This window comes from Arachis ipaensis, chromosome B8 (genome assembly GCF_059453495.1).
Source record: "Arachis ipaensis isolate K30076 ecotype BB chromosome B8, ASM5945349v1, whole genome shotgun sequence".
NCBI lineage: Eukaryota > Viridiplantae > Streptophyta > Magnoliopsida > Fabales > Fabaceae > Arachis > Arachis ipaensis.
In genome coordinates this window covers 131,438,181-131,510,269 of record NC_142443.1, presented here as the reverse complement: position 1 = coordinate 131,510,269, position 72,089 = coordinate 131,438,181, and the positions used below count along the sequence as shown (strand labels likewise).

Here is a 72,089-nt window from a genome sequence, read left to right as displayed (position 1 = left end):
TGATCTCTTTTTTAACACTCAATTATCAAATTTGCATTATCAACATGGAAAATGGAGAATATAATTGTTAACATGGTCAAAAGATTTGTTAAGTGGGATGATGAAGATTTGGTGAGAGAATTTACTAACACTGAAAGCTTAATAAAGAGAATATTTGCCAACATAATTTTCAATGTCAATACATCGATCTCAACACTTACTAGTTACTACAACTTGAATGTTATTATTAGAATAGAAACTATTATTCGAACAGTTTGACTTGATAATAATTAAATAACGAATTTAAATTATCTAAATTTTAAATTTTATTTTAGATGGTAAAATATGATTTATCATTATTTATTTTATAAGTGGGATTAAGATAAAATATAAAAAAGAAAACATTTAATAGTGAGAAATTTTACTTTATCCTCTAAAATAAAAATTTAAAATTTAAAAGATCCAAATTTATTAAATAACTATATAAATTTTATTTTTTATTTTGTTTCATATTGAGTGTCTTTGTTTAGTTTTATTTTTTATATATTTATATGTTAAATTAACTATTGTTTTTATATTCAATAACTCATTAATTAATTTACACTCTTATTATATTTTTTAAATATTTTTTAAAAATAAAATTAATAGAAATAATAATAGATAACAAGATTATATTGTGATTAATAAAAGGATATTTTATCCTTTTTTAATTTGAAGATGTAATTTAAATAATATGCTTTAGTTGTTCTTTGTTCTTTGGATGCTCTATAACAATCATTGGATGTTCTTTGTTCTTTGTTCTTTTTTAAACGTTTTATCTAAAACTCTTTTAATTTTTATGTTGTTTTTTTTCAAATGATGTTTGGACAACTTATTGTATACAATTTCTAGAGTATAAAAGACAATTTTTTTAATAAAAAAGACAATTTTTTCTTACTTCTTATAATCATTTTTAATAGAAAAATGAAATACGTACAAGAAATGTATATACAAAAGTGGTGCATATTGTTTATTGTTTATTACCATAGTTATTTATGGTTTCAATTAAAAAAAATTTATTATTTTTTGTCCCGCATTAGACTTTGTATCATTTTCTTTAAATAATGTAATTATCTTGACTTTGAAAAAAAAAAAGTTGTGTATATTATAGAGTGAGTATCTAATGAAAAAATTATCTTTATATAAAAAATGAAAATATATAAATTAAGCCATTAGATTTAAATAAACGAATATGATTAGAAAAAGTATAGGGAAACACTCCCCTACAAGTTAATATAAGTCAACTCTATTATAATTTAAATTTTATAAATAAATAAAAATTTAAAATTCAAAAAGGATTATTTCTATATTTATCCTAATTACATTTATAATACACAATAAAAACAATCCATTAAAAATCTAATTCCTTTTCATTCATTTGGAAACTCCACACATTTTCGACGCTGCCGCCCACCGACCACTGTGGCGTCTTTCGTCGCGCAGCGCGGCCTCTTCCACGTGTCCCAACGCCATCGCCCACGGTCCCGATGCATCTGCACCGCCACGGCCCCATCTGTTGCGACGCAGCCACTGCCGGTCCCCCATTCGCGACGCGCGAACTACTCTGATCCATAGCGACTCCTCCACTCGAGATGCGCGGCCTCCGTGGCTTCTTCCTCGTAACGCGCCACCACGAGTCTCCCACTGTACACGCAACACCGTCCAAGATGTCGTTGCCGGTCACCCTACGGCTCTTCTTCTTCTCCTCTCCTATTTAGTTTTGAATGATTCTTTTAACTTATTTTTTATGTTTCTTTTTCCTAAATTTCGGAAGATTTTTTTTCTTAGGATTTGGATGATTCTTTTTGTAACACCCTCACTATCAGAAGTCACGCTTCCGGCTGCGCTACTCTGATAGCAAGAAGTATTACGACTACTTTACATACTAAATACTAAAATAGGAGCCTGTGACTCGACACTGTATCGCTGATTTCTTTGACAACCGGAAAAAAAAATACTTTATCTTAAGAAAAATACAAGCAGACATAGATAGTAAAACATGTAAATGGCCTAGAATTGAAAAAGATATCCAACCAGAGTCATTAGGAACGGCTCCGGTGTCGGCTCCCAGCGGCAAAAGAACAGAAATCAAAGACACGTGCATCCGTCCTAATGGCAGTAACACCACTCCAGTCGGTAAGGTAGCAGGGATACCAACAAAATTAGAACGGCGGAGCAAAATAAAAATGAAATAGATTCAGGAAAGGAAGAAGCAGTTACCGATAAATGTGGCCCAGCTCCGATGACGGCGTACAGTTGAATAACTTGCAACAACCAAAATCCCAAAAGACAGAGGCTTCAGTTGTGGTCGGCGAGCCCAGCAGCTTTGGTGATGGATCTTCGGCGACGGTGGAGGAAAGACGGCGAGGCAACGACAGCGGCAAGTTGGACGATTGGAGCCTTCAGCAGCGGTGATGGAGTCCACGAACGGCACAGCGGCGGCGCTAATCCTCCCCAACTCGTCGGGGTTTCAGGTCCGCGTTTCTTCTTTCTCGTCTGAGCCCAACGCTCACAACAACCCATCCATGGCGGTGACAGGTCGGCGGCGCTCCTCGGACAGCGACGACGGTGCTGGCGCGGACCTTCAACGGCAGCGGCTTGGCAGCGAGCAAACGCGATCTCCTCTCTTCTGCCCTTGCTCGCATCCTCCTCTCCCTTCGTCATCACTCTCTCTCGGCCTCCCTCCTACGTCGACACGACGGCGGCGGCAAGGAGCGCGGCGGCATGAGTACCGTGACACACTCCCGCTCCTCTTCTCGTGTGACCCACGCTTCGATCCTCTCCGCCCTCCCTTTCTTTCTTTCCTTCTTTATTTCTTTCTTTCTTTCTTTTCCTGTTTCCCCTTTCTGTTTTCCTTTCTTTCATTCTTTCTTTCTTCTGTTCTTTGTTTCCTGAAGCAATTAGGTATTAGGTTTGGGGAAGGAAAAGACGGTGGGGGTAGAAGGTTAGGATTAAGGTAGTTTAGGTAATTTTAATAAAATTAGGGGTATAGAGTATTAATTAAAAATTTAATTTAATCTATTAAAATTATGTTAAAAATGTTATTTGATTATTAATTTACTAATTGACTTTTAATCAAATATTTTAATTTAAAATTAAAGATAATATAATTAATTTTCTTTGTTTATAAAATTAAAGTATTAAATTTTAGAATCTTAATTATTTAACTAAATTGTATAAAATTCTTATTCTTTTACAATTATTAAGCTGTATAATTTAAATATAGAAAATTATTCAATAATTATAAAATTAAATAAAATTTTTAATTTAATTGTCAAAACTTGATTTAATTACTGTTAATAAAATAATTTCTAAAAATAAAGTCTTTAATGAATAAATAAATTGAAATCAACTCACAATAATATTTCTTTTTGAAAATTCTGGATCTTACATCCTACCCACCTTATAAAAATTTTCATCCTCGAAAATTGATACAAAATAAAAGAGATTTTCATATTACTCCACTCTTTAACTTATTTAAAGAAAAGGCGAAAAGTTCTCAGTATATATATATACATACAGTTTCGAATCCCAAGATTTTCATGTGGCATAAAAATATAAATGGTATAAGTATGATGTGAAACAGAAGTTATAAGATAGGCTTGATGCACAAGATGATATGTTTCAAACATGTGATGGTAAAATAAGGTAGAAAAAGTTTATAAAACAAGCCGGGGTTAAAACGATGTGCTTAATGTTCGCTTACTGATCTCATACCAACTTCAGAGATTCAACTATTCAAACTTCAACATAACTTATCTCCACCATTTTCAACCGTACTTTATTAGGCAACTCATTTGAAGGTTCTCAACTTTGTTAAACACTTTACAAACCTTACTACTGGTCATAAGTCCCATATCAACAGAACTCTTTTACATAAAATAAGGTGTCACAACTCCCTGTAATGTCGTACACTTACGAGTTTCCCTTTTTGCGTTCACCAAACGTGTCCTAAAGGGACTAATGTGTCGTTCACTAAGTCTAATGTGTCGTTCACTAAGTCTAATGGTCGCACAAGATGCCAAAACTAATCTCGAGTATACTGAGAAGAATAATAGACCATAGAAAAGAAAGAAAAGCAACAAGGACCGCATTCACGAGAATTTGAAAGAATAAATGCAATTGCAAGTAAACAAGGATGCTCAAGCAATGGAGTTTGCTAGAAAGAAATCGATTGATAATTTCAAGGATAACTCTTGGATCAAAGAAATTCAATAGGATCAATAAGAAGGAATTCAGCGTATTAGTTTGAAACATATCCAAGCTGAGTTGAAGAAGTATGAGGTTTCATAGAAAAGGAATGATTAAAGACTATGGTGACGCATTATCGCGGAACAACTTCAAATGATGACGGAGGTTTCATAGTTTGTGGAGGAATATGAAATTAATAGCCATGTTGCAAGAGTTTTAACATAGTCAGAAGTGTAAACAGTTAAGATATGCGTAAGGTACAAATGGTGAAGCAAGGAAATTTAAATTATATTTCAAGAAAAGAGAAGGAGGAACGATACATCAAATTGTATGGCACAATTTAGAACACATAAGCCAATACAATATAATAAAAATGGACACTTTATAATTTCAAAGATTCAAGGGTCGGCATCGTACCCAAAACAATTCCAATATTTTGTCAAAGAGTACAAAATTCATAAAGAGAAGTATAATGACAGGGATAGACGATCTTAAAGATTCAAATAGCAGTTTACAAATAAGAGGCGGACGTACGGAGTGATTAAAGAATTTTAAAGGAGACAATGAGAAGAGAACGGTGCATTCGTTAGAATTGAATTCAAGCTGAATCAAAGTGCAAGATTCACAAGAAAGTGACCAGAGTCAAGAACGTCATTTACAAAATCCAAGGAAATATGTAGGAACGCAATCAAATGAAAGGTCCACAAGGAATAGATAAACTTAAGAGGAAAATCATCTTATCTAGTAAAAAGATAAGATATGAAATAAACAATTGAGGAAACTGAACAAAATATAGATGTTTGCATTACCTCGAAACTCCGCGACTCCCTATAACCTCGTACACTTACCAAATTCACTTTCTGCGCGCACAAATCGCATCCCTAAAAACTAACATATAAGAAATACTAAACTTGAGAAGATTACAAAAGACACAAATGGTATTTGCAAGAAATCGGAAGAATATTCACGTTCGCAATTGAACAAGGATGGTATTTCGCAAGGATTTTGAAAGAATACGTGAAATTATCAACAGATAGGGATGTATATAAGCAATGAAGTGTAGTGTAAAGGGAGTAAATTCGAAAGCTTAAGAAGGGATTCTGAATCAAAGAGTTTCGACATGGGAAATAATAAGAAAGAGAGTACAGCAATTTAGAATAACTTCAAATTGAACCTAAAGGAATTGGTTTATCTTTTCCTAAAGAAAGTATATAAATTCAATATTTTTCAAAAAAAAACTAAACAAAAGTAAATATTCTGTTATGCTAAATCAAATTCAAATTAAAATAATTTATATGAAGTTTATTAAATGAAAATTAATTGAAATAAAAGCAGAAATCTTGCTTTAGGAGGTTTGAAGAGTTCGTAGATACATAAAAATTTGAATAATGTTGTAAAAGGATCAAATTATGTTCAAATGAGAAAATCTAAGGTAAAGTATTCTTGTAAGGATAAATAAAGACTAAGTAGTACTTTCAGATAAAAGCATGTTGTAACTATATAAAGAAACTATTTATTTTTTTGTAGGAAAATACTTATAAAATCAAAGGTTGTCATATTCAAAATTCAAATAATGGTTACAATCAGAATCAAATAGAAAAAAAACCAAAATAGAACTATTTTCAAAAGAGATTCCAAGACAAGAGTTGTAGAAGAAAACTACTAAAATTGATACATTTTATCAAAACAAGGTCAGCTTTTATCATTTTTACGAAGAAATACAAAACCAAAGATTGTAATCCGAGCAGGACACACAATAATTGCAAAACACAAAACAGTAGAACTAAATCCCATATTTAGTTTACTACGAATCGCAACCTTTAAGATTTCAAATGATTTAGGAATCAAGGATCATGTGTTACACCAAAACTAATTCAAGATCAAATCAATAAATACTAAATTTATAAACAGTGTCAAGGTTGAATGTTCCTTAAAAATTCTAGCAACAATTAGGAACATAATCAAGCAAGGATGTATATGAATGAGGAGATATGGTAGAAAAATACCCAAAACACATTTCAAGAAGGGATCAAGAATTAGGAATTCCAATACAATTGATAAAGAAAAAGATAACGTCAAGCACGAATAAAGATTATATATCGAAACAAAAATAATATCTAGAACTTAGTTTCTAACGTTCCCAAAACCCGTGACTCGCGTTATCTATGACTCGCATATCGTTTATGATAACCCATTAGTGCTTATATATACATAATTCACTGGTGTTAAGCCGGCCAAACTTAATACCAGGAATTATGCAATGCAAGACTAATGGCATTAATCAATAGACCGTCATGTGCATAAAGCTCTAATTCTCGTTATTCAAACAAGACCTACTACATGACAGACTCTCAGAGTATGCAATTGAAGCATAATCAGTCCATTTCCAAGGTTCTACAGGAAAGACCGCTCTGATACCATAATATAACACCCTCACTATCAGAAGTCACGCTTCCGGCTGCGCTACTCTGATAGCAAGAAGTATTACGACTACTTTACATACTAAATACTAAAATAGGAGCCTGTGACTTGACACTGTATCGCTGATTTCTTTGACAACCGGAAAAAAAATACTTTATCTTAAGAAAAATACAAGCAGGCATAGATAGTAAAACATGTAAATGGCCTAGAATTGAAAAAGATATCCAACCAGAGTCATTAGGAATGGCTCCGATGTCGGCTCCCAGTGGCAAAAGAACATAAATCAAAGACATGTGCATCCGTCCTAATGGCAGTAATGGTGCGGTATTTGTAACCCACTAACTTACCGGCAAGTGCATCGGGTCGTACCAAGTAATACCTTACGTGAGTAAGGGTCGATCCCACGAAGATTGATGGATTAAGCAACAATAGTGTTTGATAGGATTAGTTAGACAAACAGAAAATAGTGTTTGGAAGTTCAAAAGCATTAAAAAATAAAGAAGAGTTTGAAGACAGGCAGGTGAATAGGTGAGGAATAAAATATGAAGAAACAGTTAAGGTTTCAGAGTTATCTATTTTCCGGATTGACTTTTCTTATTATTTTATTTTAATCATGTAAGATCTAATTTATGGCAACTATATGTGACTAGACCCTAATTCCTTAGACCTTTCTAGTCTCCTCTAAAATTCATCAACAGCCAATTCCTTGGTCAATTAATTCCAATTAGGGGGTGAAGTTTAATTCTAGTTATATGCCACAGAAATCCTAATTACCCAAACATAAAAGGATTATATGTCACGTATCCTATTAAATCCAGATAAATTAGAAATTTAGGAGAATATATTTTCAAGATGTTGTTCAAGTAAAGAGCTTTTCCAAGTTATACAAGAACGCATTTAGAAAGAGGGTCATACTTCCGTTCCACCCAAATTCATAAAATAAAGAACGAAAACGGTTCTTAAATATAATCAAAACATGAATTAAAATAGAAAAATAATAGTATCAATCCATACAATAGACAGAGCTCCTAACCTTAACAGTGGAGGTTTAGTTGCTCATGGTTCAGAGAAAATACGGATTGTAAATTAGGATGGAATGAGATCCTCCCCAGGACCTCTCCAAAGGAAGGAAAGTTTCTCCCTTTTATAATTAATACTAATAAATTTAAAATCTAATTTTTAAAATTAAAATAATATCTTTTCCTAGAATTCAAATTTGAATTTAAATTCGAATTAATTTAAAATAATCAAGTCTTCAATGGATGGATGGAGACCACTTGTTTCGTCCATTCTACAGCTTCTAATCTGTGTTTTCTGGGCAAAAACTGGGTCAAAACAGCCCATAAATTGCTCCCAGAGTTTTTCTGCATTTTCTGCACGTGGCGCATGTCACGCGTACGCGTCAGTCACGCGTACGCGTTAATGGTCCTTTTTCGCGAGTCACGCGGACGCGTCGGTCACGCACACGCGTCGCTGAGCAAATCTTCAAATCACACGTACGCGTCAGTCACGCGTATGCGTCGCTCCTCGCTGCCATCTCCTTTGATTCTTGTACTGCAGAAACTCCATCAGATCCAGCCGAATGCTACCTAAAATAAATAGTATTGCACAAAACTCAAAATAGCATCCATAGTGGCTAAAATATAATTAATTCTTAATTAAACTCAACAAATTAGATGCAAATTCACTAGGAAAAGATAGGAAAGATGCTCACGCATCAAGTAACACTACTCCAATCGGTAAGGCAGCAGGGATACCAACAAAATTAGAACAACGGAGCAAAATAGAAATGAAATAGATTCAGGAAAGGAAGAAGCAGTTACCGATAAATCTGGCCCGGTTCCGATGACGGCGTACAGTTGAATAACTTGCAACAACGAAAACCCCAAAAGACAGAGGCTTCAGTTGCGGTCGGCGAGCCCAGCAGCTTTGGTGATGGATCTTCGACGACGGTGGAGGAAAGACGGCGAGGCAACGACAGCGGCAAGTTGGACGGTTGGAGCCTTCAGCAGCGGTGATGGAGTCCACGAACGGCATAGCGGCGGCGCTGATCCTCCCCAACTTGTCGGGGTTTTAGGTCCGCGTTTCTTCTTTCTCGTCTGGGCCCAACGCTCACAACAACCCAGCCATGGCGGTGACAGGTCGGCGGCGCTCCTCGGACGGTGACGACGATGCTGGCGCGGACCTTCAACGGCAGCGACTTGGCAGCGAGCAAACGCGATCTCCTCTCTTCTGCCCTTGCTCGCGTCCTCCTCTCCCTTCGTCATCACTCTCTCTCGGCCTCCCTCCTACAGTGACATGACGGCGTCGGCAAGAAGCGCGGCGGCATGAGCACTGTGACGCACTCCCTCTCTTCTTCTCGTGTGACCCACGCTTCGATCCTCTCCGCCCTCCCTTTCTTTCTTTCTTTCTTTCTTTCTTTTCTCGTTTTCCCTTTCTATTTTCCTTTCTTTCATTTCTTTCTTTCTTCTGTTCTTTGTTTCCTGAAGCAATTAGGTATTAGGTTTGGGGAAGGAAAAGACGGTGGGGTAGAAGGTTAGGATTAGGGTAGTTTAGGTAATTTTAATAAAATTAGGGGTATAGAGTATTAATTAAAAACTTAATTTAATCTATTAAAAATATGTTAAAAATGTTATTTGATTATTAATTTACTAATTAACTTTTAATCAAATATTTTAATTTAAAATTAAAGATAATATAATTAATTTTCTTTGTTTATAAAATTAAAGTATTAAATTTTAGAATCTCAATTATTTAACTAAATTATATAAAATTCTTATTCTTTTACAGCTGTTAAGCTGTATAATTTAAATATAAAAATTATTCAATAATTATAAAATTAAATAAAATTTTTAATTTAATTGTCAAAATTTTATTTAATTACTGTTAATAAAATAATTTCTAAAAATAAAGTCTTTAATGAATAAATAAATTGAAATTAACTAACAATAATATTTCTTTTTGAGAATTCTGGGTCTATACACTTTTTTCTATATTTTGTATGTTTTTTTTCTTAGGAGTTGGATGATTCTTTTATCTTATGTTTTGGTATTTTATTTGGAGTTTGGACTTTTTTTTAAAGAGAAATTAGGATTTGCGTAATAAATAGTAAAAAATGAATTAGAGTAAAAAGAAGTAATTAATAATTATTATTTTTGTATTTTTAAAAAAATAAAATCTAAATAATTAATAATTAATGACAACTAATTAATATAGAGTATAATTTAAATATGTTTGTTAACTTGTTAATAGCTATACCTTCTTAGTTCCCTAGCAAGATTGATAAGATTAAATTTTGAAATAAAACCAATTCATTTGCATCTTCTTCATTTATTTCTTTTCGAAACCAAAAACGTTGAAACCAATAAATGTTTAGATTAAAGCAAGGCCTATCATTTTTGTGATTAAAATTTCTTGCATTAAATGCTAAATTACTGATTAATAATGTTTCAAAAAAAGATAAACAAAAAACCATTGTATAAAAAATCAGCAAAGTCCCAACATTAATGAGAACCCTGTATTTACTATTAAAAAACTGTTTATTATGATAGATATATTTGATCATGAAAATATAAATAAATTTTGTGAGAGAATTTTTATCATTTATAAAAAAAAAAAGTATGAAGTTGCAAATGGAAAAAAAATTGTTGATAATTATGCTAGAAAAATTAGTGTCTTTTTGTAAAAAATTACTACCAATAAAAAATTTATTTGTATTCAAATTATCAATGCTACGTTTTAATTTTATTATAAACAAAAAATTTATTCGTAATTTAAAATATCAGGTCAGAAATATTAAAATAAGGGTTTGGTATTACCTAATTTCACAAACACTTCTCATTTCACAAACACTTCTCACCTCCAAATGTAAGGGTTTATGTCTTCACACCTTATTCCCTCCGAATATTCTATCTATCAGGCCTCCAGGTCTCGTAATTAGACCATTTCTAATAGGAAATTCATTTCAATTTTTATTTATGACTCACTTGTCATAAAAAGTAATTTTACATCAACTTTTACGTCATAAACAGTAAAAATATGAACTCAAGATATCTCTCTCTTTTTCATTAGGAGAAACTAACTTTAATCCCTATTATAGTCCCACTTAATTAATAAATTAAAGTAATTAAAATTAATATAATTACTATTTTTTTACAATAATATTATTTAAATTTATAAATTCAAAAATAATTTATCATTAAAAAATATTAATATTAATTTATTAATAATAACAATAACATAATAACGACTAGTTTTTAACGATTAATTTTGCAACGGCTAATTTTGTAATATGATTAGTATTTTTAAATTTTATAAATGAAAATAAATAATTCAAACAAAAATTATTTTATAATGTGAAAACGTTTGAATTTATTTTTTTATGTAAACAAATTTAATTAATTATAATTTAATATAAAAAAAATACATAATATTTAATAATAATTTAATATAGTTATTTATGTTAATTATAATTTAAATAATTAATATAAATTATTAATTAAATAAAAATATAATTATTTAGATAATATTAATTATGATTTAATATAATTATTTAAATAATTAATTAATTACTAATTATAATAAATTATTATAATTAATAATTAATTAATTATTATTTAATATAATTATTTAATTAATTATAATTTAATATAATTATTTATTTTAAAAAAAAACTTACCACATGACAAGTTATCATTTACAATCATAAGTTCCTCTCAGGAAGAATTCTTCTTCCTCCATCCATAAGCAGGAATGCTGCTGTCTTTCTCTCCAACAATTAGAATTCCATTATGTCAGCAAAAGAGGAAATGAAACCTTGAAAAATTGATGCCTTGGAAATACTCTTATGCAGCACTGAAACTCTTTCACGTCGAAGATCCGCCACAACGAAGCTCTGTCGCATGGAAGATTTGACACACTCAAGTTTTGTCATACCGCATTGTGTAGCTTTTAGTGATCTTTTTTATATTTTTATGTTTTGAATTGATTTGTTTATTTTTATAATGGTAAAACATGATGTATTAATACATTTGTGTTTATATTTTGAATTAATTTGTTTGTTTTTAGTATTTTTTTTTTGTATGAATCTTTTAATACAAGTTTGATTTTAACTGAAAATTGAATAAAAATTTATTATAATTAAATTCATATTTATTTTGTATAAAATAAGTTTATTTTGGGATGAAAAAACATAGTTAATATTTTGTTCTATCTTACCGATAGATTTAGTGATGAATAATCCGTCAATAAATATAATTACAGAAAAGCTCTGCATACAAGTCCTAATGACTTGTATGGTTTATAAGTTCATTAACAAATAAAACCCCAAAACGTGCTCCAAAGATTACGTTGTATACACGCGCTATATAGAGATCCCGCGTATATCTAACTACCAAATTTAAAAGATTTGTTTCCTTTTTCGTTTTTGTTATTTGCAGATTTGCTCGTTCTTCTTCTCGTGAAGCTTCTCCTGGTTTCTTCGATCGTTCTTTTCCCCTCCTTTCTCACTCGTTTCTTCTTCGTCATTTACGTTAGTTCCTCTCTTTGTAACTCCAGCTTCGTTTTCTATTTGATTTTTTGTTTTCTGAAATCAAAGTTTGAACTCGTTTTGAAAATAATGGATGATTCAACCTCAGATTGTCAGCTGAATCCAAGCGAAGTGGATTATGAATTTGAATCTAACGAAGTTCCTGAGGTTTAATTTACATAGGATTACTATGAATTTTGTTGCAGTAATTTGTATAGCATTGTGTAGGTGAATAATTCGTGAACATTGACTGTCAAAATAATGCATGAAGATAAATATGTGGATTGAATGTAATGTATTAGTTTTGATTAATTATCTGGAACTTATAGCAGACGATCAGGTGTAGATCAGAACTTTTTTGGGTGTATTTTTGCGGGAAGTGTGGGTGTATTTACAATTTACTGCTTTTTCTGTTATTTTAACTGAGTTGTTGTTGTTCGGGTGTATTATATCAGACATGATTGGGTGTGTTTTTAGTTTTTGACATGGTGTATTCTGCAGCCTGTGTATTTATAGTTTATGGCTTTTATTGTCATTTTAGTTGAGTTGTTGCGGTTCGGTGGGTGTATTATATCAGACATGATTGGGTGTATTTTTAGTTTTTGACATGGTATATTCTGCAGCCTCTCTCTGTTGTTGATGACCAGTTTGTTCCGAAGGTTGGAATGACCTTTACCACTCTTGAAGATGCTAAAAAATTTTACAGGAACTACGCCAAGGCTGCAGGTTTTTCTACAAGAGTTTGGAGCAAAAATAGGAAGGGAAACGAGATTAAGAATCAATTGATTACATGTAGCAGAGAGGAAAAATGGAAATCTAAAATATCTCCGACCGAGAAGACTAATCCGACAGCGGGTTTAAACTGTCCTGCAAGAATTTATATACACACATTGAAGGATGTCGGTGCTTGGATCATTTCAAAGGTTGTGCTGGATCATTCACACCCCTGCTGTCTAAGTAAAGTAGAGATGCTCAAACAGCACAGGGAACTAAGCATGTCCATTTGTCGTACAATAGAGAATAACGAGGAGGCCAGTATCAGACCAAGCAAAACCTACCAATCATTTGTTGCGGCTGTCGGGGGTCACCGCGAGTTAAATTTTATCGAAAAGGATGTGAGGAATTACATTACCAGGGAAGTGCGGAATGTTTCCGAATAAGAAGATGCAAAGGAATTCGGGAAATATTTGTTAAGAATGAAAGAGAAGAATCAGAATTTCTTTTTTGAGCTTGAACTCGAGGAGGATCAATCGATTAAGCTGGCTTTTTGGGCCGATGCAAGAAGTAGAGCTGCCTTTGAGTATTTCGGAGACGTTATTTCATTTGACACCACCTACAATACAAACAGGTAACAAACTGCCCCTGTTTATGATGCTAAATTAATGTATTTTTATGAATCCGCAGCAGAGGTGTATATTGGCTGTTTTTTTGGGTGTATACGAAGCATTTTTTGGGTGTACCTAATGATTTTGCATTCTGCACTATGGTAATTTGTTTCAGGTATAATTTGGTTTGTGGTTCTTTTGTCGGGGTGAATCACCACGGTCAGTCAACACTTCTCGGATGCTCTTTGATGAAAAACGAAGAAATTGAATCATTCAAATGGTTATTTCAATGTTGGCTTCGTTGCATGGGAGGAAACGCTCCGAAAGAGTTTCTCACCGATCAATGCGCATCAATGAAAAGGGCTTTAGAGGCCTGTATGCCAACAACAATTCACCGTTGGTGTATTTGGCACATCATGAAGAAGATACCAAGCAAATTAAACGGGTACAAGGGACATGCAGATATTGAACAAGAAATGAGCCAAGTTGTTAGGAACTCTCATAGCAAAGACTCATTCGATAGGAATTGGAATAATTTTCTGCTAAATTTTGGTCTTATGGACAACAAGTGGCTTTCAGGTAATGTTTGTTAAAAATCTGCAGTAGAGGTGTAAATTGCATGTTTTTTCGGGTGTATTTATAGTCTGTGTTTGGGTGTATTCTGCAGATCTGTATGAAGACCGTCATATATGGGTTCCTATCTATCTGGATCACCACTTCTGGGCAGGGATGAGAAGCACACAAAGGAGCGAGAGCATACATTCATTTTTTAACAAGTTTATCACCCGGAACAGCTCGCTTATTCAGTTCATCAAACAATACGATAATTGCCTCGGAAGCAAGGAGCAAGCAGAGAGAGAATCAGATGCTGCAGATTTTCATACAGTCATACCGTGTGCAACCAAATCCTCCATTGAAGCTCAGTTTCAAGATGTGTACACTCATCAAAAGTTTAGGGAAGTCCAAGCGCAATTCAGAGGAAAGGCGAATTGCATCACCAGATTAATGAATTTCGCTCTAGGCTATTCAGTATACGAAGTCGGAGAACAAGTTTCCAGCTCAATATTCAACAAGTTTGTGGTTACTTACGACTCAGTAGCAGCTGAGGTAAAATGCCAATGCTTATTATTCGAGTCAAGAGGGATACTATGCCGTCACGCACTAAGCGTGTTAAGCTTTGAACGAGTAAGCCAAGTGTCACCTAGATATATACTGGAACGATGGAGCAAGAAGGTAAAGAGGCGACACACATCAAGAGCAGCCACGACGAGCCACTGTTGGAGCCAAGAAGCAAGATGTTTGACCAATTGGTTTTTCGTTCGCAAAATATTTGCGAATTTGCATCCGAATCGGAGGAGCTGACTGCAATTCTGCACCGTGCGTACGATAACGTCATGGCTGAGATGGAATCATTAAAAGCCAAAAGGAAGGGGACATGTTCTTTATCCCACGAAGATGCCAACTTGGAATCCGTTAACGAGCTTCAAAACCCGCCAAGGATTCGAACAAGAGGACGTCCAAAAAATAGGCTAGGTTCAAAGTTGGACAAACAGATTGCAAATGCCACAAAGAAGAAGAAACCGAAAGTTTTAAGCAAGGTAAAAGTAATGTTCTTTAAATTTGTGGTGATTGAATTTATTTTTCTCGTTAATAGTTTAGCTAATATGTGAGTTTGTTATATTCAGATAAACTTGTTTGATGCTGCATTAGTGGTGCATTCAAATTCCAGCCAATATCAAGGACATGTTATGAATTATCAGTTCAGGGTACCAGCAGCAGGGGATAACTCTTTGGGTGTATAGTTACAGAATATGGGTGTAAAAGCACTGTTCTTTTGGGTGTATTTTTGTGAATTTTCTTGTGATTCACATTTTACATATAGATACATATATTTAGGGTTTAGGTTTTTAGGGTTTACAGGTTAGGGGTAAGGGTTTAGGTTTTAAGTGTTTAGGGTTCAGGGTTTTAGGCTCAAAGCATTAGGGGGGTAGATCTCAGGGTGTATATTCAACTTTCTTTGGGTGTAAAAAATCGCAGGTTATGGGTGTATATTTGATTTTATATTTTTCTTCATATTATAGTACCTGTAATTCATACATTTTGAATACAGCACAGACAGTTTAACAGCACAGACAGTTTGGGTGTATATTTAAGCAATCTTGGGTGTATATTAAACTTTCGTTCGGTGTAAAAGTTTATAATTTGTGTTTAGATCTGCCTTGATGTTTTTCTTCATATTTTACCACTTGTAATATAGAGCTTTTGAATACAGCACAGACAGTTTAACAGCACGGACAGTTTAACTATGGAAAAAAATTTCATTGAATAGAAGTTGTTTATAAATGGCAAATTTTTACAACATTTGTTCAATTTACAAACTAGCTAGCAGTTAGATTACTCAGTTTCTATATCAGTAGAATTTATCTGACAAAATGGACTCAATAATACTGAGGATGGTTTGGACAGTCTTATTGCATTACTCGCTCTAATTGCTTGATCTCTCTCTTTATTCATTTCACTGAATAGTATCCGCGAAGCATATTCTACTCTATAGTGGTCCACCTCGTCCTACAATTAAAAAGTATATTCTGTTTAAACAACAATATTAATTCAGTAAAGTAATACAGAGTTATATAGTTTTAAAGACAGTTACCTGTGGCCAATTATCCCATTCATACTTCGCCCTTTTAATGTTTTCGGGCTCAATTAACTCAAGCCACTTCATAACGTAAATAGCACAGTCATAGCTGAAAACGAAGAAAATAAATTACAAATCTCATTTAGGAAAGTTTTATGTTCAGAGTCACAAATTTATACCTTGATTTTTGGCCTGAGATATTAACGTATGTTGCTTTAATTTCCAACTCATTCTCCTTTTTCTTCATAGGTGTCCCGCCGGCATATGCTCTAATTCTTGAAATTACATATCCATTAAAAAACAAAACAAATCAGTAATACACCCGAATGAAATACACCCAAAGGAGAACATACTTACACCCAAAGCAAAACATACATATACCTTATATTGAATTGAAATACACCTATCTATTAAAATAAAGAACACAGAGCCAACTTACAGTGAATTTATTAAGCTGCTTTCTCTCATTGCTTGGAGCTTTCTTGTGTAGCGGGTCAAGTATATAAAATCTCCGCTTTGTTGTATCAATCACCCATAACCATCAATGGTCTGAGTAGCAAACAGGCGCAAAAATCTGAAGGATTGCCACATTTCAACAGTGTGTTATTTTATTTGGCATATAAGTAAAGAACGGTACTAACAAATTTTACAAATGAAAACTTACATATCGATGCGAAGTTAATTTTTTTGCATCTATGAAGGGAATAAACATTGGGTAGTCTTCCACTCTGAATTCTTTATTGGTTTTAGGTGATATGAATTCCCCGTTTGGGTGCTTCGAAACGGCCATGTTCTGCAACAATTGTAAAGCAACAAATGAAATACTGAAAATACATCCAAGTGAATACTTTAAATAAACCCAAATGACTACACAACTTACACCCAATTGAACGTAAAAAATACACCCAAATGAATACAAAAACAGACCCAGTTGATCAGAGAATATACACCCTAAGGAATACAGAAAATACACACAAAAATCGTAGAAGTAACACTTACCACAATATCAGGGGGGAGACAGTATACTTGTTGTCGAAACCTTTTATCATTTTTCTGGTTGAGGATGAGGCACATGGCAGATACAATCTAAAAATATATGCCGAAATCAATTTACATTAATAAACAATGCAGTTAACTTTGGGGTAAAAACATTAATGTTATTCTAATATTACATCAGCTTCTATATAACTTCCTGCCTCGAGCGATGCAAGGTGCATTCTAGACAATATGTATTTATCTTGGGCAATCAGAGTGCACACGTTGTCAAACTCGTTAGTTTTGCCATCTGCGTATGTCTTCACTCGCGTTGCCCAGATGTAGCACTTCTCTTTCATATCACCCGTATTTTGATTTATTCCCGCAGGAGTTTCAAACTTCCCAGAACTTTCTCCGCCAGTCTCCTTTTGAATTTGTGGACTTTTACTTTCTTCTTTCGCCGCACTGCTTGCTATTTTTTGTACCAAATCCTCTAATTGTTCTAGCAAATTTGCAGTTTCTGGAGTTTTTGCCCTGTCTGCCTCCTGCGTTGACGCTCCCTCCTGCGTTGACGCTCCCTCCTGCGTTGCTGCTTCTTCTTGGCTTGAATCAGTCAAGCCAAGGCTGAATGATGGCATTGGATCTGTTTTAGGAACATACGATGCTGTCCGTGCCATCATCATCAGCGCAGCAGCGTCTTCTGCGGCTGGATAACTGCGTGATCATGTATAACGTATTATAAGAGTAATAATATACGGATGATAAGCAAAGATTGATTTTACTCTGATGAACTTACATTTTAGATGGAGCTGGGGAAAGCGTGGGTGTGCTTTCTTCAAGTTGTTGGGGGGGGGTTCAGGAGTGCTGCACAGTTACACAAAATTAATCATGGCGTAAAAAAAACTATTCAGGAACAATATACACCCAAACTGTAACCAAATATACACCCGAACTGTAACCCAATATACACCCAAACTCTAAACAAATATACACCCAATACTATTTCTTAAGTTTTTGTAGTTCCTTCAATTTGTAGCAGAGGGGTTGGTTCAAAATCTGTCTCAGGTGTTTCTTCAAATTCCGGCACAGTGGTTGTTTGGGACACTGGCACAAAAACTTGAATCGGAACTCTAAACAAGAAGAAAAATGAAAGGTTAACAACGCCTTTGAAAATAATAAGGTTATAAGGTTGAAATATTCTTGAAAAACTCACATTGCAAGCCCTTTCGACGGTGTCTCTTCCCTCACAACCATTATATTCGAATCAGCCGGCTCACTGGCTGACTCTTGAACCAGACTCAACCTAAAATACACCCGAACAATTCAAAAGAAAGACATGCTTTGTTTTTTGAGAACTTACATACTTGCAGTTTTTGCTTTTTTTTCCTGCCTTTTTTTTCTCGAATAAAATAATAAAGGGCTTTTTTTTCTAAAAAAAATATATACAGAATTAGAAGTAGAAGGTAATAAAAGAACAAAAGTAACGGTTATTTGAAAGAAAAATTACATGCTCTCTGTCGGCCTGTTTACACTACTTTATTCTGTGTGTCCTTGAGAGGAAAGATCATCACTTCCCAAGTTCACGTTCGGTATTCTAAACAGATTTCATGTTATTCAGACAAAATATGATACAGGTAAATCATGATAACAAGATTTTATTAAATAATGCTTCTTACGTTTCAGAGGAGACATAGCGACCTTCTGTCGATCGCAGGTCAGCTTCCTTCTCCCTGCGAAACAAGAAACAATTATTAGCAAAGAAAACACACTAAAATCTGAAATATACACCCCAACAAGACATACCCCTCTGCAGCAGATTTTTCATTGTTTTCCCTTAACAATTCATCTAGATATTCACTTCCTATTTCATATCTGTCACTACATTCATAAAAGAAGATGTTAACAAAAATAATTATGATGATAGACGGTAATATAGCTTACGAAGTACTGTACCTATCATAGGATTGATCTTCTTCAGGAGATGAATGCTCAACAACAACCTTTTTCTTTTTGGATTGTGTTCTGGGTGGAAAAAACAAGTATGAATCAGAAATAAAAAATTAATTTTATCACAGAATATTATCCAAAGAAGTGCTTACTTTTTTGGTGTTCTTTGTGTCTTTTTCTTTTTTTTTTTTTTGCTTCTTCACCGGTGATGATTCTTCGCTTCTATAAGTTAATAAGAGACACTTCAGTTAATACATGAGATCTTGATAATTAAGCCAAAAGAAAGGAGTAATAATTTCAGAACATTACTCATCAGTTGATTCAGATTCTGAATCAGAATCCTCTTGACTCTTCTTTCTTTTTTTGAAGTCCATTCTGGAAGGCAAACAATCATTATTTAGAACATACTAAAGATATAAAATACACCCAAATGAATGCACAAGATACAACCAACTGAATGGACAATATACACCCAACACAACAAACAAAATACACCCAACTTAATAAACAACATACACCCAACTTCATAAACAAAATACACCCAAATGGTTCCACAAAATACACCCAACTCGATAAAGAAAATACACCTAAGTATGGTACTTACTTTTTCCCCTTTTTGCTGGGTTGTTTTCTTGGTGAATCCTCTGAGTCTTCTTGAGTCTCAGACTCAGAGGTAGAACTGTCACTATCAGTTGTTTCTTTCTCCGAAGACGATGTTGAAATTGCCTTCCTTTTTTTTGTTTTTTTGATTTCTTGTTTTTTTTCTTTTTTCTCTATTTTTTTCATTTTCTCTCTTGTTTGCGCCATCTTTACAATCCCCTGAAACATTAGATATTTTAGTTAGCAGCATTCAGGTAAATAAAATACACCCAACATATTATGTTCACTTACCATATTTTCCCCTCTTTCCGCCGTCATTCTTTCGTTCAACTGCTCCTTACTCCAGTTGGCAATCCAGGGTTTTGGCGGTCTTTCAGCCCTCTTCTTGCCTTTATTTTTAGAAAGATGAAAGTAAATTATCATCAGGACAAAGAGGCAGCCATCAATTGCCTTTTCCTTTTTCTCCTTGTAGTCGGTTATGCCCTTGACGATAAAATTCAAAATATGCCCTCCCCAGTTTCGCTCTGTTATGGTGTCCATCTCAAAAATTGGGGCCAGGTGCACAGGCGAGATTTTGTTTATTGTCGTTGGTAAAAAGAACGCCATCTGTATATAGAGGATGAAAATCCTCTTGAACATTACGCGATCCTCTTCGTTACCAACGCCAATATCCATCATCTCATCTATAAGACTTTTGAGGGTCTTACCCTGGAATCTTCTAAAAATTTCTTTGTCATCCTCAGAAAGTTTCTTATAATCGACTTTCTGAGGAAATAGATATCCTACAAAAAGAAAAACAACATAGTATGAAAATCAGTTCAAATACACCCAAGCATCAACTAAAATACACCCAAGCATCAGTTAATATACAACTATAATTTTTAGCGAGTTACCTGTTGTGTTGATGCCAAGCGCATCACCTATTTTTTTTTTTTTTGTGTTATTTTAAAAGAACCGTATCCGATTTCCAGTCTCTTCTCCCCTAATTTGAAGTTGTTAGCCAGCTTCCTTAACACTTGGTGATGCACCTTTAGTGGTGGAATGTGCATCAAGCCACCGAATCCCAAATCCCTGACAATCGTTTTCTTCTCCTCACTCATGTTTCTGAATTTATCACTTAACAAATGTGTTGCACACTTAAGGTCTTTGGTTTGCTGTAAACAAGAATAAAATTATATAAAACTGATTTCTATTATATAAAACTGATTTCATCTAAGACATATATTTGTTCTTACATTTTTTTCAACTTGGTTTCTCGCTGCCATTTTTTCTGAAATGAAAAATACACACATATATATCAGCAAGATACACCCATATATATGAGTCAGATACACCCATAGATATCAGTAAAATACACCCATAGATATGATTCAGATACACCCATATATATCAGTCAGATATCACTCAAACATGCATCAATATACAAGGTCAAGCAATATACACCCATGGACAAGCAAATATAAGAACAGTTGCAACTGCTGACTATTACAGTATATCAGTTCAGAAATATACACCCAACAATTTGTGCCATATACACCCAACAAATTACCTCATATACACCCACCAAACTACGGAATATACCCCCAAAAAATCAGTTACCAGAAGAACTAGAACAACAAGAACAGTAACACCTAGAAGAACTAAGAAGAACAGTGTAACATAAAACCAAGAATAACATTAAAACCTAGAACAAGTAGAACATGATAAACTGTAAAATGAGACGTAGAGCAAGAAGAATAGTAAAACGCACAACAACGTAGAAGAACAGTAAAACCTAGTTCTTCAATTTCGAAATGTGGAAAATATACATGAATGGTAATGTAACGTACCTTGAGTATTATAGCTTTGTTTTCTCTGGAGATTCTTGATCGAGAGTTCTATGTTGTGTTGATGGAATTTTCGAATCTTAGCGACGAGTTGTATATCTTCAGTATCGAATGATGCTCGAAAATGGAATGTTTGCTTTTTCTCTGAATGGCTTTGAGAAGTGGAAGAAGTGGAAGAGTCTGCCATTAAGAGACGGTTTACCCGAAGCGTAACCGTTTGAGTGGAACGCGTGAATGTTACGCTCCATTCAATATAATTCAGTGCGCTTGTGGAATGTTTGTGGGCTGGGGACTTGTATCACTTGTAAGGTCTTATTACTTGTATGTGTAGCAGGCCTGGAATAATTATTAATGCTTTTTGAAATATATTATTGATAAAAAATCTATTGGTAAATTTGACTATAATTAACGACGACAAAAAAATCTATTGAAAAATATAACGCTCTCGGCCAAATAAATTGAAGCAATTATGAAAGAAAAATTTGTCATTGGCAACAAAAATTTGTTGAAAATTACTGACAAACAAATATTTATTAGTAAATTATTATTAATGGACAAAATCTATTAATAATTTTCTCGATAACTAAAAATTACGAAAATCAAATTTGTTTACAAATTTATTTGTAATATACAATTTTCTAGTAGTAATTTGTTTTCAATTTTAGTATCTTTTGAAAAAAATATTTTACAAAAGAACAAAATGAAAAAATAAAATTTTATTGTTTTACTAAGTACTTCCTTTTTCTCTTAACATACAAAATTTTAAAAAAGATTAAAAATAAAAAATTCCAAAAATAAGCATAACTATATTTTAAATTTTAAAAATTAGTATTATCTAATAAAATGATAGACAATATTTTTATAATTTAAAAAGCATCACTGCTTAAAGTTATGACTGTGTTTATAGTATTTTTAATTTTTTTTTATGTTTAAAGGAAAAAGAAACACTATTTTTTTCGGTTTGCTCGTTTATAAAATATTTTTTTCAAAAAATACTAAAATTGAAAACAAATATATTCTCATTAGACTTTAGAGTTACGACTCTCGTTTTCCCCCGTGTGATTTTTTTTCTTTCTTCGAATTGTTATTAATCAATAACTTAGTATTTTTAATGCTAGAAATTTGGATAAATACCTATTTTAGTTTTTGATAATTATTTGTTCACAAGACAATAAAATTTTTGATAAAAAATATTATTTTTGGATTTTGATATTTAATTTTATAAAATTGGTTAGTTTTTTTATTAATGATATTTCTTAAGAACATATTTATATGACACGTTAATTATTAATATATCCGTTATTTAATTTTTATACGTAAAAATAATTTAAAATCATTAATATTTTTTAGTTTTATATACTAAATATAGTTAATGTATTTAAAAAATAAAAAAACACTAAACTGCCTTGACAATGAAACTTTCAAAATTTTTTTTGTCAATTTTAATTAATTTTTAATGGATAAATAAAGTATATAATATATTATGTAGGCTTATTCTATTAATACAGAATAAAAATATTGATAGAAGAACTAATTAATTTCATAAAAATAAAAATTAAAAATAAAAAAAATATTTTTTTTATTAAAAACTTCATTATCTTTTAAAATAATTGTTAGGATAGTTTATTTCAAAATTTATCCTAACAATTTATTTAGATCCAATTGGCTTAATTTATATCTTCTTATTTTTCATATAAAGATAATTGTTTCATTAGATACTTACTCATATATTGTAATTATTTTATTTTTTAATTATTATCGATCACTTTTATTTTAAAGACACATATTAAATTACTATTTGTAAAATCTTGCAAATTTTTTTATAAATATATAATAAATATGAATTTAATTTTGATGCACTTATAATATAAAATTATTTTACACGTGTATTCAATTACATAAAGTTATATTAGTAAAAATAACTACTTTTTACATTGATCGCGTAAATGGTCATCCAAAAAAATAGTTGTGATTACACTACTTTATAATATATTTTTCGCAGTTAGTATAATATATTAAAAACTTGAACTTTATATATTTTTTATAATTTTTTTATTTTGCGACTTTAATATGTGATCTTATGTCTTAACTAAACCCTTGAAATAAAAACATTTTTAATAACTTTGTATTCGCTTATTCCCAAAAATTTATTGCTGAACCAGAAATTATTAAATTAAAATTAAAATTAAATTAAAATTATTGTTCTAAAATTCTAAACGATAACCAAAACTCCAAAAGTATTTTCCCGCCTTTTGGTCATTTCCTTGACTTCAAGTCTTCAACACATGAACACAACAAAACAAGTAAACAACGCAAATCCATCATCACTTACCTCAAAATTCAAATTTCAAAGTCTTTCTCTCCCTTTTCCCACTCTCTAAATCCTGAAACCTTCAACAACCCCCGGTGAAGCACTCAACCAAAGCTCTTTCATTTAGGGTTTCGATCTCCAAAACCCTACACCCTTCATTTCTTCCATTTTTATTCCCAAATTTTTCTACTTTCAAGCGATGTACATTAAGGAGGTTTGCTTGGAAGGTTTCAAATCATATGCGACGCGAACCGTTGTTCCGGGTTTCGATCCGTTCTTCAATGCCATAACGGGCCTGAACGGTTCCGGCAAATCGAACATTCTCGATTCGATTTGCTTCGTGCTGGGTATCACCAATTTGCAGCAGGTTCGAGCTTCGAACCTCCAGGAGCTTGTTTACAAGCAGGGACAAGCGGGGATTACGAAGGCGACGGTTTCAATTGTTTTCGACAACTCTGATAGGAGTCGAAGCCCTCTCGGATATGAAGACCATTCTGAGATTACAGTAACAAGACAGGTTACTGTATTTTAATTTTTAATTTGTTGAATTTATCTGTTTCTGATGCATTTAGATGTTTTGGTTGAATTAAATTTTCTATACTAGCCGTTTATAAGTGGTCGTTTTAATCTTTCGTTAAGTTGTCTGTTAAGAGCTCGCAATTTCTCTTTTGTATACTAGTTATACTTTTGTACATTATTGGCAAACAACAGTTGACAAAAAATAAAATAAAACTTATAGTATGTAATTTTGAAAAAAAAGAAAGCATTATTTTATATGGGTTTTGTTTTTGTCTGTCTAGCTTCTGTATATATATATATTTTTTAGTTCTGGTTAGTTAAGATCTTTTTACAGCTTTGTAATTTCTAATTTCGAAACTATTTAACATAAAAGAAAATAAAATGTTAAACTAAAAAAAGTTGACTTATGGGTTCTAAGATTCATAGTTGTGTGAACTGATTTTCTCATGATACTTTTAAGGTTTCAAGTGGTTGTTCACTGCACTGTTTAGGTAACTATTGCTTCTAAAGTCAGATGATAGTTAGTAATTCTTGTTTTGTATACCTATGTGTTTAATTGACGCACAATGCAGATAGTAGTTGGAGGGAGGAATAAGTATTTGATCAATGGGAAGCTTGCACAGCCTAGTCAAGTCCAGAATCTTTTTCATTCGGTGCAGCTAAATGTTAATAATCCACATTTTCTCATAATGCAAGGGCGCATCACTAAGGTTTTAAATATGAAGCCACCAGAGATATTGTCTATGCTTGAGGAAGCTGCAGGGACGAGAATGTATGAGACCAAGAAAGAGGCTGCTCTAAAAACACTTGAGAAGAAGCAAAGTAAGGTTGACGAGATTAACAAGCTTCTTGATCAGGAGATATTGCCTGCATTGGAGAAGTTGAGAAAAGAAAGGATGCAGTATATGCAATGGGCTAATGGCAATGCTGATTTAGATAGGCTTAGAAGATTTTGTATTGCTTATGAGTTTGTTCAAGCAGAGAGGATTAAAGACAATGCTAGATCTGAGGTGGAACAAGCAAAATCAAAGATAACCGAGATTGATGAAAGTGCTAAGAAGGCTCAGGTAGAAATAAAGGAAATGGAAACAAAAATAGCTCAGTTGACTTCTGAAAAAGAGGCAAGAATGGGTGGAGAAGTGAAATCTCTCTCAGATAAAGTAGATGCACTTTCTCAGAGTCTTGTCAAGCAAACATCTGTGTTAAATAATAAGAAAGACACTCTCCGAAGTGAAAAAACCAACAAGGATAATGTAAGTAGGAAGTAATTTTGATATTAACTTTGTTTGGTACTAATGATTATAGATTCATTTAAATGCTAATTTTAAAATGTCCATTTTGTGAACCTGATATTTGAGTTTAAACCCTGGATATTTTTAAGATTGAGAAAAATATTGAAGAACTGAAGCAATCTGTAGAAGAGAAGGCCAATGCTGTTAAAAAAGCTGAAGAGGGAGCTGCAGATCTTAAAAAGAGGGTCGATGAGCTTACTAAGAGGCTGGATGAGCATGAGAAAGAATATCAGGTACCATAAGCATATATTGGTTTCATGTTCACAACTTTCTCATGTCAATGGGTAGACTATCAGGTTGAGGTGGATTTTTTGTATTCTATTGCTCAAAACTATTGGCAGGGTGTTATAGCTGGCAAGAGCAGTGGGAATGAAGAGCAATGCTTAGAGGATCAACTAGCTGATGCAAAGATAGCAGTTGGGAGTGCTGAAACAGAACTGAAACAGTTGAAAACCAAAATTAGCCATTGTGAAAAGGAACTGAAAGAGAAAACTAAACAATTAAGGTCAAAGCGTGAAGAAGCTGTTTCTGTAGAAAATGAGCTTGCCGCTAGAAGAAAAGACGTGGAAAATGTTAAGATCGAATTGGAGTCTATTCCATATAAAGAAGGAGAGATGGAAGCTCTGCAAAGGGTTAGATCGGCTTTGTTTTGCTTCTATTCACTTCTCTACAATCTAACAGGGTTAGCACTAAGATATTTTCGTCTATAAAAAAACTTTTCAGGATCGTGCATCTGAGATGGATTGTGTACAAAAGTGGAAGGATGAAATACGCAATATTTCGGCATACTTGTCAAATGTTGAATTCACGTATTGTGATCCTGTCAAAAACTTTGATAGATCAAAGGTGAAAGGTGTCGTTGCAAAACTCATCAAAGTAAAGGATAAGTCCACAATGACTGCCTTAGAGGTTGGATAGCATGATAACATTATTTTTTTGGTGAACACGTATGATAACATTTATCTGAATTTGTTAGTAAAAATTCATTTATATGTTAATCCCATAGTGCATGTTTACTTTCAGGTTACAGCAGGTGGAAAGTTGTTTAATGTTGTTGTTGACACAGAAGATACTGGAAAGCAGCTACTACAGAATGGCAAACTTAGAAGAAGAGTGACAATCATACCCTTGAACAAAATACAATCCTATAGTGTTCCCGCTAGAGTTCAACAAGAGGCCGCTAGATTGGTTGGTCTCTGCAACTTTTATCTCTCACTTAGTTTTTATTTTTATTTTTATTTTTTTTCTTTATCTCATTAATTTGCATTCTGACTGACTTGATTCCTTACCTAACTTTGCTGACGATTTTTCATACTTGAATTTCAGGTGGGGAAAGAGAATGCTGAAATAGCACTTTCTTTGGTTGGTTATGAAGAAGAATTGAAGGTGCTACTCCTTGAATTTATATTTATATTAATATTAATATTCCCTGCTCCACACAACTGCAAAAACTAAGTCTTATTCCCACTAGATGGGTCAGCTAATAATTTTTTTTCTGTTCGTGTTCCCTTTTTACCCTCCCTCCAATCTGAATGATATATAATAGAATCATTGGTACTGAAAGCAGTTTCAATGCCTTTTCAATTTGTACGAAACATCTCTAGTTTTATTTTGAATTTCATATTACGGACATTTTATTCAGCTGCTAAAAAAAATTGTTGCATGCTTATTTTTTACTATATTTTGGGGGGTAAAAGAATTGCTGTTCTTTCCCCTAAACTTTGTTGGAAAGATGTTGATTGAAGCTGTCTTGAACACAAAATAAGCTAAGCCAAACTCAATCAACTAATTTGATGCTGAGATTGAACTTTTTTTTATTTTGGATAAACTACTCAGTTTTGTTTTTAATTTGTACTTTTGTTTCAGAGAGCAATGGAGTACGTTTTTGGTTCAACTTTTGTTTGCAAGACCATGGAAGCTGCAAAGGAGGTAATTGATGAAAACTATCTTTTGCTGCTTAGGCTTTCTACACATTACATGTGCATCCCCCCCCCCCCCCCCCCCCCCCCCCCCCAAAAGAAAACCATCTTTTCCCTATTCTTTACTTTGCTAAATATGCAAATCTTCTATGAAGAAGTGTTTGGTGACTACATGCCCACCTGTATATGCTTCTCTTAGAATACTATAGTTTTTGTAAATATGCTGTTCTCTTGGATGAGTCTTCGTTTGTTTCCACTAGTAGATACTTTGTCTATTTGTTGAGGATTTTACTCTCCTATATGCATGCTCAATTTGGGTTGCACTTTGTGAATGTTAGGTGGCATTTAATCGGAATATTCATACAACAAGTGTCACTCTTGAAGGAGATATATTTCAGCCAAGTGGCCTTTTGACTGGTGGAAGCCGAAGGTATGCCATTATCTGGTTTCATGAAAGTGAAAATGAAAGTATGTATTAATTCACTTGGAGAACATGTCAGTTGAGATCTTCCCCCTTTGATATGGTATATGTAACTGGGAAAAAGAAAAGAAATTGGAACTCATTGCTCATGGTATTCAAGGGACCTTGGTCTCTAACAATTCCCCCTTAACACATCTCTGCCTAGTCTCTATTCCTACCATGCTTTCCCTATCCCAACTTTGGGAATTCAGTGTAGTGACAAGCTCTCGATTTCTTCTGTTATGTTGCCACCAGCCCTATTTTTGTTTTTCCTCAGATATACTCTTGTTAAAATATTTGGCACTAGGCGACATTTATATCTCAGGGAAGTTATAACGTATGATCAATATGAGGGGATCTAACAGAATTCTCATAAGGAAGATCAAGAGAAAACATGTATAAAAATGATCTTTCAAGCTCCTATAAAAGTGAAATTTTGAACAGGAGTTAGATGAAGATAAATGGTAAAATTGGCAAATAGGAGAATCCTGAAAAGAATTAAGCTGAAAATGTCTTCTAAAACCACTAGAATGAGGAACATTTCTACATAAGTATACCCTCAAGTTTTGAGTAAGGCCTATTAGTCTATCACCATGACTAATGAAAAATAAAATAAACCTTGCCAGATAAACTTCCAAGGACTAGCATGAGTAGCTTTGTCCAATACTCTAATTGAAAGTGTTAAAAATGCATAGAATTTTTTGACGTATTTTACTATGAGGTTCCATTGTCTTTTGTGTATGATGATATTATGAGAAATTGTAAGCATTTCTTGTAACATTGTGCTGGCTTTGACAAAACAGGGGTAGTGGTGATCTTTTGAAGCAACTACATGATTTGGCTGAGGCTGAGTCAAAACTTTCAGTGCACCAAAGAAGGTTATCGGAGATTGAAGAAAAGGTAGATCCCCAACACTGCTTTTTCCAATAAAATATGGAAACCATAGTAGTCAATCTCGGATATTGCTGCATCCTGGACGTCCCAAAAACTGTAATGTTGGGATCCCGGGACGTAGGATGGCTGGGATTTGAACAAAGGTAGAGGGACATTGTGATATATATATATACATAACATGCATATTGTATATACATTTTTTTAGATAAAAGTAGCAAAATCTTAAGTTCTATATTTCATAATAGTTCCATAATCCATACTAAATAAATTCATTACCCATAAATTGTAATTTAAGTTGTCAATGATCAATCATCTTCATAGAAGGGCAATGAATTTACCCATATAGCCTCTTTAAAACCATTGTAGATGGTGCTTATATGGGGGCAAAACCGGTTTCTGCACCTGTTATAAGATCCTAGCAGAATTTGTCGAGAAAGGTTGGGGTTTTGGCCGAGATCTCACTAGGATTGGATCTTGTCTGGGATATTTGGGATGAAAAAAACGGAGATTTCATCTGATCTCGTATCAAATGCATGCTAAGGATGGGATGGGACTTGATATCCAGCTGAGGTCTAATGAGATTGATTGCTATGATGAAAACATGCCTATAAAACTCTAACATAGGCATGGGTTTTAAATTGTAAAAAATGAAAACTCAATTATAAAGTGGCTATGATTTCATTAATACATCCATGTTAAGTTAACTTAAAAGAATGATGATATCTAGTTTACATGGGTTGTGTTAGGGTCATTTACTAGATGTTAAGATGTCAAATAGTAGGTCCATTTATCATGCTTTTGAGAAATACCCCTTCAATGAAATTTATGGTAGAGATTTTCTATGAAATAATTAGATGCATTAGGGTTTAATTTTGATGCACTGTAGCATAAAAGGTTTTACACATCCGTCCAATCACATAGTTTCTTTTGAATGACTATTTACATAGTTATGTAAAAGGTAGTTATTTTTGCTACATGACGTTATGTGATTGGATATAAGTGTAAAATTATTTTACACTAACAGTGTATCAAAATTAAATTGTTATTATTCTTGTTGTTATTTAAAAATAGAGAAGAATTTATCCTCCTAATAGATATTCTTATACATACTTTAGGTTCAGGGAAGAAGAAGAAAAAAGAAATAGTTTGACTGATTAAAATTGCATCAATCACTTTCTCTTTATCTGTTGAAATCTTCTTCATAATACATAGTAGATGATGACCACTGGGAGGAATTCATAAATAATTGTATGTTCAAAAGACAATGATTCAGATTCATCACTTAAAGCTTACTGATCTTTTACTCTTAGCAAAGCTATCAAATTGCTGCATGCATATCAACTTTTTTACTTCAGAATGAAATGTTATATTTGGGTGTGGATAAAAAAAGTGGTAATTCCTTAGTGAGATTTCATTTGTAAAGCTTTCCAATCAATGATGTTTTGACAACAAGAATTCCAAGAGCTGGAAGAATACAACAACAACAACAAAGCCTTATTCTACTAGGTGGGGTGGATCAAACGATGCTATTGAGCTCTATCACTATCATATATCATGTCTATAGTGAAACTGTTTCAAGAAGATAAAATCTGCACATTTAATATTGGGGCGAAGAGGTTAAACAATAGTGGAGGGAATATGTGGAAGTTATTTTGTTGTTTTGATTTAGTATATGTTAAGCCTCAGATATTGTCTTACCATATTTACAAAGACAGCATAAAAAAAATGGTCCTCTTATCCATGGAAATGACCCCATCATTTTGCTTTTCTTGTGAATATATGTTGATAGCTGCTCTTACTTTTGATAATGATGTTGATTCTAGTTGTCTTCTTTTTATTTTTTTGGTTGGAAAAAAGGGGGGCGGGGGTTGGGTAGGTGGGCAGGGGTGCTATTTCTTTTCTAGTAAGCTTATGATTCCGAGATAAATTTCAATCTCACAGTTCTTTGTGCTTGGCCTTGAATCTTGTGTAATGCAGATTACAAAGCTTCTCCCTCTTCAGAAAAAATTTAAAGACCTCAAAGCACAACTAGAACTTAAATCATATGATCTTTCATTATTTCAGAGCAGAGCTGAGCAGAATGAACATCATAAGGTTTTGTTCCTTTCTTTTCATTCCAAAATTTGACCCCGTACTAGACACACTAATTTTACCTTGATTTCGTCAATTTTTGGGTTCTTTTTTCTTCATGTTATATATCTCTGTCAACGTGCTTCCTTGCTTGTTTCTCTTTGTAGCTTGGGGAGTTGGTGAAGAAGCTTGAGCAAGAACTTGAGGAAGCAAAAGTTGCAGTAAAAGAAAAACAACTTTTTTATGAAGAATGTGTCAAGACTGTTTCATCCCTTGAGAAATCAATCAAAGAACATAACAGTAGTCGAGAGGGTAGGCTGAAGGAATTAGAGAAAAAGATCAAGTCAATCAAATCCCAAGTGCAATCTTCTTTAAAAGACCTGAAGGTAATTCTCAAAATGTTTTCTCATCATCATGATTCATTTGAAATTATTTTTATTTATTTTTTTTTTACATTAGAAAATTTGAAATGTATTAGTACAAGTAAATAATGCCATTCCTAGTGTGATAGTCGGTTCAAATCTTGGAATGAATGGTTGGGCTCTACACAAAGGTCTATGGCTTATAGTCTATTCCTTATATCTTGGCTACACACCGGAGATCGCTTATGCCTGAAACAGAATCTGTACATAATTATAAGATATATACAATCAACTATTGTATTATAACAATTCCTAAAGATTTTATCTGATCCTATAATGTCCTAACTATTTTATTCACAGATTCATAGATATTCTAACACCCATAATGTGGCTCAAGGTGCAACGAAACTTCTGATGTGTCAAATTTGACAATTTGACACATAGATATTCTAACACCCATAATGTGGCTCAAGGTGCAACGAAACTTCTGATGTGTCAAATTTGACAATTTTTCGAAGTGCCTTCTTTGCTAACTACTGTCATTTTGGGGATATATTGGCTTTGATCCTTTGACAAGGTAGTCAAAGGCGTAAGGCACCTTTAAGACAGTAGGGGCTCATAATGTCTAGTTAAAAATATGTGTTCTCCTGCTGAAGAGTTCTGATCCATATAGAGTTAATACACAATACTTTCAGCTGCTAACCTATAGCTGGGCTAACCTAATCTAGGATATAATTACATCGTTACGGCTGCACAAGCTTGTAGAGTTTGATTACATAATTACAGATGCACAATACCACAGAATTTGCAGATTTGAATGGGCAAATATTCTCTTGCTGGAATATCTACTAATTTACCGGCAAATATGCCATAATATCCAATCAATTCTATTGACATACATGTCTTGAGGCAAGAGGCACCAGAAAGTGCACACCTCACTAAAGAACAGCATTACAGTGTATATATATATCAAGTACATTCTAGAGTTAGGTGTGGCTTTGATTATATTGGGATTTGGTCTTGCATTTGTCTTTTATCTAATGTTTGGTAATGCTGCTATTTTTATGGCAGCCTTGATTTGTATTTCAAGAAATTCATTGATCTTTTATCCAGCCCTGCCCATCTGTTTTTGAGGGACAATTTGGAATTTGAGTACTAAAATATTTGAAGTTTCCATTCTAGATTGTGGAATTCACTATAATTTGCAACTGGTATTTTTCTTATTGTAATCCAAAGATTAAGAAAAGGAGACTTGTGATGGATAAATTGTTAGAAGCATGCTTGGATTGCTTAGAGAAGACTATTAGATAATGCTTCTCTAACAATTTCTCTAACAATTTGCCTGCTGGTTTGCAGGGACACGATAATGAAAAGGAGAGACTTGTGATGGAAATGGAAGCTGTTATCAAGGAGCAAACATCCTTGGAGAATCAACTAGCTTCTTTGATAACACAGATCAGTAATCTTGCATCAGAAGTAGAAGAGCAAAGTTCTGCAGTAAGAATAGTTATTTATATTGTTTAGATTTCTTCGTGAACAAGAGTTGTGGCCTCAAACTTTCCATGTGTAGGTTGATTCTGCAAGGAATGATCTTGATCAAGTTCAGTCACAGCTGAACTCAGTTCGCCTGAAAATGAAGGAATGTGACAAGGAAATCAGTGGTATTATGAAGGAGCAGAAAAAAATTGAAGATAAACTTAGTGAGAGTAATCTTGAAAGGAAAAGGATAGAAAATGAGGTAATAATTTATTTTCTCATCTATGCATTTGGAGGTGCCTTGCTAATGAAGAAATTCCTTATTGTTATTCTAGGTAAAACGGATGGAGATGGAACAGAAAGACTGCTCTGTGAGAGTGGATAAATTGTTAGAGAAGCATGCTTGGATTGCTTCTGAAAAACAGTTGTTTGGTAGAAGTGGAACTGATTATGATTTTTCTTCCCGTGATCCTGGTAAAGCAAAAGATGAACTTGAAAAGCTTCAAGCTGAACAGTCTGGGTGTGTTGACGTGATAAACTGACTTACTGTTATAATAATAATAAATGTTTTGTGCAACTATGATTATTATATTGTTAAAGGATTTCATGTAATTTTTCCCTTAGGCTTGAGAAACGGGTCAACAAGAAAGTAATGGCAATGTTTGAGAAGGCAGAAGACGAGTACAATGATTTAATGTCAAAGAAAAACATAATCGAGGTTTCTTTTTGCCCATCTATTTCAATAATTTGCCACATTTCTTGCATAACTGGTTATTCTATCATTGTGTTGTACAGAATGACAAGTCTAAAATCAAGAAAGTGATCGAAGAGTTGGATGAGAAAAAGAAGGAGACGCTAAATGTGACCTGGGTCAAAGTAAACACGTGAGTTTTTTCCACCACTTCATATATGCCCCTTACTCCATCTATTCTACATGCTTTTCAATTTGGCAATGCCTTTTTTTCCCCAGTGATTTTGGATCCATATTTTCTACACTACTACCGGGTACAATGGCTAAGTTAGAACCTCCAGAAGGATGCAGTTTTCTTGATGGTCTTGAGGTTCGGGTTGCATTTGGAGGTGTTTGGAAACAGTCATTGTCTGAATTAAGTGGAGGTCAGCGATCTCTGCTGGCACTTTCTCTGATTCTGGCACTGCTTCTATTCAAACCTGCTCCACTATACATCCTTGATGAGGTATGCTTTGCATGAATTGTGATTCCTCCACCACCAGCAAGAACCTTAGTATCATATTGTTATTAGAACTGGAAGAGGCATAATTTAGTTGGCAATAGTGAAATAATCTTTGACTCTGCAAAAAGTACTGCCTTTAATGATGACCGATGAGCATATGGGTATTGTCCTTGTTAGAATTTGAAAATTTTATGCTTATTATTTTGAATTCTATTTCGCTTCCCATTGCGCTTTCGAATATAATGTTTTTCAACTTATTTGATAAATCATTCCACTAGTAAATGCCAATGGCCCTTTGATTTGTTCACTTTGCAGTTAAGAATTTAATTATTGCATGGTACTTTTCCATTTCCGTCCTCAATGTAAAACCAGTCAAAGCAATTTATTGGATATATTACAAAAATAATTATTTATTACCTTAAATTCAGCCAGAAAGAATATTGTTAGCTTGAGTTTGGAGATTGATCTATTGAGCTTCTGCTTTTTGGTTATTGAGAATGTAGGAGGTGTTGGTTTTCAACTTTTCATGTCTTTATTCTCTACTATTATTAATTATTAATGTATAAAAGAATGACCAAATAAAAAATAATTGAGAATCCAAAACTAAAATAACTTATATTTTATGAGTATTAAAAACAGTTACATCTTTTCCTTTTTTTCCCCCTCTCTATATTGTACTCTTACCTTGCGAGTTTCATCTTAATTCACTGCCATTCCCCATTTGGTTCGTTCTTTCTATATTTGAAGATTTCCTTTCGGAGTTAATTTTCTAATTGCTGCAGGTTGATGCGGCTCTTGATTTAAGCCACACACAGAACATCGGGAGAATGATAAAGACTCATTTTCCACACTCCCAGGTAAACAAAAAGGACTAGTTTTTATAGTGGTGTAATTTCCTTGAACTCATTGAATCCTTTATTTTTCTAATTCCAAAAAATGAAACCCAACCAAATTTATCTCCAAGTTTATTAATACTAATAACAGTAGTTTGTCTTGGTTAGTTGGTTGACACTCAAATCAGTAATGCTTCCAACAATTTTCATTCGTTTTTATTTTTTTGAGGGAAACAACTAAATTCATATAGTTTCCAGATTTTCAGAAAGTGTCTGTTCAGCACTCATTGAATTGAATAGCCTCATGTCTTTTGGTTTCTTGTTTTGCAGTTTATTGTTGTTTCACTGAAGGAAGGAATGTTTAATAACGCAAATGTTCTTTTCCGGACAAAATTTGTCGATGGTGTTTCAACAGTCCAGCGAACTGTTGCTGCTAAGCAAAGCAAGTGAAATATTGGGATTATTGGTTCAATCCTGCAAATGAGTTCATCTTGCTAGAAAAAGAAAATGTTCATTCAACTTGTGAACAACAAACACTGTAAGGCTCTTATGTATTAGTATTTGTAGAGTAAGAACTTAATGTTGGACCTGGTTTAAGTAAATCCATACTGATCCATTTCAGATGGATTATAATCATCGATGTAAAAGTGTATGGAGAGTTTTGCTGTAAAATATAGTTTAATTTTCTTGTATTCATACCCTGTACGCAAGCCTTAGCCAGTGGTTTCGAAACCAGCTAGCCAGTGCACCTTGCATGAAATGCACCTTGGTTTCGAAACCAGCCAGTGGCTAGTAGTGGTTAGGTTAGTTAGAACCCCTACCCGTGTGGGTGTGTATCTAAACGCCCTCTGCGCACCCTTTCAGCACTCCTCTGGCTTAAAAAATCACCATTCATAAAATTATTTATATGCAATATATTAAATTTAATATTTACGATAATATATAAAAATTTATAGTATTTAAAATATGAAAATATAAAGTATAAACAACTTAATAACTTTTTTATATTTTGACAAAGCCAAGCAAGTCTAACCAATTAGTTAGGTTAATTTGCAAATATGGATTTGACTAAATAATAAATTTAAGACTTTTATAGCTGCTTGTATCTAGACATGTGACAGATCAAGTAAGGTTAGTCGGAGCACCAGTCAGCTGTCAATCTTTGACAAATTTCTGACCTCTTTCCACTCCATGAGTAGTGCAAGTCCTTGAGAAAAGAAATGTAAAAATAAATGACGAAGATGAGTAGTGTAGCTTTTCTCCCCGCAAGAAAAGGGTTGTGCTATGGTGCTGAAAGTAATTTTTTTCAGTACATGCTGAAATGAAGTGGTACGAAGTAGTTATAATCGGGGACAATAGCTGATGTGCAGTAGATGAGTGACAGTCATTCGGTAGTTGGAGAAAAATAATTGGTCATGTTTGCATGATAAATTAATGCATAGTTGAGAGATTAATGGATTGTTAAGGGAGATATTTTATTTTCTAATTTTGGGTATGGCCAAATTAGGGGTGGTAATAGGTAGGATATAATAGGGTTTGAATCTAATCCTAATCCTATCCGTAGATTAAGAATATTCTAATTCTAACCCTATTCATTCTTAACCTGCGGGTATTCGACCTACCCGCAGGGTACTAAAAAGATGCAGTATTATTATGTATCTTGATGATAATTTAGAATAGAATTGATTTTTATGAAAAAAAAAACGTAGTAAATTATCAATTAATGATCTTCTCTTAATAGCTAAGGATCGTTTGCATTCAGTGAAATTTTTGGTTCAATATCCACTTGAAATATATTTATATAAGTATATAACATATACATATATACGGTGCGGGTTGGTCGGGTAGAGTTGAGGCTCAATCCGCACGAGAACCCTACCTGCACCTTATCCTACCCACTGTAGATCGGATTAGCAACCATATCCGATTGAGTTGAATCGGGTTGGATACATACGGATAGGATTCATGTTGTCACCCCTAATCGCCGTACTATCTAGATCATGAAATACTCTTTTGGACATACAAATCAAATTGGGCCATGAAATGCTTTTATAGTAACAATAAACAAAAAATATAAAGCCTAGAATAAGGATTTTTTATTTTAATAAATAAATTAATTATAATAATTACTAAAATAAATAATTTAAAAAATATTTACTGAAAAAATATCTCTTTCTTATCTCGTTTACACTGTAAACAAGATAATTTTGCACGTATCTCATTTACAGTGTAAACGAAATATATAAACGAGATATGTATATTTTTTTAATTTTCGTATATCTCATTTACACTGTTATTTAAAATCGTCCATCTTCTCTATTATTTGAAACATTCTATTTTTAAAAGTTTGATCTAATTTATATTATTAATATTTTTTATTATTTTTAAAAATTATATTTAATTATTTATAAATACATATATCTTGTTTATACCGTAAACGAGATATACGAAAACTGAAAAATACACCTGTTCATACCCTGACCCAACGCTAAGGCCTAGGATCCAAGTAAAAAGGCCCAACCCAAAAGAGTTGAGCCTCACACTACACAAACTAGATGCCACGAAGTCGGCTATCTTCACGACTTGCTCTAAAGAAGTCGGTACGAGGATCAGCTGGCAGATAAACCCTCCCTCAAGAGGATAACTTCCCCTAGAATCTCTCTAACCACTTCCAAGAGCCATATCTCAACCATTCTAAGATAAAGGGACAGTTATTCCCCTTAAAAGGTGGAACTACTCCAACGGTGGTTATTGGTTCACCACTATAAATACACTGACACCTCTCAGGTATCTCTAAGCCCAATACTCTCTAGACCTGCTCACACCCTTGCTGACTTAGGCATCGGAGTGTCTTTGCAGGTACCACCCCCCGCTCGTTCATACTCACAAGTCGGACGGAGGCCCTCAAGGCGTAGACCCGCTCGAAGGATTCCTTCCTCAGACGATTGGGCCAACCTAGCAAGTCCAGCCCACCATCTCCGGTTACCCATCGTAACATTGGCGCCGTTGCCGGGGACCCGAGAGATCAACCAGTGATGGCGGACGGATCCCCTGAAGAGGGTCATGCAGAATCAGATTCCGAACAAGAGAATCTGGATATCGGAAACAATGATGCAGACCTGACCCTCCACCAGGAAACCAACGATCAGCACAGAGAAGGTACCTCCGGAGTCAAAAATCCGAAGGTGAATTCCTCAGAAGGGCGCGAATCGGAGAAGGATGGATAGTCCCATGCAACTGAACTTATGGGATTAGTCCATGTCCACCAAAGCCGCCTGGAACAATTGGAACAGGAACGGGAGCAACAAAGGGAGACCGAAAAGAACCTAAAAGAGGAGATGGAACGGCGAAAAGAGTTAGAAAGAAAACTCTTGAAGTTAGAATCCTCCCTCAAAGGTCGGAACTCCCGCGACGATCGAGAAGAGTCGCCCCTAGGAGGGAAAGACCCCTTCAGCGAGGACATAATGAGGGCAAAGGTTCCGAGGAACTTCAAAAGCCCCGATATGGACCTCTATGACGGATCCAAAGCATCACTTAAGCAATTTCAAAAGTCGAATGTATCTGGCTGATGCTTCTGACGCTACGCGATGCAAAGCTTTCCCGATAACCTTGTCGAAAGCGGCGATGAAGTGGTTCGACAGCCTCCCTCCGAGGTCTGTCACCAGTTTTGAAGACCTCTCAAGGAAGTTTTTGATGAGGTTCTCTATCCAGAAGGACAAAGTAAAACATGCGCCAAGCCTCCTGGGGATAAAGTAGGAGGTCGGAGAATCCTTACGAACCTATATGGAAAGGTTCAACAAAGCATGTTTAGAAATCCAAGACCTGCCCACCGAGGCAGTCATTATGGGGTTAGTCAATGGGCTTAGAGAAGGCCCCTTCTCACAGTCCATATCAAAAAGACACCCCACCTCCTTAAGTGATGTACAGGAAAGAGCTGAAAAGTACATCAACATGGAGGAGAATGCTAGGCTGAGAGATTCGAGTTGGCGACCTGGGCATCTCCCCTCAACAAAAGAGAGGGAGAGGGAGCCCAAGAAGAAGGAAGAACTCGGTCTCGACTGACCAAGGAAATATCACTCTTATACTCCTCTAAAGGTTTCCATAGTGGATGTATACAGAGAGATTTGCAATACTGAAAGGCTGCCACCTCCCAGGCCCATTAAAAATAAAAAAGAGGGGAGCCGCAGCGACTACTGTGAGTACCATAAAATATATGGTCACTCGACAAATGACTGTTATGACCTTAAAAATGTGATAGAAAAGCTGGCTAGAGAAGGCTGGCTCGACAGATATCTCTTAGAAAGGTCAGACGGTCATGGGAAGAGAAAGCGAGACGATATGGATAGAAGAGACCCACCACCGCAGACTCCGGAGAGACATATCCATATGATCTCAGGAGGATTCGCGGGAGGGGGACTCACCAAGTCCTCTCGCAAAAGACATCTCAAGCGAGTCTACCAGGTCGGAGGAGAGTCATCCGACCTCCCCACCATTTCATTCACAAGAGAAGATGGACAAGGAATAATCCCTGGGCATGATGACCCAGTGGTAATTACTATGATCCTAGCCAATGCCCATCTCCACAGAACCCTAGTAGATCAAGGGAGCTCAGCGGACATCCTTTTCAAGCCCGCTTTTGACAAACTAGGGTTGGATGAGAAAGAATTAAGAGCCTACCCCGACACCTTGTACGGACTAGGCGACACACCGATAAGACCACTAGGATTTCTACCCCTACACACTACCTTTGGAAAAGGGGAAAAATCCAAAACTCTGAGTATAGACTTCATAGTCATCGACGTAGGGTCAGCATATAATGCTTTGATCGGCAGAGCTACCCTTAATCGACTCGGAGCGGTGGTGTCAACTCTGCACCTTTGCATGAAATTCCCGACCCCAGCAGGAATAGCAACGGTGAGGGGAGATCAGAAGTTGGCAAGAAAGTGCTACAATGAAAGCCTGAACCTGAGGGGAAAAGGCAAAGAAGTCCACACCATAGAGCTCGGCGGTGCAAGGGCCCGAGAAGAGCTGCGACCACAGCCGGGAGGAAAAACTGAGGAAACATAGGTCGGCGAAGAGGAAGGAAAAAACACCAACATAGGAGCCAACCTAGGGGAAACCCTAAAGCAAGGGCTGATTAAGCTCCTAAGAGACAATTCCGACCTCTTTGCCTGGAAAGCCTCCGACATGCCCGGGATAGACCCCGAGCTTATGTCCCACAAGCTCTCGGTATACCCAGGGTCCCGACCTGTACAACAGAGAAGACGCAAGCTCGGCCCAGAACGAGCCCTAGCAGTGGAAGAGCAAGTGCAGGCACTCTTAGAAGCCGGCTTCATAAGAGAAGTTAAATATCCAACATGGCTAGCCAATGTAGTGCTAGTCAAAAAACAAAATGGCAAATGGAGAGTGTGTGTCGACTACACCAACTTAAATAAGGCATGTCCCAAGGACCCTTATCCACTACCAAGTATTGATACCCTAGTAGACTCTAGCTCGGGATATCAATACTTATCATTCATGGATGCCTACTCGGGGTATAACCAAATCCCGATGTATGAGCCCGACCAGGAGAAAACATCATTCATCACGCCCAGAGCTAATTTCTGTTACGTGGTCATGCCATTTGGATTGAAAAATGCGGGGGCCACATATCAGAGGCTGATGAATAAGGTGTTCGCTTCTCACCTTGGAAGCTTAATGGAAGTCTACGTCGACGACATGCTGGTGAAAACCAAGAAAGAGGCCGACCTCTTAACAGACCTCTCGCAAGTCTTTTACACCATAAGGTCACACGGGATGAGGCTAAATCCCGCAAAGTGTACCTTCGCGGTGGAGGCTGGAAAATTTCTAGGGTTTATGCTAACACAAAGGGGGATCGAAGCAAATCCCGATAAGTGTAGAGCTATCCTGGAAATGAAAAGCCCGACTTGCTTAAGAGAGGTCCAACAGCTAAACGGCCGACTTGCATCCCTCTCCCGATTCTTGGCAGGATCAGCACTAAAATCCCTTCCACTGTTCTCCTTATTGAAAAAGGGATGTCAGTTCAAGTGGACTCCTGAATGCGAAGAGGCGTTCCAGGAGTTCAAAAGATTCTTGAGTCAACCTCCGATACTGACCCGACCTGTAGTTGGAGAAGACCTCGTCCTATACTTATCTGTAGCAGACAAGGCTGTCGCGTCAGCCCTGATAAGAGAAGAAGAGGTCGGTCAGCATCCAGTGTATTTCATCAGCAAAGTTCTACAAGGCCCCGAGCTAAGGTACCACAAACTAGAGAAGTTTGCCTACTCCTTAGTGGTAGCCTCACGAAGGCTACGGCCTTACTTTCAAGCTCATACAATAAGAGTCCGCACGAACCAACCCATGAAGCAAATCCTCCAAAAGACGGATGTTGCAAGGAGAATGGTTCAATGGGCAATAGAGCTCTCCGAGTTCGATTTGAAGTACGAAACTCGGATAGCAATCAAAGCTCAATGCCTCACCGACTTCATAGCTGAGTACGCGGGAGACCAAAAGGAAAAGCCAACTACATGGGAACTCTATGTAGATGGATCCTCAAACAAGACAGGAAGCGGCGCAGGCATAATATTGGTCGATGAAAGGGGAACCCAAATAGAGGTTTTCCTCAAATTTGAATTCCCAACTTCAAATAATCAGGCAGAATATGAAGCCCTGACTGTTGGATTAAAGCTAGCAGAAGAAGTCGGTGCAACAAAAGTGATGGTATATAGCGACTCCCAAGTGGTGACCTCCCAGATAAGTGGAGAGTATCAGGCAAAAGACCCAAATATGAAGAGGTACTTGGAAAAAACTCTGGAGCATCTTGGGCGCTTTGCGGAAACCGAGATCAAACATATAACTCGGGATCTAAATAGCAGAGCAGACGCCCTATCCAAGTTAGCAAGTACCAAGCCAGGAGGGAATAACAGAAGCCTGATCCAAGAAACTCTCCAGGAACCTTCCGTGGAAAAAACAGAAGAAAGGCAAGTGGTCCTTGAGGTAACCGGATTAAGCCTCGGATGGATGAAACCATTGGTCGAATATATGAAATTCGACATCCTCCCCAAGGAGGAAAAAGAGGCTAAGAAAATCCGGAGGGAAGCACAACACTACACTCTGGTGAAAAATATTCTCTATAGAAGAGGGATATCAACACCATTGTTAAAGTGCGTATCGACCTCGAGAACCACCGAGGTATTAGAGGAGGTTCACAGTGGGATTTGCGGAAATCATCTTGGAGCCAGGTCGCTTGCCAGAAAAGTAATCCGAGCTGGATTCTATTGGCCGACCTTGCAGAGAGATGCCAGGGAATTTGTGAAAAAATGTCAACCATGCCAAATGCATGCAAATTTTCACGTGGCTCCCCCTGAGGAACTAATTAGTATAACTTCCCCATGGCCCTTTGCAAAATGGGGGATGGACCTGTTAGGCCCTTTCCCCCAAGCCCCGGGACAAGTCAAATACTTGATTGTGGGAATAGACTACTTCACAAAATGGATAGAAGCAGAACCACTGGCTACCATCACAGCCCAAAGAAGTCGGATGTTCCTCTACAAGAATATCATCACAAGATATGGGATACCATATTCCATCATTACAGATAATGGAACCCAGTTCACCAACTCTACCTTCAGAAGCCTGGTGGCCAGTATAAAGATTAAACACCAGTTCACCTCGGTAGAACATCCGCAAGCAAATGGACAAGCCGAAGCAGCCAACAAAGTCATACTGGCAGGGTTGAAGAAAAGGCTACAAGATACAAAAGGAGCCTGGGCTGAGGAGCTCCCACAAGTGTTATGGGCTTACAGGACAACGCCCCAATCCGCCACTGGAGAAACGCCCTTCCGACTTGTCTATGGGGTAGAAGCTATGATACCAGTAGAAATCAGTGAGCAAAGCCCAAGGGTGATTCTCCATGATGAAATCGGAAACATACATGGGCACAAAGAAGAGCTCGATTTGCTCCCCGAAGTCCGAGAAGAAGCCCAGATAAGAGAAGCAGCGCTGAAGCAAAGGATGACTACAAGATACAACAAAAAAGTCATTCGAAGAACCTTCACCCCAAATGACTTGGTCTTGATCAGAAACGACATTGGAGTCAATAAAACGGGGGAAGGAAAGCTCGCCGCCAATTGGAAAGGACCCTACAAAGTTAGCGAGGTCTTAGGAAAAGGTTATTATAAGGTGACCGATCTAAGTGGCACCGAGTTACCAAGGTCGTGGCATGCTTGTAACATGAAAAGGTACTATAGTTAAAAGCGAACTCTACTCCCTGATGTACTCTTTTCCCAACTTCATGATTTTTTCCCAAAATCAAAGGGTTTTTTCTGGAGAAGGATTTTTAACGAGGCATCATAGTAGAGGCTAAGGGAAAATAGGCTGTCAAAAGCCCTTAGTAGCAGTAAGGTACCTCCCCAATAAATAAAGATCTTTTTTTTACAATATCTCTTATAAATTCCTTCTCGTCTTTTCTTTCTACGAAACGCGCCGACTTAAGCTTGACAAAACGTGAAAATCCCATGAACCGACCTAGATGGTCGTCAGGATAAAACGACGAGGTACAAGTCGGTGTAAAGAGGTTATAAAAGTCGATCGTGAGAAACTTGGAGACATCTCGACTCATAAGTCGAAATGAAAAACCAAGTAGAAACAAAAACGAATCGCAAAAATAGCCTAAGTCATAGAAGCTCAATAAAACAAAGTTGAGTATAAGGAATAATCAAAAAGAGATCGAAAAACCTAGGAAAAAGTTTAAAGAATGTCCTAAAGCCCTTAAAGGCTTAGAAGGACAGACAAGCAAAAGGTTTTCAGAAAAGATTAAAGGGACTTCAAAAAATCAAAATTGGAAAGCATGCACACGTAAAAGGTAACTGAAACCCTTATCCAAAAAAAAAGGGGGTATTTCTTTGTTAAAACTTAAAACCCTTATCCAAAAAAGGGGTACTCATAAATACTTTGTTTACGGCCTTAAAAGACCAGAAGAAATTGTTCAGTTACCACCACCACCAACAAACAAATATAAAGAGTTTAAAAAAGGGGGGACCCACAGGCTGGGCCCCCATATAGCCAATAAAGTTATTTTTTCAGAGGAGTAGACGGATCACCACCAGAACCAGGAAGAGTAGTCGGAGCAGCGTCAGGACCAGGGAAAGAAGCATCCATTGGAGATGGAAAGGAAGTCGGAGGAACCTTTGAAGAGCTCGGAGCATCCTTTGAACGAGGAGGGGACTCAATAATCCTCTGCCCCCCGAGTCTTCAAGTCTGACTCAGAAACAACTTGGGGGGCACGAGGAGACACTATATCGCCATCAATGACGACCTTGTCAGGATCCAAAGGAGAGAGATCCAAGTCAGGAGCAATGACTCCGACTTGCTCCTTAAAAACCCTCCAGGCCTCTTCAGATCCCTCGGCAATAGAGTCCTCCAATTCGTCATAGGCAGTCTGAGCATTCAGCAGATCTTTTTTCACAACCACAAGGTCCTCAAAAAGGCTTGAATAGCTCTCCTGCGCCTTCAGCTTTAAACCGACCTCCATGTTGCACTGGGCTTGCAACTTGCTCTCCCTCTCCTGGAGACCCTTCCTCTCCTCCTTTAGTTTAGCAACCTCCTTCTTCAACTTCTTCTCATGTTCTTGATATAAAAGAAGTCTCTCCTCCAACTCTTTAGCCTTCGAGGACAAACCAAGAGAGCTAAGAGGAGTCTTCTCGAAAATATCAAGAAATTTGGTGCACACCGCCGCTGCCCTGATACTCTCCTAAGCCAGAATAGTGAGGTGGTTCCGGATAGAAACATCATCCAAGCCTATACGGGCATGAGGATAGATGTACTTCCGGATAAATTCAGGGGTATCCACCTTGGCTTCACCCTCGAAAGAAGAGCTAGGCTCTAAAGCCTTGCGTTTTTTCCTTTCAGGCTCAGGGGAGGATCGGGGGGGAGGGGACGGCTGAGAAGGAGCAGAAGAGGAGATAACAATAGGTTCAGAAGGGGTCCCCAAACTACGGGAAGAAGAGGAAGGAGGAGGAAGAAAGGAGCTAGCTACCCTGGCGCCACCGATCCTGGCGCGAGATCTTGCCTTGGCCTCTTGAACCCTTTGGTAAGACTCATTTGAATTCTTCTTCGCCATCTCTGCAAAAGAGAAATAATTAGTAAAACAAGTCGGTAACTACAAGTCGGTAACCACAAGTCGGAAACAAGGTGGATAAGTAAAAACTACCTAGTTGCGACTGGACGAAGGATGGCACCCCCTGGAGAAATTTTTTATGTCCAAATATGGGGCCTCCCCCACACTTCTCGGAGGAACCCCACAATGGCTGCCTCCACTTCATCCAGGACATCCAGACCATATTTCTCACAGGGGGAGGCCTCCAGCCAGTATAGAGGAAAGCGAGGAGAAGAATTCTCATCCAAGAAAAAGGGGTGGTGACCCTCTACAGCTTGCACTTTGAAAAATAATTTTTGAAGTCATGGAAAGATTTATCAAAAAGGGTGAAGACCCTCCGACCTTGTATAGCCCGGAAGGACACCCATTGTTGTTTATTATTTTGCCCACTGAAGGACTTAGTCATATGGAAGAGAAAAAAGAAAATCCTCAAGGAAGTCGGAAAGTCTAAAGCATGGCTGACAAATTGATAAATTTTCAGAAAACCCCAGGAATTGGGATGAAGCTGGGTAGGTGCCACACGGCAGTGGCGTAAAACATCTATCTCAAAGTCAGAAAAGGGAAGGAAAACGCCCAGGCGGGTAAGCATGCTCTCATACATGAAAAAGAAATGAGGGGCTGCCTCCGAAGCCCTCCCAAAACAGACCCGGTCTTCTGGACCCGGGGCAAGTAGTTCATACTTCGGCTCATCCTCATCAGAGGTGCAGAGCCGGTGGCGAGTGCGAAGATCAGTAAGAAAATTAGTGTCGACCCAAGGTTCCTCCCCCAGGACTGTGACATCAACCCACTGAGCAAGACTTTCAACAGAAGACATTTTCTTTCTTTGGAAAAAGGGTTGGTAAAACCTACAAAAGGAAAAAAGAAGAGAAAATCAAAAAACATGGTCTCTAAGGGAGAAGTACGGAATCAAACAGAGGTCTACGGATCAACCTATCCATCTAAAAAATAAAAGCATGCAAACAGAAAGCATGTCGTTAAAGGAAAAGAAGAAAAATCTAACCTTTATCTGAGAATAAGGTTGGAGAAGATAAAAGCCTTCAAATGCAAGAATACTGCACGAACGGATGAAGAGAAAATTTGAAAAATCACAGAAACGAAACAACGAAAGAGAGGGAAAGTATTTATAAAACACGTTAGGGGCATAATGGTAAAAACGGGCAGTCATTAATGGGTGCACCGTTACCAAGGTAATTAATACCTAGGCGAACCCCTAACGGACGCGACGTTCGATTAGACGTAACTGTGAAAATCAAAAGTCACGAAAAGTCACGTCGGTTGCGCAAAATCACGTCGGTTCCCTCATAGGTCGGCTACGACCCTGAGTAGAATACTCGAACCCAATCTTAAAAGAGAAATTGGGCTCAAGTAGGGGCACTGTTCATACCCTGGCCCAACGCTAAGGCCCAGGATCCAAGTAAAAAGGCCCAACCCAAAAGAGTTGAGCCTCACACTACACAAACCAGATGCCACGAAGTCGGCTATCTTCACGACTTGCTCTAAAGAAGTCGGTACGAGGATCAGCTGGCAGATAAACCCCTCCCTCAAGAGGATAACTGCCCCTAGAATCTCTCTAACCACTTTCAAGAGCCATATCTCAACCATCCTAAGATAAAGGGACGGTTATTCCCCTTAAAAGGTGGAACTACTCCAACGGTGGCTATTGGTTCACCACTATAAATACACTGACACCTCTCAGGTATCTCTAAGCCCAATACTCTCTAGACCTGCTCACACCCTTGCTGACTTAGGCATCGGAGTGTCTTTGCAGGTACCACCCCCCGCTCGTTCATACTCACAAGTCGGACGGAGGCCCTCAAGGCGTAGACCCGCTCGAAGGCTTCCTTCCTCAGACGATTGGGCCAACCTAGCAAGTCCAGCCCATCATCTCCGGTTACCCATCGTAACAACACCTATTTCGTTTACACTATAATATCTCGTTTACAGTGTAAACGAGATAAGAGAGGGGTATTTATTTCGATAAATATTTTTTAAATTATTTATTTCAGTAATTATTATAATTAATTTATTTATTAAAATAAAAAATCCCCCAGAATAATAAGTAATGATAATAATAGTAATAATAATTATTTACCAAAAAAAATAGTAATAATAATTATAAATAAAGCAAACTGTGCAGTAAAAATTATAAATACTAAACCTTAGATAATTAAATGGTGCAAACACTAAAGAAACGTGTAACAATTTGAAATTTAAGAGGTGTTTGATGTTTAATGCAAATTTGGATAAAAGTATAAACTGGTTTGGAAGTGTTCAATTAAATATGAAAGTTTAAGTTGGTTTAATGGGTAGGAGTTAATAATTTGGATATATGGATTAGGATTAGGATTTAAGATTTATGTTACACATGTTAGGTTTAGGATTAGGGTTTAGTATTAGGATTTTATTGTTTGTTGTATACATATTAGGTTTAGGGTTAGGATTTTAAATTTAGGTTTAGGATTCAACCGGTTTAAGATTTAGGATATATTTTTCAATAATTATAGGAACTAACTTCACCAATACTAATATTATCATATCTAAATGATATACCAAATCAAGAGATTAAGGAGAAAAAAAGTAAACGAATTTAAAACACATCTTCAAATGAAGAACATATATTTAAAGATGGAACAAAAAAACAATAGAAAATATATACAAATTAACAGTTTAAAAAAAACATATTTTCACAAGAACATAAGAGTAAAGTTACAAGTCTAACAACAACTGAAAATGTAAGGACAAACACCACATAAAAAAACTAAATCCATCAATTAAAACAAATACAAAAATAAAAACAAATATAAATGTAATTTTGTACGACTTCAATATAAAAAAATTTTGTATCATAAAACATTTTAAATAAAAAACATATCAAATTTAATATTAATTATATATATTTTAATTAATTTTTAAATAATACAATACTTAATTAAAATATCCCGCAGGTTTCACCCTAATAAAGTTAAATTGATGGGCAGGTCTCACTCTAATAAAGTTAAATTTTCAATCATTTTGGTATCAAAAGTAGTCTGAGCAGCAAAAGTGAGAAACAAGAAACAGTAAAGCAAATAGGATGCGGGAAAAAACCCCCTAAAGTCAATGTTGCTCCCCGACTACTCAGCTCTACCTCCAACAGTCCAGCCACACCTCTAGCTCCGGCTGCTGCCACTCAGCTCCATCTCCAGCAACAGCGTCACTACTGCCGTCCACCTCCTCCATTGCAAGTTACTAATTAATATTTGACTCTTCTAGTAATTGGATCTGAGTTGTGTTTAGACATTCTGGTTCTTATAATCGGATTTAGGATTAATTGTATCTAGGAATTTCTGGTTCTTGTAATTATATCTAAGTTGTTTATCCTAATTTTTTTTCAAATATTTTCAGAAAGCCGTGGATATTCGTGGGGAATCGAGTCAGTCACAATTGTATCTCATCAAATTGGATATTTACATATTGCAAGGTAATAATTTACAAAGAGAGAGAGAGAGAGAGAGAGTAAGCAGTATCTAAGAATTAAGAAATAAGATAGCAGTGAGATTTCAATTGGTGATGGATTCCTTAAGCATGTCTCCCTGGAAAATTGAATAAACCGGAACGCAGCAATTTTATTCAGCATATATGCAGACTTGATACCTAGCTCTACCCGTCTCCTGGCTGCATGCAACGGCATGTCATCCAGAAACTTCACCGCAACTCTGTAAACCTGCCATCCGAGGATGGTCATCATTTTCAAAGTTTCCAAACTTCTAATCCTCAAAATCCCAGCCACCATCTTCCTCATTGCCAAAATCACTGTCATTTTGTTCCCCGTCCGAATCTTCAAGCTCACTCTGGAAATAACAATCAACAAATATTCAGTTCTCCTCGACTAGAGATCATCTTCCATATTTTATTTTATTTCATCAGTTCTCCTCGACAGCAGCTTTCAGATGATACGAAATTTGATGTTAATAGCGGAAAAAATGCGGTAAGAAAATAAGATCCAAAGCCAGTACATAAATCTTCTACAAGAAACTATATATTTTTGAGGGTGTCTTACCAGGGTGGATTCTGACATGATCTATTTGGTTAAGGTCCTCTATTCCACCCCTATCTTCAGGCTCCAAATCATGAGACAAACCCTTTGAATAATTCGAAGTGACAATATTCAGAGTATTGAATATACAAAACACAGAAAGCTGATGCTAACATGCAAGACCACCAGATACATAGAGAAATCTGATGATTAGGTAACATCTACCGGGCATGCAAATGATGAATGCAAGTTATGATAAGTCAACACTTACAAGTTCCTCTTTCATTTCTTCTATTTTTCTCCCCAATTCAGTAATATGCTTACTCAGTGCCTACACAAGTCATACAAGGTCAATTTTGAGACACAAAAGATATAGTATATAGAAGGAAATATACAGATTTGCCATTGACATAAAAATTTGGAACCTCATGACGTTGCATGGCAATTGACCGCTTTAGTGCCTTTGCCTTTGTTAGAAGGTTTCTTGGCTTTATGGTAACGGGACGCCTATAATTCTTCCCACGGTAGTAAATAAGACAAAATCCTTTTGGAAGTCTATCTATCGAAACTAGTATTCCACCACTCTCATATTCCAGTAATCTAGCTGTGTCCTCAACAAAAGCAAAGGTCTTTTGTTTTGTTATTAATTTAACAAGCTCACGATGTCTCCAATGCAAATGCATATTCTCAATGACACCATCAAAAACTCCACGTATACCTGAAGATTATCATTAATAGTTGTTAGGTAATGCACCATTATAATATAGCAACTTTCAAAACAGCTGAAAATTACCCACCAAGTGGCAAGTACGGCTTCATAATTAAACCAACCCTGCGGAACATAGCACGCTCTTCTTCTGATATTGTTTCCTGATCACAATCAGGATCAGCTGGAACCAAGGAAGCTTCTACCTTGGATAAAAGATTTTCTGCTCTAATTTTTTTGGTCTTGGCCTGTTCAGAATTAGAGTTGTAATGATAATAATAATAAGAAGAACAAGATCACTACCAATAATCATAAATAAATGAAAAATAAAAAAACTCGAGCATATAATCTTCAACAATGAAAAGGATTAGAGACTTACAAGAACCAGTTTACGTTCAACTTTTCTGAAAAGCTTAACATTCTTAGCTTTTGCAGACTCTTTGATCATCTTCTCACGTTCTTCAGCAGATATATCCTTTCCCCAGCGTGTCTGAGCTTCATAGAACTCAGCCAATGATCCTGCTTGAGTCGTTGCTTCATCTGTCCCTGATTGAGTTACATCAATGGCTCTGTGCCGTGCTTTCTCCTCATCATCTACTACTTGTTTCGTCATTTCTTGTCTTTCAGCTAAAACAGCAGCGACACTAGTCGGGACAAAGTCCTTCCCGCGATATATTACAATGAAATATTTATTTCTTATCAGCAAGGTGCCTCCTGTTAATTTCTGAACCAGGAAAGAAAAACAAGATTTATCATCATGCTCCATTGAACAATGACTAGGGCTATAACCGAAGCTACAGATAACATACCTTTAGCTCCCCAGCCATTAGTTCATTGTTTGTATTCAGGATACCACGCTTAACAGCAATCTTCACAACTAAGCTTTTTTCCCATAGCTTCAGAATAGCAACTGCAAGACCTTGGAGATTTCGATTTCTACCTTTACAAGGTTCAACAAAAGATCCATATAAGTAAAAGGACAATGATTTAATACATTACCGTAGTAGAATAACATTACCTAGAGCAAAATGACAAGGAAGAGCTTTGGAAAGTTTCCTCATATTCGTCAGCTCTGCATCTGTTAGTCTCGGAGGCATTCCAGTTGGAAGAAGTCTAAGGGGAGTCTTATATCCAGGTACAGTAGGAGGAAGTAAATCCGCATCAATAGGAAGTATTCCCGTGCCCCACCATTCGACAAAACGAGGACCTAAACCACCAAGCATCCTGTCAAACTCTTCTTCCTCTGGCGTCATGTTCGCAAGCTGTTCTTGATTCATCATAACCGGCTCACTCCTTTCCAAAGATGCAGGTGTTGGTCCTTCATAGTTTTTCCCACGAAACACCAGCATAACACTTCCTGACCTCCATATAACTAACCCTCTTGTTCTGCGCTGCAAAATGCTACAAGATTTCAGTTCATAAGTTCTCTAAACAAAAATGCTATTGAAATCAAGAACAAAATAAGAATAAGTGAAAGCGGAAGCAAGAAACCTCAACAATTTCATGAGCAGTCTTCATATCTCTGGCAAGAAGCTCATGGAACTTGAGCCTAACAACTTCCTTCTTCCTCCACTGATCATGAATCTTGTCCAGCACAGCCTGCGTGAGCCCAGCTTTGGCCACATTCACCTTCTCCTTCAGTTGCATCCCCAATCTTCGCAACCGCGCCCGCTCCTCCTCCTCAAGATTCAATTCCGCCAAAGTTGGCGGCTTCACCTTCCTCTTCTGCATCACCTTATTCTCTATCTCCACAGCTTCCTTCTCATCCTCACCATCTCTATCCCATGGCAGAAGCATGTCGTTAGCTTCATCCTCAGCCAATGCGGTATCAGAACGAACCCAGTCTCGGCGTAGCAAGCGACTTAAACCTCCGGGTGCTTCCACGTTATCGTCGTTGTAGGAGGCTAATCGTAAATTTCGCAAGCGGATAACGACTCTGTCGATTGCGTTGCAAGGGTTGTTGTCATTCCGCAAGAAGTGAGAGTCGTCGGGGTCAAAGAGGTCATCGGCGGCCGGTTGGGGGAAACGTGGTGAGGGTTTGGGGTTGGGGAATCGGGAAGAATTAGGGTTAGCGGGAGGCCACTTGGTGAGCCAACTGTCAGATGAGGTGACTTTATTGGAAGGTTTGGGTTGGGAGTGGGTTGGGTAGGTGGCAGAGACACAGAAAGGCCTCAGAATGCTAAGTTGATAAGAGTGCGAAGCAGTTGTGCACAAGTAAGAGGTCCCGACACTCAGAGGGAGTTCCGATAACTTAGCAGTACTGTTCCCAAGTGCCATATTAGCCTCTCCCCAGCATTTCTCTGCGCACTCAGAGTGGCACAAACATAGTTATCAGAACCGAACCGGTAATTGACCCGGTCATAATTATAAAAATAAAATTAAAATCAAAAGTTAAAACTTAAAATGCATGTCAAACATATTAATAACAATCTAGTTCCTGGTACAAAATACTTTCTCAATTTAAATGAACAAGAGAGAGAACAAAAAATAACACAATCAGTAAATCAAATTCAAGGAGTGATCTCAAAGTTGGCATCTATATCTTCATAGGACAAATTTGAAGCTGGACCAACATTTCCTTCATTTTGATTTGCATCTATATCTACATTTGTGTATTTTTTACAAATCAATACCAAGAATAATTTATAATAGGAACCGAGTTGTGATTAAGACATTTTTAAAATTCTAGCAAAAAAAAAATAGAGAGTGGGAACAACAATTTAACTGAACAATTTTATTCTGACTTGCAGAGAACATGAACCTAATTTTCAACAACAAATTCAAATATGATAATTTTTAGTAACAAGAGATTAAGCTCAAAAGATGATTTACAGATTTACAGCAACAAAAAATTCAGCTAAGTGATTATTTCAGCAAAACAACAACAGACAACCTTCAGTGATGATAATCAGTAATTCAACTCAATGATGATTTTCAGCCAAAAAAAAAATAGTTCAGTGATATTTTCAGCAACAAATTCAACTTTTAGCAACAAAGTCAAGGTGCATTAATGAATTACAGCAACAAAAAATTTAGCTAGGTGATTTTTTTAACAAGACAGCAACAGATTCAAGATTTGGTGATGATAATCAGTAAACAATTCCACTCAGTGATGATTTTCAGCAACAAAAAAATTAGCCCAGTGATATTTTCAGCAAAATATTCAACTTTCAGCAACAAAATCAAGGTGTAAAGATGAATTACAACAACAAAATTAAGCAAGAAAGAAAAGAGGAATTTGTTAGAACTCACCAAATCAGCTGCTGACGGCGAGGCTCGAAACAAGAAGACGACATCGACGACCAGCTCCGGGACGTGCTTAAAATAAAATATAAAATATAATTATTAAAAAATTAATATATAATTTTAAATATTTAAATTTAATGATTTTTAAGTTGATAAAATTCAAAATTTTACAATTTTACCTAATAAATTATCCATAATTTATCATTAAAAGTTCACAAACATCTTCAAACATTAAAATTTATAACTAATAAAAATCAAAATGCGCATAAATGACAAATCGGAATCAGAAAAATCAGCATAAACAACTCAGAATAAAAAAAATCAGCATAAACAACAATTCAGAGAAAATTCCAACATAAACAATGCAGTGAAGCACTGCACCACACCACCATCAACAACTCAAATCAGAAAAATCAACAACCAGAATCAACAAATCAGAAAAATCAGCATAAACAATTCAGAATTAGAATCATAGCATAAACAACTTAGAATCAGAAAAAATTCCAACATAAACAATTTGGCGCATTGAGTTGAATTGAAGATGTAGCACTAAAATCAAAGGATGCCTCAACTTCCAAGGCTAATTAACATCTGCTAAACAAAAATCCTAATTCAAACCTAGTGTTCAAAATTAGTAGAATCAAATCAGCCCTGATCACCTCAGAAGCATTAATAAAAATAAATAAATAAAATTCACCCCACAAAACAGAATCATATTTACATATTTGGAAGAATAAAAACTACATGCCAACCAAGAAGTAAGAACATGCCATTTACTATTTTTGACATCAAAACAAAGCACATGCTCTTGATTGGAATGATGGAAGTAGCAGCAGCGGTAGCACAAAGCAATTATATTATATCAGGACAAAAAGCATGAAAATTGGAAGCAATTTCTATTTCATATTTCATAGCTTCCATAGGGAATATTTGGAGACTAATCCTAACACAAGAACACACAAACGAAATCTATTGGATTTCTCATAATCCTAAGAAGTGACCCTTATTAAGATTACGAATATATCCAAATTTAATACCAAATCCAAATCTAATGCTTGTGCAGCTCTCAATGAGACTGATAAGACAGAGACAGAGTGAGCTCGGAGAGAAACAGAGAGCTTGAAGAGAGACGCGACGGCGAGGAGAAGAACTCCGAGCGCGACGGAGAGAAGAGGGCTGATCGATAGAGACCACTTTTGGCGACGACGGCACGCTTTCTATCACAATCCCGGCGGCGACGGCACCCTCTAGCCAAGGAGAGGAGATCAGTGATGGAGACGGTGGCGGCTAGGGCTTCTGGTGGTGATTGCTCTGATAGGGTTCAGGGTTGCCTTTGGTCTACTCGGTGGCTTTTTTTTTCACATAAAACGGCGCCGTTTTGACTAGCAGAAGAGCGAGCCACACCTTTCAGAAAACGGTCGGGTTCAACCGTTTTGCCGGTTAATCTTAATCTTGTATTCAAAATCTTGATCGCGTATCAGTGTAATCAGTCTTATTTTTAAGGATAAAGTATATTTTTTATTTTTAAAGTTTGGCGAAAATTTTAAAAATATTCATAAGTTTTATTTTGTTTTAATTTTATTCCAAAATTTTTTTATTTGCATCAAATATACTCTTCACAGTTAAATTTTCAAAAAATTTAAGACTAATGTAACAATAATACATGAAAATTATGCATGATTTGCAGGAGTTGAGGGTTGTTATAAAATTGTTGTTGAATTGGTCTCAAATTTTTTAAAAAATTAGTCGTTAGGAGTATAGTTGATGCAAATCGAACATTTCTATGACAAAATTGAAACAAAATAAAATTTAAAGATATTTTTGAAACTTTTATCAAATTTTAGGGACAAAAAATATACTTTATCCTATTTTTAATATGTATTTTTGAAGTAAATTTAAAAATAGTATATATTATTATTTATTAAAACAAATAATATTTTAAATACTTTATATAATTAAAATAAATATTAAAAATTAATTTATATTCTAATATCAATAAAATAACAAAATATCATTACAATTTATCTAAAAATTAAATATATATATATATATATATATATATATATATATATATATATATATATATATATATATATATATTGATATGGCCGCCTTTAATACGAGCTATAACTCGGTATTATAGCCGTTCTCACTAAGAGTTATAACTGTCGCCCGTTATAAGCTTGGCCTTTCATGAGCCATAACTCGGTCAGATTAATACTTCTATCATAACTGACATTCAAACGGCATAATTAAATCGGTTACAATATCAGTCATTCCAAAAACCGACGATTAATGCCGAGAATGTAACGGACGAAGAATTCATCATATAAAGCAAGGTAAAGCATTTCTTCTGGATTAAGTTCGAATAGGACAATATACTGACTTAAGATTTGGCGTGCCTTTGCAGGTACACTCCCCCTCTTCATTGCTCGTACACTCACGCTGCAACGAAAAGAAAAGTTCGGACTCAAGTGTTAGACGCTCAGCCTCCGAGGTTATAGCTCGGCCATCACCGGATAGTTGAAGCCGATCTATTTCACAGGCAAGATCAATCGGCGCCCACCATGGGGCCGAAGAAATCAATTCTTTCTTTTTGGTCCCATTACCTTCGCTTACACCCATGGCTAACGTACCACCCCCTTCCATATCCGAGCTTATGCGGATGGTAACCGAGCTACAGCAAGCTAATCAACGGATGGCCGACGAAAATCAAATAATGGCTGCCCAAATCGCTGAACTGAATCATGTCCGGATAGAAAATGACAACACTCATCACCGGCAATTAAAAGATAATGAGCATCATTCTGAACCCTCTCACGTCTCGGACACCATCCGAGCTGAGGGAGTCCAGCCTGAAGATGAAAACGAAGAGTCTGATGAACTCGTAAGACCTTTCACGCCAGAAGTGATGAACTTCGAGCTACCAAAAAGATTCGCCCTCCCGCTGACCCTCACGCCTTATGATGGGCTTGGAGACCCGAAGAAATTTCTCAAAAAATTCCGATCAATAATGATCGTTAACGGTGCATCAGATACTGTTTTATGCCGTTATTTTCCGAATTATTTAGACGGTCCTGCACTTGATTGGTTGTGTGCTTTGCCTGCAGGTTCCATTTCACGATTTCAACAACTAGCCAAGCTATTTGAAGAGTATTTCGCCGGATCTGCAATTTATTTGCATGACTCGGATTATCTTAATACAATCAAGCAAGGACAAAATGAAAGCCTGAAGGATTACATGACCCGTTTTACGAAGATCGCCATAAGCATACCAGACCTTCACCCCGAGGTCCATCTCCACGCAATCAAAAGCGGACTCCGACCAGGGAAGTTCCAAGAAACCATCGCGGTAGCCAAGCCAAAGACTCTTGCCGAGTTCCGCGAGAAAGCCAAAGGCCAAATCGATATCGAGGAGCTCATACAAGCTCGAAAGTCGGACAAAACGAGTTACAGAGATGAACATAAGACTCCGAGCAGTAAGCAAAGTTTTAAACTAACCCCTCGGTTTGATTCTTATACGGAGTTCAACACTAGGCGAGAGGACATAATAAAAGAAATCCTGAATTCAAAATTGATCAAGCCACCGAGAAAGGCTGGTACCTATCAAGATACTAAAAACGCGGATAAATCCAAATATTGTGCATTCCACCAAAAGCACGGCCACACTACTGACGACTGTGTGGTGGCCAAAGACCTTTTGAAAAGACTGGCTCGGCAAGGCCACCTTGACAAGTATATTGGAGGTCACATCCAAAAACATACAACGATGTCTACAACCAATGATTTACCCGAACAACCGCACCGAGGCAAAGAAAAGGTAACGTCGGGCAGTAATGAAAAGCCTCGAGAAATAATCAATTGTATTTCAGGAGGATACGCCAGTGGAGGATCCTCAAGCTTGGCAAGAAAAAGATCATTCCGAACAATATGCTCATTAGATGGCCCACAGAGCGAAGCCAAAGACACAACACAACTCGCACAAGTCACATTTACACAAGCAGACTTTAATTCTACATTACAAAACCTAGATGATCCTGTGGTGATCACTCTTCAGGTAGGAGACCTTTTGGTCAAGAAGGTACTTCTAGATCCTGGGAGCAGTGCCGACGTCCTGTTCTACTTGACATTTCAAAAAATGAAGCTTAGCAACAACATTCTCCAGTCAACAGGGAGAGATCTCGTCAGTTTCTCGGGTGAACGAGTTCCAATATTAGGGTCAGTGTGGTTACAAACCATACTGGGTGAGCATCCTCTTTCAAAAATATGTGATATTCAATATTTAGTAGTAGATTGCTTCAGTCCATATAATCTTATACTTGGCCGACCTTTCTTAAACAAGTTCGACCCCTCAGGACGATCATGTTGTCACAATCCATGGAGATTATAAAGAAGCTCGGCATTGTTACAACATCGGCATGAAGTTCCAAAATCATTGGAAACAACAAGTCAACAATGTCAACCTTACCAACAATAGCTCAGCATTAGCCGACCTGGATCCAAGAGCCGACTACCGAGAAAGACCTACTCCATCCGATGACTTACAGAAAGTGTATTTTAACAATGATCCTAACAAATCACCTTTGTAGGTACGTCAGTAAGTGCAGAGGAGCTACAAGCCATCACCACCTTCCTACAAAAACAAGCCGACTTATTTGCATGGACGCCTTCTGATATGCCCGGCATCGATCCACAGATCATCAGCCATAAATTAGCTATAAACCCATCTGCACGACCTGTGCAGCAAAAGAAAAGGAAACTTGGCGATCAAAAAAGAAGAGCATCATTAGAAGAAACGCAAAAGCTAATCAATGCAGAATTCATCAAAGAGATCAGATTCACCACCTGGCTGGCCAATGTGGTTATGGTAAGGAAACAAAACGGTAAGTGGCGCATGTGCGTCGATTTTACTGACTTAAACAAAGCATGCCCAAAGGATTCTTATCATTTACCATCCATAGACACTCTGGTAGATAACGCTTCCGGTTACGCTACCTTAAGTTTCATGGATGCCTATTCGGGGTACAACCAAATCCTTATGCACCCCTCCGATCAAAGTAAAATAGCATTTATTACTGACTTCGGCAACTACTGCTATAAGGTTATGCCTTTTGGACTAAAGAATGCATGAGCAACTTACCAGCATCTTATGGATAAGGTTTTTGCCAAACAGATCGGTAGAAACATAGAGGTTTACGTGGATGACATGGTCGCCAAGACAAAGGTCGGCCGGAACCATATTGACGACTTAACAGAGATATTCGGCCAAATACGCCACTACAATATGCGTCTGAACCCGGAAAAATGCGCTTTCACAATACAAGGTGGTAAGTTCTTGGGGTTTTTATTAACAAACAAGGGCATTGAGGCAAACCCTGACAAATGCCGAGCAGTTGTGGATATGACGAGCCCGAAAACAATAAAAGAAGTACAACGCCTCACAGGAAGGCTTGCTGCACTATCAAGATTTGTACCATGTTTAGCTTCAAAGTCTAGTCCTTTTTTCCAAACAATAAAAAAGAAAACCCGATTTCAATGGACCGACGATTGTGAAAGAGCTTTTAGCACACTTAAAGCAACTCTCTCACAACCGCCGATTTTACAAAAACCCCTTCAAGAGGAAGACTTATTTTTGTATTTATCAGTTACTGATTGGGCGATAAGCTCTGCTCTTGTCACAGAAAGGAACAAAACTCAGTATCCAGTATACTTCGTCAGCAAAACGCTCTACCACGCCGAGCTTAATTATCCGAGAATAGAGAAGCTGGCCTTAGCATTAGTATTTTCAGCAAGAAGACTCCGACCTTATTTCCAGAGTCATGTCATCAATGTCAAAATAGATCACCCATTGCGACAAGTGTTACACAAGCCAGACATTGCAGGGAGACTTATAAAGTGGTCGATCGAATTATCGGAGTTCGACATCAGATACCAGTCAAGAGGGCCGATCAAGTCACAATTTTGGCCGATTTTATTGCAGAACTTACCATACCCTCAGAAGAAGACCACACAAAACAATGGAGCTTATACATAGACGGCTCATCCAACAAGGAAGGATGTGGTGCTGGAATACGACTGGAGGCCGACGATGGTTCCATCCTTGAGCATTCCTTACACTTATCTTTTAAAGCTAGCAACAATCAGTCAGAATATGAAGCCCTAGTCGCAGGACTCCGACTTTGTTTAGACCTCCATATATCCACTATAATGGTATACTGTGACTCACTATTGGTTGTTCAACAGGTAAACGACCTGTTTCAAGTAAGAGATCCTCTTCTATCTAAATATTTACTGTTAGTTAAAGATTTAATCTCAAAATTTTCAACATTTGAAATACAACACATACCAAGAGAACAAAACCAAAGGGCCGACATTTTATCCAAGCTCGGCAGCACCCAGTCCGACATGTCTACATTACATCAATTTACTATAACATCTCCAAGTGTTAATCTAACAGAGGTGCTAAGTGTTACACAGGAAAGAGATTGGCGAACAGATTTCATAGCTTATCTCCAAACAGACCGTGTACCAGATACCACAGATAATGTAAAAAGGTTCCGAAAACAAGCAAGTTTTTTCACATTACTCAACGGAACCTTATACAGACGAGGATTCACTCGCCCACTGCTAAAATGCCTTAGCAAAGCCGAGGCCGACATAGCATTGTCCGAAGCCCATGAGGGTATTTGCGGAACACATACAGGAGCTCGGAGCTTAGCCTCCAAAATCCTCCGTGCTGGCTTCTTTTGGCCATCTCTCAAACATGACAGCGAAAACAAGGTTCGAACCTGTGCCAATTGCCAGAAGCACGCCTCGATCATCCATATTCCTGCCGAAGATATGCATCATTCCGATGTCACATGGCCCTTCAACCAATGGGGGTTATACATACTCGGTCCGTTCCCCACGGCACCAGGTTAGGTAAAATTTCTTGTTGTCGCAATTGATTATTTCTCAAAATGGGTCGAGGCCCAACCTTTGGCTAAGATTACATCCCAACAAATGATCTCTTTCGTTTAGAAAAATATTATTTGCCGTTTTGGCATTCCTCACCATATCATCACTAACAATGGTCGCCAGTTTGCCGATCAGAAATTTCAATCTTTTTTGCAGAACCTTAAAATCAAACAACACTTTGCCTCCGTTGAACATCCTCAGACAAACAGACTAGCAGAAGCAGCAAATAAATTCATCTTGCACGCCTTAAGAAGAAATTAGACAACGCTAAAGGGTTCTGGGCCGAGCTCATACCTGAAGTCCTTTGGGGATACAATACAACTCCTCAGTCATCAACCAAGGAGACACCATTCCGACTCGTATATGGCTCTGAAGCCATGATACCACTGGAAATCTCCCAAAGCTCAATCAGAACACAGCTCGGAATCCAAGATGAAGCTTGGCGAGCCGAGCTAGACAACATCAAAGAAATAAGGGATATAGCCACGCTCAGACAATGCGCGGCACAACAAATATTATCTCGGTGATACAATAAATCGGTAAGGAGTCGATCATTTGAAAAAGGAGATTTAGTCCTTCGAAAGACAGAAGTTGCACGAAGACCACCATCCCACGGAAAGCTCGCCGCAAACTGGGAGGGCCCATACCGAGTCACACAAGTCCTCGGCAACGGAGCATATAGACTAGAATCAATAAATGGTACAATCCTACCTAATACTTGGAATGTGTCCTCCCTAAAGAAATTCTATAGTTAAAAGTCGGGGACAGGCTTGTACTCTTTTTCTTACTACCAAGATTTTTCCCAAAAAAGAGTTTTGCTTGGAGAGGTTTTAACGAGACCAGCCTACCTGCACCTTTGTACTCAAAGGTTCATCAATTTAATCAATCAAGTTCATCTTCAAATATATATGAGCTATGCGCATCTATCACCATTTTGCTTTAATAATTTAAAGCATAACTACAAATTTGTCTACTATCGACACCCAAAATGACGAACAATTTCAAACCAAAATAACTCGGCGCTACTAACATACGAGAGAATATTCTGTTCAGAAATTCTAATCAAACAAGCAAAAGGCTTCTATAAACAAAAAGCCATTCCAGCCACTGATATGTAAACAAAATCAAGATATTCCATCAGCGTCAATAGCAAGTGTCACAAACTTTAAACCCTTAAACAAGTTCCAACAACATATCCAAAAAAGCTCAAAAAGTTCCCTTAAATTACTGCTTTTACAAAACAACAGAAGGAATATTAAACAATCTCGGCCTCGCCTTCGGCCTCCCCATCATCCTCGACCATCTTCCCATCACGAACAATCTTCGCAGGATCCATCTCAGAAAGATCAGCATCCGGAACCAAGAACTTCGCCTGTAAGCATGCTCTCTCAAAACCCTCAACAAAAGAGTCCAATATTTCATCACCTTTCTTTTTCTCCAGCTCTTTAAGCTGAGCAGTAACCTCAATTAACCGAGATTCCATGCTCGCTAGATCAGCTTCCTTTTTCTTCCAATCTTCCACATCCTTAGCATAATTATCTTTTGTTTCCTTCAACTGCTTCTCAGTTTCGGTCAACCGACTTTGTAACCCGGCAGCAATACCCTTACTCTTAATTAACTATTCTTTATACACAACACATTCCGCTTTTTCACCTGCCAGCTTTTTATGCCTCAATTCTTGACTACGCCCTAAGCTCGCTAGCCTAAGACCAACAACCTACAAAACATGATAACCACAAGGTATATAAAATATACAAATTAAAGTAGATTACCAATATAAAAGCACGATATTACCTGCATATACTGACCAATAGCCATCTCACCGACTTCATTCGCCAAAGAAGCATCGGCAAAAGATTGACAGTACTGGTCAGCCACAGCCATGTAGGGATACTCTTTCCCCCACACAGACACACCTCCACTTTGCTCAGATATCTCATGAAGTTTTCTTTGATTCACGACAAAGGCCTCAATTTCCTTTATAGCAACACCATGCTCTTTCCCACTAGACTCCTCAGACAAATCCACAACATCCGACTTCCTCATTTTCACAATCACCTTCCTTCGACCCTGAGTAGGCTGACTCACTTCTCCAGCCACTACCACCTTCTCAAGATTTGATGAGAAAACCTCCTTTTCCAAGTTCTTATTTTTGAACCGAGACCTCAGCGACGCAGCTGAAACGCCAGGATACTTCCCTCCTGCAAAATTCCAAGGAAACAACAAATCAGTACAACACAAGGCACTAAAATAAAACGAAATCACAAACAAAACTCACCCATATATTCTACCACAGCATCTCTGTTTTCATCCCACTTTAACAATTCAAACATCGAAATCAAGTCTTTCCGATCAATTTGTTCCACCAAGAACTCAATAATACAGACATTTCTCGGAGTAATGACTTCGGCACCGAGGATGTTCTGTGGTTTCGAACACCACCATAAAGGAAACCTCTCACCCAGCAACTCATCCATATAAAACGGAAACTCCCTTTCCACATTCTTCACTTTAAGGTACATCTCTTTAAAATCCTTAAAAGATGATTTATATAGTTTGAAAATACCAAACCCAGGAGTGCTGTTCAAATTAACCCACCCCCCTTTCCAAACCCCCTTTGCTTGGAACATAGAAAAGAATAAATCCACAAAAGGCTCTTCCTCCAGAAACTCCATCAATATCTCAAAGCATTGCAGAAATGCCCACCCATTATGATGCAACTGTGAAGGAGCACAGTTAAGTTGCTTCAGAATCTGACATTCAAAAACAGTAAAAGGCAACTTCACTCGTAACTTCTCTAACACACAACTATGCATGTAGAAAAACTCAAATCCCTGCCCCCTATGATAAACCCTATCCTCACTACAACATGGCAGCAACTCCACTTCAACACCACACCCAGCCCTTACAATTCTCTTCACATCTATCTCCTTCACAGCCGTGTCATCACGAAACAAAGACACTCGGGACTTTACATCATCACTTACCCAGTCATACGACCAATCAATCTTCCCTTTCTTCTCCTTTTCAAAACCCATGAGAGACCCAGAACAGAAAAGCAAAAAGAAGAAAGAAGATAAAGATGATAAAATAGAAATGAAAGAAATGACGTGCATATCTCTTTTACTCATTTTGTTTTCAAAACAGCAAAAACCAAAGGTCATGAAAAAGTTAGCAAGCCAAACCTTTGAACTTAACCACATCAGAAAAATAACTGTTACCTCAATCACACCAAATGGTGCAAGTGTCTTGGGAACATAAGAAGCTTTTAATACCCCACGCACTACTTCTCTCTCCTCAATACAGGGAAACAACCCACCAAATTCCAAGTAACTAATTTCATTTTTTAATGAAGTACGTTGAACTGGGGACTCACTCAATAACTCATCTGACCGAGTTATAACTCATCAAAAAGCTCAACCTGCTTCATTAAAAACCCCTCCTCATGTCAAGCTTGGGGGCTATGATATGTCTGCCTTTAATACGAGCTATAACTCGGTATTATAGCCGTTCTCACTAAGAGTTATAACTGTCGCCCGTTATAAGCTCGGCCTTTCATGAGTCATAACCCGGTAAGATTAATGCTCCTATCATAACCGATATTCAAACAGCATAATTAAATCGGTTACAATATCAGTCATTCCAGAAACCGACGATTAATGCCGAGAATGTAACGGACGAAGAATTCATCATATAAAGCAAGGTAAAGCATTTCTTCTGGATTAAGTTCGAATAGGACAATATACTGACTTAAGCTTTGGAGTGCCTTTACAGGTACACTCCCCCTCTCCTTTTCATTGCTCGTACACTCACGCTGCAACGAAAAGAAAAGTTCGGACTCAAGTGTTAGACGCTCAGCCTCCAAAATTATAGCTCGGCCATCATCGGATAGTTGAAGCCGAATATATATATATATATATATATATATATATATATATATATATATATATATATATGCCTTTGTATCTTATAAAATTTTAAAATTTATATGTGTCATGTTTCATATTATGTCATGTTTTGTATCTATATTCATACATCATAATTGATAAATACTTCTCAATACTAAAACCTAATTTAATAAATTATAATACTCCTCCAACTTTTTAATTTCTGAGACACAGATAAATTCTGTTAGTAGACTCTTTTTTTTATGTGTTGTATGGAAATTGTGACGATAGATAAATAAAAATAAAAATTTTGTAATAAATTGAGATTGTTTTCTTAGAAGCTAGAACTACGATTAATAATTAACTCTGTCAAAAGCAAAGTAACTATACTGTGAATTATACACAAAGACATAAGAAATATAACATCTATGCTTAAAAATTAAGAAGAATTTATACTTAAATAATTTTTTTTCATTTTCCTTAAAAATAAAATTTTTAAATGTTATTTTTTTTTATTTTTGCAGCCTCCTCATAGAATAGATTTATTAGATTTGAAATATATGTGGTAAAAAAAATTACTTAATTAAACATAAATCTTGTGTTGTATTTATTTTTGGTGGACAAGACACAGAAATATGAACAGTAAATATTTAAAAAATATTTTAATAAAAAAATATGAATACTAAATAAAGTATTTTTAGGATAATTTTTTTTATGTGCACTTTTAAACGAAAGACATTTGTAGATACTGAAATTTAAAAAAATAAACATGGATTTTTAATGAAATTTTTTCTTTTTTTTCGACAGATAATTACCTTTTTTAAGAACCCTCATTTGAGTTTTTCCTTTGCGGAAAAGGTTTTAGAGAGATACACAGAGAATATAAAAAAATATTATTTTTCCTGTTTTTTTTTATATTTATATTTGTATTTTTATTTTTTTTTTCAATGTGTTTTTTTTCTCTTTATAAAAAGACCAAATTTAATACCTATTAAATCTTTTAATTTATACAATAAAAATTTAAAAATAAAAATAAAAAATTTAAAAAAATACAAAAATAAATTATATCAAAAAAATTTAAATGTTGAGTTTGAGAAGAAAGATTGAATTGGCAAAAACAAAATTTAGCAAGTACTGTATATATCATTCTTCGACAGTAAAAAAAAGAGAAAAATAAAAAAAAAATATAAAAAATATATTTATTTTAGTTATTTTGTATAATATGTTAGTTTTATCTATATATATATATATATATATATATATATATATATATATATATATATATATATATATATATATATATATATATATATTGAAACATAACTAGTAGCAATTTAGTACAAATCTATTGGGTGTTTAATAACGGGACTACCCACGTCATTTGTTTTGTTGCTTTTCATTATTTCCATTATTTGACTTCAACTACCCCACGTTTCATTGGTTTTTATGTACTTATTTTAAAGATCAAAAGTCCAAAATGAATTTTGAACCTTTCCATTTTTTACTTATTCTAGTTGGCAACCCGTGTATTCGAACGGCCTTAAATAGATTTTTTTCGGTTAATTTTATTTTTAATTTTTGGATTCTAATTAAAATATAAAATATTTAATTTAGTGTTACAATTGATTAGAGATGATAAAATGGGTTGAATCTGTTAGGTATGTCTGCTAAATATGCTAAAAATGGTAGATCGGACTAGGATTTAAAATTCGCCAAATTAAAAAAAAATTCGTCAAATTTGCACCGTTAAATTGGCGGGTTTTGACGGGCGGGATGGGCCAGTCCGCCAAGCCGAAGATTTTTATTTTTTTATTAAATAAAAGAGTGATTACTATTATAAAATTAATAATTATAGAATTTTTAAAATACTTTTTTTTGTTTTTATTTTTTTTTTAGTTATTAACTTTATTTATTTTATTTTATAATTTCTTATATTTGCTTAAATTATGTGACTTATTTTTTAAAATAAAGATGGTTCTATTGACAAATATTATTTTGAATAATTTTATTGAAGTTAAAAATAAAAAAAGATAGTGAAAAAAATTATATTATAATTTGACTATCTTTTATTTGTATTTGATTTTTTAATTATTATTTTTGGTTAATTAATGAATTTTAATTTTGAAAAAAAAAAGAGTCAAGCGAACTAGCCTGCCGATCCACCAATCCGCCATAAAACGGGACGGGCTAGCATTTTGAACCCATCTTAGCTGACGGGACGAGTCGGCCCGGCCGCTTTGCCACCCCTACAATTGATAATGACTATACACTTGTGAATATTGTGACAAATTTACCATGTAAATATAAGATGATTAAACATATTTAGAGTGAAAAAAATATTATAATTTAAAATTTAAAAACATATAAATAGTTAAAAACTTTTGTAATTGAAGTCAGAAAACTTCTTAATATACTTGCACAATAACTTACTTATCTCCAATAACATAGTTTTATCTAAATATTCTAGTTAACTATTCCAAATCATCCAATTTTTTTTTAATAGTTATTAATTAAATAATTCTTTTCGCACACGGATCACAAAATAAAAATTATATTCTAACTATTAAAACTAAAAACTAAACATCAAGCACGACACTCGTCCATATGCTCATCAAAATTATAATTCGAATCTTTCAGAATAGCAAGTTGTTGCTTATTTCTGGGAAACAAGTCATTACTATGTTTAACACTTGGACTATGTGAATATTTGACACTCTGATTAATAACATCCTAAATAACATAAAAAAAGCAAAAATATTCACTGCAAAAAATACCATTTATACAAAAAAATTGAACAATAATCTTTAGTATTAATATCTACTCATATACTTTATTGAGTATACAATTTTATAGGAATTACCTTGTATTGTGGATCCCTCAAACATGTAATGTCACTTGATGGGTTCTCTATTGTTTTAGAAAAAAATAAATTAACATACATATATAATTAACTTACATTAATAGTTTCAAAAAAGCTGAACAAAAAATAACTCATTTTCACATATTAAGAATTAAGATGGAGGCAACATTTTTTTTCAAAGGAATATGAGAATCATCACTAAATCAACAAAATGCCTTTAGATAGAAGCAAACAGGAGTAAAAGGCGAAAAAGAAAAAAAGTTCTATAATTATTGTTTAGATCTCAAAAAGATAAAATTAATTTAAGAAAAAACCTTAGTCATGCTACATAATATCAAGTAATAACATATAATACCTGGAATACGATGTTTTGCATGAAAATATAATTATAAAAAGATAAAGGAGAATGCAAATATAATATAAAAAAACATAAATATAGTAATAGGCATAAATTGAGATTATCTCTTACTATTCAATTCTTGAACTTAGAATATATATTGTAAATTATATCACCAAAGCAATCAGTAATATATACATTTACACTCCATTTTATATCACCAATTGCATTGTATTTGCATAATCACTTAAAGACATTGGTTGAATAACTTCTTTTATCATATTATTTTTCTAAAATAAGAATTTTGAGAGTTGAAGCAGAACTGAATAGTAAAAAAGCTCTATCACAGTAAGTGATCTAATTAGATTAGGTACAAAACACTGCAATTCAAAAGATAGTTTTTCAATTTTTAGTAATGTAAGAAAAATTTGATGTCTTATATTATAGAATAAAGACCACAAAATCAAAACTCATTCGTTCATATGCCTGAAAGGTCAATACAAAGAACACAATCAAAACTCATGACTTCATATAAATGAAAAACCAACCAATTATGTATATACCACTTTCTTTATATGCACATTTAATAATCCAACATTTTTTTCTTTCGTTCACTTGTATACTGATCATGTTTTCAACTTGAACAAAGAACAACAAAAGAATATATTTATAGAAAATTTTGATGCATTCATTAATCGTGAAGAAAACCTTCCTCCACTAATGCCTTTTTATAAGTAAGGAAGTGTTATTTCCAAATCAATTTATGACGAAGTAACAAACAATTAGGGACATCAAAAAAAGAAAACTGTAAAAATTATATTACACATCTTGTTCATGAATCTAACTTTAAAATTAAAGTGAACCAAAATAAGTATCAATTAATGGAGAACACAAAATTATACTGACAAATGGCAACACCAATATTTTATTCCAATGTATACAAACAACATTTGTTAATTACTCAAGAGATGGAAGTTATCGGAGATAAATTATTCAAACAAGTTAAATAGGAAACACATGTTTTGAAAATTAACATTTTTCTCATTTGTAGTAGGACGTCACTCACTCATAGATCCAAAATTAAAAAAAAAATGGATATTTACATTGGGGCCATCATCATTATTCACACATGAAAGAACAATAAATATGAAGATGATACCAAAACTTTTCATCATAATTCATAACAACATAATAAAGATTACATCCAGAGAATCAAACTTGGTGCACATGTGAATGACCTTATATTAAGATCAAAGGTTTTTTTATTGCTTATTTCTATCCTCACGCAATCTTATATAGGAACTATTCACAAAATTCTAATTTCTAACACAGGTCCAATTTCAATCAATTTGTATTGAAAGACTCAACAAACTCATACTTCCGAAAATTCACATTCATCATCACACATTAAAAATTAAGTATTTCATACACAAATTTTGTCTTCTTTTTTTCTTTTGTTGAACTTCTGATCATTAAAATTTAATAAATTAAAGCAAACCTTAAAAGTATCAAATACACAATCCAAATACACAAGACTAAATGACTTTATTAAAGAGAAAAAAAATTAAGTTACACTATTCTTTCTTTAATTGTATGTTAATTGTTAACATTAGTTAGCAAAACCTTTCTTCAGCTAATACATTGAAAATTCAAGTAGCCAAGCACTAGGGTGAGCAAGAAAGAATAACCTAGGAAATATCAAACCATATTCAATCATTCTTGAACCATGGCTTTCGAAGGACGGTTTAATAACTAATACCAATTTAATCAAAATAAATTTCAAACGAATTCAGCACAACCAAGAAAAAGCAAAAAAGAATCTAGTATTTAATATTACACGAATTTGAAGCTTTTGTCATTGATAGTTAATTTTTTGAATGCCACAAAATTAAAAAATAAAAGACATGAATTGAGATAAAAGTTATAGCTCAACTTCTAAACACCTAAGAAAAAAATCGACATAAAAAAAGAAAAACCAGAATTCAAAAATGCAAATCATTAAAAAATTAGAAAAGAAGATATTTGAAGGAGAATGAGAAAGAAGACTGAGCCACAAGTTAAAAGATGTACATCACCTACTCCCTCTGACTCACATGCAAACTTTTTTCAATTCTGTAAAGGAGAAAGATTATAACCAAAACAAACATAGATTGATGTGAGAAATATAACTGCACATCTATAAAAAAGTACTGACTACCTCAACTACCCTCAAATCTTATGAGATATCGTGCCACCCTGTAATATAGAACCTAAGAATATAACAATAATAAATTTAAATAAACAATTTACTTAACCAATAATATAAGATGCACAATTTCCAAGGTTACCTAACTACTTCAACTACTTTAACATGTATTTATAAAAAAATTAACTACCTCACTTGTCCTAACCTCCTACATTATAGTTGACAAACCTATGAAACAAAACTTAAGAAGTGAACTATGACTCGCATTCTTGTAAGCACAAAAGAGAATGTCAATGACATAATGAAGTTAATAAACCTTTACTAAAAAAACCTAATAAAGCTAACATATGAAGTTGGTAAAACATATGATTCAGATAGAGTACAAATACTGCAATATGTCATCATTATTCTATAACAGAACAACAGTAAACATCACATAGTAATGGTGACAAATGACAGCAGCAGCCAGCAGGTATTTTCTTTGAATCAGTATAGACTCGGAAATTGTCAGTCCTTTATTTTGAATGATAAAACCAGTGAATTTTTTAAATGAACACAACATGTGTAACTGCATGCATCTTAAATTAAGCAACAAATCAAACCTTCCTATTTCAAATCAACCAATCCAATTAGGTGAAAGTAAATATAATTAGTTTGTTTGAAACTCATTTACTAAAACAAATAAATAGCACAAAAAAAAATATTTTTGTTAATTAGATCAAGGCTTCAAAGGCACATACAAAAATTGATTCAAAAATTTTCGTTCTATTCTCACACAAAATGAAATGAAAATTAAGATTAAATATCTTAATTCTAAAATTTATTATAGATCACAAGTACCACCTAATGAGAGTTAGCTCAGAAGGGCTAGGTTGAATTCCAAGTAAATCTTATTCTAATTAATCTCAAAAGCTCTAATCTTAAAATCTCTCTTGGGAGGAGTCATGTGCCAGTTACCACTATAGATTCTGGGACTTAAGAGTTTCCTTCCTTATCTTTGGTCAATCAGAAACAAAAAAAGTTGTAAGTCCTTGGTGAATTCTTTCTATAAGATACTTAGTCGGGCAATCAAAGGAAAGGAGAAGACAAATAAAATTGTGCTGAACTGTTTCGTTTTCACTAAAAACCAATCTTTCTAACATAGGGAAAGGACCTTTCAACGTCATAAAATGTTATATTTGCTAGAAGAAATCAGAGACATTGATTCACACATTTTAAAGAGTTTATCTTTATCTTAGAGAAAGAAATATATGTTGAAAATGAAAAATAGTAAAAAAAGGTGAAAAATCAACATCTCTAATACATACACATTTATGAATATCCAGAATGACAATATGCCATATTTTCTAACCAAAAAAAGAAGTTTTATCTGTTAACATGAAAACATGATTCTTGATTTTTAGATTATAGATTTCCATAAATATAATACAAAAGAAAAATGATCAAATAACTTTTATTAGAAAAATTATTATCGACTATATAAATGCAGATTAGAGCGAAGAAGAACAATAGATTAAGAATAAAATAGAATAACAAACCTGAAAAAAGTAGTGATTAAAGACGATTATGCATGTCCTTAAAATAATGTAGAACCAAAGATTTGATAAAATTTTAAGAAATTAAAAATAAAAGACCAGAAATTTCAGAAAATAAAAGTTCATACCCCAAACGAAGGTTGACCTAGCGTCGTCCATGTCGAAGCCATCTTAAATTTCATCAATGGAGGTCCTGAATGAAGCCACCGTCTCTCTGTTGAAAACGAGACGGAGTGGCATCGGTGATTGCGGCAAATCGGTAGCGATGCACTGGCGGGATATCGATAACGCATGACGTGGAAGAGCGGTCGCGGTGAGCAGCATCGCTGGAAGAGAATAAGGTGTTGCCGATTCGACTTGAAAGGGAATCATCGAGGATGGATGACCTAAAACCAAAAGGGTTTAAGTAAAAATTTGAAATTAAGAAAAAAACTGAAATTGAAAGAAGAAGAAAAAAGGAAGAGAGATGCGTACCACTGTTGAAGGGGAGAAGAATCACTTAATCAGTGACCATGGCTTCTCTGAGTTATCTTTCTTTCTCTCACTTCCTTTCCTATTTTCTCTGTATTTCTTTGTTGAGCTTTTAATGTAACACCCCAATTACCCTAAGCCTTACCTCTAGCCGTAAAGCGAAGGTTAATCAAGGGTTACGACAATTCTAAGGCTTATACATATTTATATATAGAAGGAAATAATATATTCTAGAAACCCGATGAAGCATTTAGCTCAAAGACAGAATTACGAAAACGCGAAACGTTCACACGAAGCTAATGCGTAAGATGCACGATATAAATGCAAAAGAATGGAACATATATAGATATAATAGTATAATAATCATACAGAACTAGCCGCGGCTTGCGGAGTTTGAGCCGACTAGTTACAAACAGAAAAATACAGAGTTTTGGAATTAAAATAGCTTATACAACTTATCTCTCAAATGAGCCTCTAAGGCCATAAAGTTAAATATACAAAAAGTGAGAGAATACTACGACAAAAGTAAAATAGAAACATACGAGGAAAGAACCATACTCCGCTCTGTCACCATGTCCGCAATTTCACCGAGGTGAATTACGACCTGCATCTGAAAAACAACAACAAAGTATGGAATGAGAACCGGAGGTTCTTAGTATGGTAACAGTGCCCAATAATGTAAGATGTAAGGCTCCGTGACGCCGAAGGCAATCCTAGAACTTCACATCAAACCGATATTCAAGCTTAGAATAAAATAATTAAATTAGGAACTTAAACCATAAACCGAGTTATCTAAACTTATGGGAGTTCTAACTAATACTAATTTCACCGCTGTATCCCACAGCCTTCGCCACCCTAACCTCTGTGCGATCCCATCGTCATCACCTACCTAACCTCCTTAGTAGCAGACAAACACAATTAATGCAAGCAAGTAATA

At 35.6% G+C, this 72,089-nt stretch overlaps 4 protein-coding genes across 5 annotated transcripts; 2 read left to right on the top strand and 2 right to left on the bottom strand.

Moving 5' to 3' along the window:
* Positions 1–15,876: 15,876 nt before the first annotated feature.
* On the bottom strand, positions 15,877–17,778 carry LOC110265751 (uncharacterized). The gene is made up of 7 exons (XM_088495824.1): positions 17,293–17,778; positions 17,120–17,206; positions 16,785–16,913; positions 16,502–16,527; positions 16,300–16,395; positions 16,136–16,229; positions 15,877–16,050 (listed from the first exon to the last, which is right to left on the bottom strand). Exons 1-7 carry the CDS (start codon positions 17,776–17,778, stop codon positions 15,877–15,879), a joined length of 1,092 nt encoding a protein of 363 aa, XP_088351950.1.
* A 5,911-nt stretch (positions 17,779–23,689) lies between these two features.
* Positions 23,690–35,490, top strand: LOC107613296 (structural maintenance of chromosomes protein 2-1). Its single transcript, XM_016315242.3, has 20 exons — positions 23,690–24,296; positions 24,871–25,551; positions 25,680–25,823; positions 25,932–26,222; positions 26,314–26,499; positions 26,614–26,778; positions 26,917–26,976; positions 27,457–27,519; positions 27,848–27,939; positions 28,773–28,869; positions 30,841–30,957; positions 31,101–31,319; positions 32,652–32,792; positions 32,866–33,033; positions 33,107–33,291; positions 33,396–33,489; positions 33,567–33,655; positions 33,742–33,967; positions 34,747–34,821; positions 35,128–35,490. The coding sequence occupies exons 1-20, from the start codon at positions 23,979–23,981 to the stop codon at positions 35,245–35,247; spliced, it is 3,531 nt and encodes a 1,176-aa protein (XP_016170728.1). The 5' UTR covers positions 23,690–23,978; the 3' UTR covers positions 35,248–35,490.
* Positions 35,491–48,350: 12,860 nt separating this feature from the next.
* Positions 48,351–54,300, bottom strand: LOC107613279 (CRM-domain containing factor CFM3, chloroplastic/mitochondrial). Of its 2 annotated transcripts, none has more exons than XM_021109860.2 (11): positions 53,958–54,300; positions 52,927–52,992; positions 51,166–51,974; positions 50,693–51,065; positions 50,484–50,614; positions 50,054–50,398; positions 49,766–49,922; positions 49,394–49,686; positions 49,240–49,299; positions 48,993–49,074; positions 48,351–48,875 (listed from the first exon to the last, which is right to left on the bottom strand). In XM_021109860.2, the coding sequence occupies exons 3-11, from the start codon at positions 51,949–51,951 to the stop codon at positions 48,856–48,858; spliced, it is 2,247 nt and encodes a 748-aa protein (XP_020965519.1). In that variant the 5' UTR covers positions 51,952–51,974; positions 52,927–52,992; positions 53,958–54,300; the 3' UTR covers positions 48,351–48,855. The 2 variants fall into 2 exon arrangements, with proteins under 2 accessions (XP_020965519.1, XP_016170693.1); XM_016315207.3 differs by having other exon boundaries at positions 48,351–48,783.
* A 4,827-nt stretch (positions 54,301–59,127) lies between these two features.
* LOC148549872 (uncharacterized) lies at positions 59,128–59,841 on the top strand. Its single transcript, XM_088495823.1, has 2 exons — positions 59,128–59,163; positions 59,398–59,841. Exons 1-2 carry the CDS (start codon positions 59,128–59,130, stop codon positions 59,839–59,841), a joined length of 480 nt encoding a protein of 159 aa, XP_088351949.1.
* Positions 59,842–72,089: the final 12,248 nt, after the last annotated feature.

Coding starts and splice junctions, on each gene's coding strand:
- LOC148549872 (XM_088495823.1), top strand. CDS start 59,128: ATGGTATACTGTGACTCACTATTGGTTGTTCAACAG. Junction 59,164..59,397: donor CACTATTGGTTGTTCAACAG/GTAAACGACCTG, acceptor AGTGTTACACAG/GAAAGAGATTGGCGAACAGA.
- LOC107613296 (XM_016315242.3), top strand. CDS start 23,979: ATGTACATTAAGGAGGTTTGCTTGGAAGGTTTCAAATCATATGCGACG. Junction 27,520..27,847: donor CCATGGAAGCTGCAAAGGAG/GTAATTGATGAA, acceptor TGTGAATGTTAG/GTGGCATTTAATCGGAATAT. Junction 28,870..30,840: donor TATCGGAGATTGAAGAAAAG/GTAGATCCCCAA, acceptor TGTGTAATGCAG/ATTACAAAGCTTCTCCCTCT.
- LOC107613279 (XM_021109860.2), bottom strand. CDS start 51,951: ATGGCACTTGGGAACAGTACTGCTAAGTTATCGGAACTCCCTCTGAGT. Junction 49,923..50,053: donor TTGAACGTAAACTGGTTCTT/GTAAGTCTCTAA, acceptor AATTCTGAACAG/GCCAAGACCAAAAAAATTAG. Junction 48,876..48,992: donor TCATGTCAGAATCCACCCTG/GTAAGACACCCT, acceptor ATCATCTGAAAG/CTGCTGTCGAGGAGAACTGA.
- LOC110265751 (XM_088495824.1), bottom strand. CDS start 17,778: ATGATGATGGCACGGACAGCATCGTATGTTCCTAAAACAGATCCAATG. Junction 17,207..17,292: donor GAAGTTATATAGAAGCTGAT/GTAATATTAGAA, acceptor ATATATTTTTAG/ATTGTATCTGCCATGTGCCT. Junction 16,230..16,299: donor ATCTCAGGCCAAAAATCAAG/GTATAAATTTGT, acceptor CTTCGTTTTCAG/CTATGACTGTGCTATTTACG.